At 36.0% G+C, this 72,089-nt stretch overlaps 3 protein-coding genes and 1 pseudogene across 6 annotated transcripts; 2 read left to right on the plus strand and 2 right to left on the minus strand.

Annotated features, from left to right (window-relative positions):
* Positions 1 to 4,918: 4,918 nt before the first annotated feature.
* Positions 4,919 to 7,718, plus strand: LOC108346079 (pentatricopeptide repeat-containing protein At2g18940, chloroplastic-like; annotated as a pseudogene).
* Positions 7,719 to 12,338: 4,620 nt separating this feature from the next.
* Positions 12,339 to 23,423, minus strand: LOC108345629 (uncharacterized). 3 transcript variants are annotated; one of them, XM_017584261.2, is made up of 6 exons: positions 23,018 to 23,420; positions 21,918 to 22,070; positions 14,023 to 14,257; positions 13,431 to 13,653; positions 13,113 to 13,267; positions 12,339 to 12,854 (listed from the first exon to the last, which is right to left on the minus strand). In XM_017584261.2, the coding sequence occupies exons 1-5, from the start codon at positions 23,327 to 23,329 to the stop codon at positions 13,123 to 13,125; spliced, it is 1,068 nt and encodes a 355-aa protein (XP_017439750.1). In that variant the 5' UTR covers positions 23,330 to 23,420; the 3' UTR covers positions 12,339 to 12,854; positions 13,113 to 13,122. The 3 variants fall into 3 exon arrangements, with proteins under 3 accessions (XP_017439750.1, XP_017439749.1, XP_017439751.1); XM_017584260.2 differs by having other exon boundaries at positions 12,339 to 12,887; XM_017584262.2 differs by lacking the exon at positions 12,339 to 12,854 and having other exon boundaries at positions 13,125 to 13,293; positions 23,018 to 23,423.
* Positions 23,424 to 25,650: 2,227 nt separating this feature from the next.
* On the minus strand, positions 25,651 to 29,661 carry LOC108345628 (leucine-rich repeat receptor-like tyrosine-protein kinase PXC3). Of its 2 annotated transcripts, XM_052867340.1 has the most exons (3): positions 29,389 to 29,655; positions 26,861 to 28,401; positions 25,651 to 26,195 (listed from the first exon to the last, which is right to left on the minus strand). In XM_052867340.1, the coding sequence occupies exons 1-3, from the start codon at positions 29,394 to 29,396 to the stop codon at positions 25,897 to 25,899; spliced, it is 1,848 nt and encodes a 615-aa protein (XP_052723300.1). In that variant the 5' UTR covers positions 29,397 to 29,655; the 3' UTR covers positions 25,651 to 25,896. The 2 variants fall into 2 exon arrangements, with proteins under 2 accessions (XP_052723300.1, XP_017439748.1); XM_017584259.2 differs by having other exon boundaries at positions 26,861 to 29,661.
* A 35,883-nt stretch (positions 29,662 to 65,544) lies between these two features.
* Positions 65,545 to 66,327, plus strand: LOC108323216 (uncharacterized). Its single transcript, XM_017555590.2, has 2 exons — positions 65,545 to 65,652; positions 65,719 to 66,327. Exons 1-2 carry the CDS (start codon positions 65,545 to 65,547, stop codon positions 66,325 to 66,327), a joined length of 717 nt encoding a protein of 238 aa, XP_017411079.2.
* Positions 66,328 to 72,089: the final 5,762 nt, after the last annotated feature.

Below are 72,089 nucleotides of genomic sequence, written 5' to 3' on the forward strand. Positions count from 1 at the left end.
TGCTAGCAGATTTCAATTAGTAATATCTTGGCCTAAGTGCAGAGTTGTTTCTTAAACCATCATATTTTGAGTTAAATTAGGAAGTGGCAAGGTCAATTTGAGTAGCAATCTGTTTTTAACTCATTTCAGAGTTTGAACACATTTCAAATCACCAATTAAAGTTGCTGAAGTGATTCATTTCGAGTTTAAGCCACTTCTGTGCAAAGTTGAGTTTCAAACCACCAAAATCAAGCCAAATTTTTCTGGTGCAGTGTTGAAAACTGAATTTGTTTTGATGATTTAATCTTCAAATTTCAATTTGGATTGTAGCAAGAGCTGATTTATTGTTTTAGATTGAAAATAAATTATCGAAATAAGCCATATCAAGTGTTAAAAAGCCTACAGAACCGTGCAATCCAGTTTCAAGCGGTTAAAATCCCAAAACACAAAAATATGATTCTCTTTGGGGCATTTCATCAAACAGTTTTGGGAAATATCAAACAGTTTGGTTTCAGCTTGATTTCAACCTGTATTTTGGGTTTTCTTGCTTTATTAATCAATTCTAGAACCATTCATAAGTTCCTTTTGACGTGTCAACCTGTTTTTAAAGCTTTAAACTCATTGATTTGTCATTCTTGGAATTATGGTTTTGTTCATCAAAGTAAATATGTTTCAGTTTAAAATCCTAGTCATTTGGTCACTTTTAATCTGACTTGTGGTGTTGTTTAGATGCTTATTGGTGCAGAGTTTGTGCTAGGATGATGGCTCATGCTAGTGGTAGCATCTTGAGGGGTGGAAACTTGTATAGCTCTTGATCCAAGTGCCTTCACAGCAAGGAAAAATAGCTTCCTGAAACACCATTCTGCAGTAAGAAAAAGAGTGAAAATTTGGCAACTTCACTAGCCAAATTTTGAGACACAAGCCAAACAGTTGGGTGATGGTGAGATTGAGTGTATATCATCCAAAAGAATTTTTTTAGTGGAGTGAAAATACCCTGAAACAGTTCAGAAAGTGGATTTGAGTGGATGCACATGAAGCCAAAATACTTGGCCGAGAGGAAAATCCTGTTTTAGCTTCCAATGTTGAATAGTCCAATTTCTTAAATCTGATTTGTGCTATTCAATATGTCTACACAGTTTTTGTTTTGAAAAGGCAATGCCAATGATCAAAAAGATTTTTGAAACACCTGTTTGAACTGGTTTTTTCCAATTGAAGGTGCAAATTTCATTCTATCCAAAGTACTCAAAACAGATTTCATCACACTTGACCAATTGGGTTTTCTGGTTTTACTGGTGCTGCTATATATTTTGACCAGCTTGGTTCATTATTGGTGATCAATTAGAACAAACAATTTTCTCATTTTAAGTTGATTGACACTAATGAACTGAGTCTTTTGCTGCTTGAGTAAAATTGATTTTGGAAAGTTGTAGTATATTTCCTGGTTATGGTGTGTAACAATGCAGGTTTCTTTGAACTGAAAGGAGAAACCAGAACAGATTGAACCTTCAGCACTTGGAACAGTTGAACAACGTCTGCTTAAAGTTCAGTTTCATATGACCATTAAACTAGGCAATGTACAGGTCATCAAGCCTCCATCTGGGTGCCTTCCAGTAGCAGAATACAGTTGTCCAGAAGCCTCAATGTGATCACGTTAATCATTTTCTACAGAAGTGGACCAAATTAGCATAGTGGCAGCAACATTTTTATTTCTTTTGTAGTTACTTTGAGTCATTTGATTTGTAATGTTCCTGTTTTAGATCTCTTTTAATTTTCATTGTAAAAGGCCATTAAGACCAAGTGTGTTTGGAAGAGTCCTTGATGTTCTCTCCAATCTTGGAAATTTTCTTTGCTTGCTTTGATAGTAGACGGTGAGTGTGTCTTGTTAGCCAAAGCTACATGCCTCACCTAAAATTTCTTTGCCTCACCTAGAATTTCTTTTGTTTTATTTTCATGCTCTAGGATTTTGTTCCATTAGAAGTCTAGGTGTTTTATCTTTCATTTAGATTGTTTGAGTCCATTTTTAAATTCAATAGTGAATCTTACTTTGAAAATGGTCAAGTAACCTTAGACATTCTGGCTAGGTAAGACTTGGTATTTAAGCGGCCTTTGGCTCACCTCTCTTTCCTGGGAATTGTCTCTAGGTAAAATCTTAAACCTTTTCAAACTAAGAATCCACTTTTGAAATTAAAAATATGAATGAGGAAATCATGATCACCAAGAGAGAAATAGAAATGAGTGAGCTTAGGAACTTGTTTGCCCAATACATGAAAAATAAAAATAAAGGTGAACAAAAAGAAAGAAGGAAGGATGAAAGGTACAGCCAAGCTATGAAAGATATTCCATTCTTTGGTAGGGACATTAGTGCTTTAACATATTTAGCTTGGGAAAGAAAAATTGATAAAATACATCCTTTTCTTGCTAGAGATAGTGAATCCTTTGCTCTTAACATATATCTTTCTAAATTAGAAGAACATGCAAGTGAGTGGTGGAATCATAGGCAATATAGTGTCAAGAAAGGTAGAAAATCCTCCATTTATGATTGGTATGAACTAAGAGCTTGCATGAGAAGAAATTTTGTTCCTCCTTCAGCCAAGAGAGACCTAGAATTAATGGGCCACCTCATTCAATAGGGAAAAACATTTATGAAAGGTCTATATGGTTTCTCTAGTAGGGAAATTGAATTTAAGGAAAAACTTGAGAAACTCTTGGATAAGAGAAGAAAGAGAGAGACTAGAAGGAGAGAAGAGGAATTGAAAGAAAAGATAGAAGAAGAAAAGAGAAAGAGAGAAGAAGAGAAGAGAGCAGAAGACGAAAGAAGAGAAAAAGAAAAGAGAGAAAAGCAACAATTGCTACTGATGGAAAATTCTACTCCTACAATTCAAAGGGAATAAAAAAGGGAAGGTTTCCAATCCTTTAATTCTTCTTCAATTATGTTTAAGTCTTTGCATGATAACTTCTCTTTTAAACCAATTGCCACACCAATTTTCATTATATTACCCTCTTCAAAATATGGCAATTTAACTCATGAGTTATCCTTACCCTTAAGGAAATAAGAAACTCAGGAAAAAAGAAAAGTGACTTGTGAATTAGGACTATCAAATTTCCTTAAAACTATAAAACAAAATATAGAAAGTCCTTATTCTAAAGTTACTTCCATAAAAAAATTCTTTCTTGGATTAATACTAATTGGAGATATATTTGATGCTTATTGTAGATATATTTTTGATCCAGGAGGAAAGTGACATACCAAAGTTGTGCTTCTTTATATCTTTCCGATTTGAGGACAAATCGTTTTTCAAGAGGGAGGGTATGATGGAAACCCATTTAGGGCATTCCATTCAAAGGAGTACGAACTTAATCTAAAGCTAAGAAAGGGAAGTTAGAGAAGGACTTTTAGAAGCTCTTTCTTGATTTTTCTTCTCTAAGTCTTAGTAGGATTCTCTTTAATATGTTTATATGTGTTTTGTAGGGTCTAATAAAGCTAGGAGATCTAGGTTAACCTTTATACTACATTAGTTAATGGAGAACCTTAGTTTTATTTAATGAGGCTTGTGCGACACAAAAAGTTATCTATCAACAAGAGACTCCTCTTACTGATCAGAATTTGAACTTGAGGTGACATGTCAAGGATTGAGTAGTTGACCTTGACCCCACACTCAAAACATAACCCATTTAATTATATTACATTTAAGTTTACTCTAACAATACATAATTTAAAAAAACAAATTGACCTAATTTGGTACATAAACCTTTTTAGTCGCTTTTTCCTAAGTATCTCATTGTTTTTTAGTACATCGAAAATCTAGTGAACGAAAGTCAAAGAAAATTTTTAAAGAAGAAAGTTAATTAATCACTACTTAAACCTTAAGTAAAGTCGTACATGACTACTTCAACTTCAATATATTTGAACTGAAATCATGCATACGAATGACGACTTCACCATACATACACAATTATATGAAGTTGTGCACCACATAGTTAATGAAAGTGTTGAGAGATTCGCAAGACATCTGGAGAGCTCAGCTAAGAGCATGGAAAAATCAAACCGCTCGATAAGATATCTGAAGAGATTGACTAAGTGTATGAAAATCTTAAATAGTTTGGCAAGATATCCGAAGAGCTCCATAAAGTGTATGAAAAAGCCAAATAGTTTGATCAAACATCTAGGGAGCTCGACAAGTCAAACTGAGCTACCTGAACTCCCCACCAAACAACCTAAGTTCTCCATACACCTTACCAAATAGTTTGAACTTCCCACTAAGATATCTGACTTCTTGATATACATTACCAAACTCTCTAAATGTTTTACCGAGCTATTTGACTTCTTCACACATTTTACCAAATTCTCTATGTCTTGTCAAACTTCTTCATGCACTTAGTCGAGTTTTACGTATGTTTTGTTAAACTGATTGAGTTTTTCACACTTAGCTGAACTTTTTGACTACCTACCTACTTCTTCACGCTTTAGTTAATTACGTGGTGCTTGACTTCGTATAATTATATAACTATATTGAAATCACCATTCTCATACTTTAGTTATTACACTATTCTCATACTGTACTTTAGTTCAAATATATTAAAATTGAAATCGTGAATTACGTATACATTTTTATTTAAAGTTAAGAACCGATCGATTAAGTTTATCTAACCAAAATCCTCGTAACAAAACACGACTTTAATATTATTAAAAAGTCATATATCCTTCACGACTTTTGAATGAAGTCATGAACACAAACCCAAATCCGTAATAAATTTATAAAATAATCCAGATGCCTAATTTTAAAAAAAAAAAAATTGACCTCCTTTAGTACACAAACCGACTAAAAAGGTTAGGGTATTGGGAAAATATTAAAAAATGAATTACATTTCATAATTTATTAAATATTACGTTCTATTGTATCAAATATCAAATGAAATACCAATATATTTCTTTTAGACATCAAACATGTTTGTGTAATAGATGAAAACATGTGCTCGTTGGTGAAGAATAGTTCTGAGGACCGTCATGAAACCATCATTTTCAACACCAGTCACACCTTTCCCTAATGGTCATCCTTTTCTATCTTCATTTTCTCCACACATTTCATTCCTTTTTGTACACCCAAACATCCATATGCTAAAACTTCATACTCTAAACCCACTAAAATCTTCTCTTCCCATTGCACTTGCTGGTGCCAATGGAGGGTACCCTCTTCCCCAATCGGCCAGTTTTACCAGCCCCTGCACCAAGACTAACCCAACAACCTTCAAAATTCAAGCCAAATTTTTTACCTCCACAATCTCCACCACCTCCTCCTCCTTCTTTCCAATTGGATTCACTTCTTCAACATCTTCAGCATCTTTCTTCAGTCCCCATCACCACTCCCACGCTAACCCTTGTGCCTGCTTCCAAGGATAACAGCACCCATTTTAATAACTCCCTCCATTCAAAGCAAAAGAAACCCTCTTTAGCTTCTGACCCTGTTGTTGAACAGGACCAGCTTGATGATGCAAAGTTTGGATTTTTATCTGACAAGGGTAAGTTGTTGCTCAATTCAATTGTTGGGTCACCTTTGCATGAATTGAATGGTTTTTTCAACTCTGTTGAGTTTGAGTTGCTTGAGGTTGATTTTCTCAGCCTGTTGAAAGCTTTGGACCTTTCTGGGAACTGGGAGAGGGCTCTTTTGCTGTTTGAATGGGGCTGGTTGCATTTTGGGAGTGAGCAGAATTTGAGGTTGGACAATCAGGTTGTTGAATTGATGGTTCGGATAATGGGGAGAGAGTCACAGCATTCTATTGCATCCAAGTTGTTTGGTTTAATTCCTGTGGAGCAATACTCACTTGATGTCCGGGCTTACACCACTGTTCTTCATGCTTATGCTCGCACTGGCAAGTATAAACGGGCAATTGTGTTGTTTGGAAAAATGAATGAATTCGGTCTTGATCCTACTTTGGTCACTTACAATGTTATGCTTGATGTTTATGGCAAGATGGGTCGTTCTTGGAGTAGAATCTTGGAGTTGTTGGATGAGATGAGGATTAAAGGGCTTGAGTTTGATGAGTTTACTTGCAGCACCGTGATTTCTGCTTGTGGGAGAGAGGGAATGCTAGATGAAGCTAGGAAGTTTTTCGCTGAATTGAAATTGAATGGCTATAAACCAGGAACTGTTACGTATAATACTATGCTGCAGGTTTTTGGAAAGGCTGGAATATACACTTAGGCTTTGAGCATCTTGAAAGAAATGGAGGATAATAATTGCCCTCTTGATTCGGTCACTTACAATGAGCTCGCGGCAACATATGTAAGAGCTGGGTTTCTCGACCAAGGGAAGGCTGTGATTGATACAATGACAAGCAAAGGAATAATGCCAAATGCTATTACTTATACAACTGTAATAGATGCCTATGGTAAGGCGGGAAGGGAGGATGAGGCATTGAGGTTGTTCAGCCAGATGAAGGACATGGGTTGTGCTCCTAATGTATACACTTACAACTCTGTTCTTGCCATGCTAGGCAAGAAGTCAAGAACAGAAGATGTCATTAATGTTCTCTGTGAGATGAAATTGAATGGATGTGCTCCTAATCGGGCTACGTGGAACACAATGCTTGTTGTATGCAGTGAGGAGGGTAAGCACAATCATGTTAATAGGGTCTTAAGGGAAATGAAAAACTCTGGATTTGAGCCTGACAAAGACACATTCAATACATTGATTAGTGCATATACTCGGTGTGGATCTGAAGTTGATTCTGCAAAAATGTATGGGGAAATGATTAAAGCAGGCTTTACACCATGTGTAACAACTTATAATTCTCTTCTAAATGCCCTTGCTCGGCTAGGCAATTGGAAAGCAGCAGAATCTGTCATTCTGGACATGCGGAGTAAGGGCTTCAAGCCTAATGAGACTTCATACTCACTGATGCTCCCTTGTTATTCTAAGGCTGGGAATGTCAAGGGGATACAGGTGATTGAGAAAGAAATTTATGATGGTCATGTCTTTTCTAGTTGGATTCTTTTGAGAACCCTTATACTATCAAACCACAAGTGCAGACACCATAGGGGAATGGAAAGGGCATTTAATAAATTGCACAAGTATGGATACAAACCTGATTTGGTTGTCATTAACTCCATGCTTTCAATGTATTCCCGGAACAAGATGTTTTCGAAGGCCCATGAAATGATGCATTTTATTTATGAAAATGGATTGCAGCCAAATCTTTTCACTTACAACTGCTTGATGGATTTGTATGTTCGAGAGGGTGAGTGTTGGAAAGCAGAAGAAATACTCAAGGGAATTCAAAACTCTGGTCCAGAGCCAGATGTTGTGTCTTATAATACTGTTATCAAGGGGTTTTGTAGAAAAGGGCTAATGCAGGAGGCTATTAGAGTTCTCTCAGAGATGACCACTAAAGGGATTCAACCAACAATAGTTTCATACAATACTTTCTTGTCAGGCTATGTGGGGATGGAATTGTTTGATGAAGCAATTGAAGTCATTAGATTTATGATTGAGCACAATTGTAGGCCCAATGAACTAACTTACAAGATTGTAGTGGATGGTTATTGTAAAGCAGGGAAGCATGAGCAAGCAATGGACTTTGTGTCTAAGATTAAGGAGATTGATATCTCTCTTGATGATCGTTATGTAAAAATACTAGGTTCTTGTATTAGGGAGAGAATGGGGTCTGTTTTGTGAACTATTTTTTTTGGGCTTCCTTTTTCTTTAATTGTTTATATATACATATAGTTAGTTCCTCAGCTATTAATTGTTGCAATTCTTTAGCATGGATCACATCTAGTCTACTGGGAAATCCATTTATACTACAGTTCTATAAGCTTAATAGCTGTGTCAATACATAACGTTATAAGTATATTGAATCCACCTACCAGGAATAAGTCCTCTGCTTGATTAAGTAACTAGAGGTTCTAAATTTTGATGTAAGAAAGTTTTTTGAATCTGTCATATGCTTGCTGTTGTAGATATTTTTCCAATAAAATTTCTAAGATTAAAAGGGTATCTTTGAGTCACTTTTCTCTTTTTTGTCCAAACCTGTTCTTATTATTCAGCAGTTACTTTCTCATTTAAAATCTAGGGAAGTTCTGAGAATTATTTTCAGAATGTTGAATTTGAAGAATATGCAAATTTGGAATCAAATCTTGAATGTAAAAGGTGTTGTTTCTGGTGATTGTTGACAGATAACTAATAACTAAAGATAAGGAAGAAAGGGTCTTTCTTCCTGCACCCCGGTAGCCCTATGAAAATGATTTAACTACCCCTGATTAAAAAACCTAATATTTTCTCCTTCTTTCACAGCATCAGTGTCGCACCTCCATTGCCAGAACCCTGCAGTTCCATTGTCGGAAGCCTGACACAAAAACATGTATCAAGTTAGGTGGCATTATGCAATACAGATCATGAATTATAGAAGATCCACTTGCTAGCTTATATCCATGTGAGGATATATATATATTGTTTGAGTGTTAGTCGGTATTTTAATTGGGTGATTGGACAAGAAAGCATTATATGTTAACCTATCGTACACTAAAAAAACTGTGATCATGCAGACTGAAAGTGAAGGCTTTGTTGGTTAGTTATAAAGGAATGTCTTTCATGTTTGCCGAGTTCTTCAGCAGGTTGTCGGGTTACCAAGGTCTCCAGCCGAGCTGTCAAGCTCTTTGGTTGGGCTGGCGAGCTCCTTCAGTTCAACTGAGCTGTTTGTGAAGCTGCATTGCGAGAATCAGAACATTTTTTTAAATAAGGTCTTGGTAGAGTGAAATAGATAGAGAAACAGACACAGTAGAACGAGTAGCAGAAATTTTCTTCTCTTGGTGCTTAGAGTGTAGGAGCTTTCATCTTCATCAAGAGTAGAGATAGAGAGTCTGAACATTGTTGAGGGTTCAACCAATAACGCTGAATATTTTGATCTTTATTGAGCGTAAAGTAGCCATTGGAGAGGGGAATGCTTCTGCTGTACAAAGGGAGAGATGCGTGAGAGGAGTCCTGTGAGTACAAAGTGACCAAAAGATCCTTCAGTAAACCTCTTCGTACTATTTTTCTTCTTGAATCTAATGCTATTCCAAGTTTTTTTTCCCTTAGTTCAATGTTGATTCTGTTTTACCGATTGCAAACTTATTTTCTTGCTCTTTATCTATCTGAATTTTAATTTCCAGCCTCTGTATCCTGTTACTGGGTTGATTTTAATGTTTTACCCAGTACAATTCAATTTTGTTACATCCGGCTCTTTACTGTTTCAGCACAATTTTACTCTTTCTTGATTCACGCTTAATTGTAGTTGCTGTAACCTTTTTGCCAATTACCCTTAATTCAGAATTAAGTTCTTGAATTGTTTGGGAAATTAAGTGGAAATCTGCAGAATTCTTGGTTTTTATTTGAAAACCATAAGGACCCCAAAGTCCCAAGTCTTTTGTAGTCAGGATTCCATTTAACACACCAACCAGAACAGAACTTTTAACTTTGGATCATGTTCAATTTTGCTGTTTTGTGAAGTTTATTTTCTTGGTTTATAGTGTAGTAGTAGGTACCCTGCCATGTTGATTTTCTTTTAGGCCAAGCATGATTCAGAATTGAGAATTTAATTTGTTTGGGGAATTGAATGAGAATCTGCACATATCAAGTTTCTGAAATAGAATCTGCAGACCCTAAGGTGGGCCTGTTTTTACCTAAAATGTATTCTCAATTGGCCAAATAGATCAAATACTGATTTCTGGGTTTTGCTCTGTTGAATGAGTTCTGTATTTTACTGTCATTGGTTTTTTCTTTTTTAATTCTGAACAAGTTCTTTTGATTGTTGTCTTTACAACTTGTTTAGTATTGTGAGTAGTGGTTGCTTACTAGTTTTGAATTTTTTGAAAGCTTGTCTATATCCAGTAGTCTATAGCATCATATTTACAGTGTATTTATTCTGCATCTGTATCATACTTCTGATTTTAAGTTTCTTACACTAAATGCATTTTAAAATTTCAGATTCATGTATTCTTAAACATACACAATTAGAAAAGAATTCATATTCACTTTTTTTTCCAATTGTATTTTCATCTTAGCAAAGATAAATTATACACACTGTCATAATGTATTCATCCTTATTATTATATGAATACAAATTATATTATAAACCAATATTACAAAATCAAAATTTATGTATCCTTGAATTAATTTTTATTTTGTTCATTCTCTCAAATCAACTAAAATTTAATCTCAACATTTTTAATTAATCATTTTAAATTACTTTTCTCTAATTTTGATTTCAATTCTTAATTTTGTTTTAATTTTTTTCTCACTTGTTTTAAAGAAAAAAAAAACTATAAATATCTTCTTAAAATTCAGTGTTTTGGAATCAGAAGAATTTTCGATTCCGAAAAAAAAAATCACACATAAATTAACTTATTTATAGAAAAAACAATTTTCAACATTTGAAGAGACCATTAAAATAAATTATTTATTTTCCAAAATGATCAGTAATGCATGAACATGGACAATAAGCAATCAGTGTAGTATTTATTAGTAACACGTGAAGCCTTTGTCCTTTGAGTTGGTTTTCAATAAAATCTCTCAATCAGTTCTTTTGTAGGTTTAATTCACTGTCTCAAAAGTATCTTCCATTGGAGTCATGCTTCCAACTCATGCCGACCCACCAATTAGTATGATAACAACTATTGCTTGACCTAATCAAGTTTGCTCAAAAGTCTTGGACCATTAATTAAGCAGAGATCAAAAGTTGTACCAACCCTAAACCCTACTCTTCCTCACATTAAATTCAAAATCTCATTTCAACCCCACCATAATGGGGCTGCCTCTTTCACCTGATTGACTTGTCTAAATAAAAAAGAAAATTATAAAAAATTAATCACGCATAAATTGATATGTTATTTCAAGAAATTAAATATAATCTATCAATAATATTATCATAACAAATTTTATCTTCCTATATTATCATAGGTTGTCTTTGAATAACTTTTCTATAAGCACTTGTAAAGAAAAAATATGCACAAAATATTTTTAGAAAACATTATATTAAAGTTATTTGATATATAAATTAAAAAATAGATTTTGAAAATGTTGATATGAAACTTTTTCAAAGTAATTATGATGAAATTATATTGTATGTGGTCTAGGACTCCTAACCATTTTAGGTATAGTTTTTAATCGGGTTATCCAATACAAATGAGATCTTATCACTTATAGGACTAGATACCAAGTTTCAGGTTACTTGGTCAAATGTCAAGAATTGGACACTGAATACCGAGTATCATGTATTATGCCTTTCACATTAAAGTATACATCTTTTTTACAATCATATTGCTAACTAAGCCAAATATCACTTATCAGTGTGTTCGTATGTCTGTCGGAGATATTTTTCTACTAGATAACTTAGCAAAAAGAAGATAGGTGTAGCTTCTCACAGGTAAGTTGGTCATTGAACCTTTGAGCCAATAAACACATAACTAAGGCTCAATCATATGGGAGTCCATGGTGACCAAAATACCCCTATAAATATTATTTTATTCATGATTTAACTTCACTTTTTTCTGTTAATCCAAAATTTGACCAAAATCTCTAACTTGAACATAAAAGAATCAATTGAGTAAAGGAAAACTTTACTAAATTCCGGAAGAACAAAACTATTTTTTTTGTATGGATGAATTTATTCAACATTTTTCTCCTAAATATTTTTATAAAATAATTCATCCATATTGATTCGTTTTAGATAACAAGTCTTTGTTTTAGAGCAAAAATTGAATTCGCTCACAATGTGAGTATTCTTAAACTCTTCACCGTGAAGGCATGAACCTAGATATTGTGGACCGTCTGAAATAAGAGTCTCAATCTTAGGGTGAATACAATAAATCAAATAGGATGAATAATAATTGTTTCTAAGCATATCATCATTGTAATCAACATATACACTTTGGTTTTTTCCAGCTTAAGTCTCTATTCAACTTTTGCAAGAAGACATACTTATTTGCTTTCTAAAACTATTGTACTGAGTTAAATAAACATAGAAATGCAATAAAATAACACTTAATTATAACTTTTATCCTATTAGTTATTTATTTTGTTTAATTTGATATCTCTATTGATGAAATGTTTAATATATTCACTTAATTCTAAAATGAAACAATGCGACTCTTTGAAGGTTCAATAGAGATTTTGAAATTTTCAAAATACAATATTTTGACTCTGTTAAAATTGATATCACAAGTTTTATAAATTTTCACTATACATTCGTTATAAATTACATTAGTCAAGTGAAACTATGAACATTTGTTTATTAATGATTTTATTAATTGAACAAAAATAGTTAGATTGTTGCACTTTTAGAAATTGAGAGTTGATTAATCTTTTATTAATAATAAGATTATATGGAATAAATAAATACTAAGATCAAATGGAATAAGGTACTTAAGCCATGAAATAATCTAAGTTCATAATAATCCATAAAGCATTACAAATATCTGAAAAAACATAATTTAACTAAACAATTCTTTACAACACAACAAAAAGTCCAACACGAAGGCTCAGTCCAATGAACTCAACCTGTCCTTGATCCACTAGATTGGCAAATTATGTGGATTGAAAGATTGATTCATGTAATCCAACCCAACTCTTTTCAAATTAAATGAGTTGTTCCAATGGATTCAACTCATTTTGACATCATACACCTAGGGTTATTGCACATAAATCTTCAAATATCTCCCAGGTTATCACATAACTACTGATGGTCAGGGAAAATTTTACCATGCTAGTTCATCAGCGTAACATCTAGATATTGTGTTAAGGTGGTGGTAAGCAAGACTTTATCTGCAGTGTGTGAATGCCGATGACACAGCTGAAGCAAGCTTCCATGTTATAGTGACCAAAAATGATACTGACAGCATCCTAGAATGCAAACTCACGTAAAAATTGCATACTCTAAAAATTTCCAGCATCATAATGAAGGAAAAGAGCCAAGTTAGTATCATTTTATTAAGGGATTAATGAGAATAGTAACCATTCGTAAATGAAAAGTAAGCAGGATATTCTATGCTTAAAAATGACTAAAATATTAGGACCATAGTTTCCTGTGATAAGCAGATTTCTCTGACCGAAAATTTGAAACGACAAGAATGTCAAAGATAGATGTTTTGTACAAGTTACCTGTAAGTGTTCAACCATTGTAAGAGATAGGTCTGCCATTGTAACTGAGCTCCTTACTTTCTCCCAAATATTTGAAGAAGGAAGATAGTGCAGTTTTATCATTGTGATTGTCTCTCTTAACCAACCACTCGTCATAGAGTTGGATATTTACATCCCTATCAGAAATTGTGATCCATAGTTACTAAAAGAAGGAGGATATCAGCACCTATATATAATTTATTTCCATGAAGGATGTTGTACAAGTAAATGAGCACAAACTGTGAAAACAAAACCACAGATACAGATGTGAATGAAGTTTTACAAAGAAAATCAACACACCTTTTCAAGGCAAGAACTTCATAGTTTCTCCGAAGGTAATCAGCATGGTTTTTAAGGGCATCCTGTGCATATGGTCTACCTACTGTCCTTATTGCAGCGGCATTTAATAAAGTTTCCAAGGAACCATGTTTTTTAATAAGTTTCATAGCAGTCTTCCGACCAAAACTAGGGACCAGATGCTGGATACCAGGAACGCCGTCTACTTCATCACCTACAATACATCCTACACAATCACAGCATACATAAACCAAAATGTTAATCAAAATGGCTTCACCGTTCAGCCATTAAGTAAAACAACTTTAAAAAGGGCCAGAAAAATTCCACTCGGTTGAATTTTATCTTTACAACCACGTTCTAGTTCTTCATGCTACAAAAGTTCTATTGAAACAACATACTTTAGTTGAAAATCCCATTAAAGGCCACCCAATCAACATAATTTTTAACATAAAGCTTAGTCAAAAGAATTAAAATGATAAATTTGTAAGTTGGCTCAGCCTCGCCTTATTTTATATATAAAAAACGGATACTGCTGCTAAAATGTCGACAATGAACATATTAAACAGAAATAAACTGTAATGTACGCTATACTCACTAAAGCTCAGATCAGATTCTGGGTCACAATTATACTGATCCCTGTAGTGCCTCAGGGTGTAGAATGACCACCTTTGTAACTCTGGCAACGGCATAACTATTTGCACATCTTCAGATATAAGCTGCTTAAAATCCTTATCAGGGGAGCCAATGACCACTCGAAACCCTTTATTGACAACTTGTCCAGCTAGAGTAGCTACAACATCATCAGCCTCGTGACCATCAACTTTTATAACCTACATGGTTTCATCTTGTCACTAATGAATTAAATGATTGAATAAAAAGTATATTGACCTTTTCACTTTTGCATACATTTATGAGAATGATATGTGCATATTATTCTAAAGTGATTGATAAACATAAACGATAACTTTAAGAATACTTGAAATAGAAGGAATGGTATCATTTTCCTAACAAGTTTCCATATCGTTACTTACCTGCAATTATAATTTTGCAATGAAATAAAAATGAAGACGTATGATACCAGAGAAACTGATTCCACCAGCTTGAAAGAATTTATAGAACATTTTTCGTGTCTTCAATATTTTCTTGAAAGTGAGGAAATTCTCAACTTTCCATGTAAGTGAACTTCTTTTGCGAGAATTATCCAAATGAGAGCCATTGTTGCTCATCTCAAAATCATGCTTAGTAAAATCTTCATCCAAGAATATGACATTGTCCAGGACAAGAAAACCGGAATGTTGTTCAAAGAGATTGGTGAGTGTCACAAACTCACGCCAACCCCAATCCTTTGCAGCTTTTGAGTAGCGGTTTTGAGATTCCTTGGTGACAGATTTATTCTCCATATTTTGGTTCACAACGGATAAACGATGACTAACAAAACAATTCCAATCACTAGAAGTATTTCTTGAATCTGTAACGGTGATTTTCCTCTTCTTTCAACTTCTCCCATCTAGTAAAATTCTCAATTCTCCAAGTGAACTTTCCAATATGCCCATCCGAGCCCCACTCTCACTCCACCTAGCAATCACAAAACCACTCTTGGAGAAGCTGCTAAATTCCTGGATCACATGAATTGAAGTGTTAAAAACTGCAGTGTCATCCACTAAAAACCCCGAAAAAATTTGATATTTTCATATCATCATTCCATCCCCATCTATTATTGTCACCACACTTATTATCAGCCGCAACCTGGCCATAAGAATCCTTAGGCATGTGGGTGTCATTCCCTTCAAATGTGGGCAACTCCACTCTTTCATCCCACGGGCAAAGTGGTTCTTCCTCACCCTTCCTAGTTCCATTATTGTCAACGGCATCCTCTTCTCTTTTCTTCTCCCAATTGATTGAATTTTTCCTCCATCTGAGGGTTTTTTTCCTTTCATAATGTCTTGCAGACTATCTTTCTCAACATCCATAACTGTCTTTACCTCACTTAAGATTGAAAGTGTAAAATAATTCTAAAAGGCTTAATTGATCCCTCTCAAAATCTTCTATTTATAAGAATTGTTAGAGGTTAAGTTGTGTGTTTCTGTTAATTGGGCTTAGCCCATTCTGTATTTAGGGTTTAACCCTTATCTTACATTATAAATAAACTACCCTATGTGTATGCTAAACACATAAGGGAGATTTCTCCTAATCTTCTTCACTATATTCATGATAAATAATTCTAAAAGGCTTAATTGATCTCTCTCACAATCTTCTATTTATAAGAATAAATTGATACACAAGCACATGATAAATAGGGTAACCCTAGACACAATATAATCATGATAAATAGGGTAATCCTAGACACAATATAATCATGATAAATAGGGTAACCCTTGACACACTATAATGATGATAAAATAGAATAAATATCCTAACACTCCCCCTCAAGCTGGAGCATACAAATTGTATGTACCAAGCTTGGAACAAATAAACTCAATCCGAGGACCCCTTAATGACTTGGTCAATACATCTGCGAGTTGATCGTTTGACCCAATAAACTCAGTACATATTTCTTTGGTCAACAACTTTTCACGAACAAAATGACAATCAATTTCTATATGTTTAGTCCTCTCGTGAAACACTGGATTTGATGCAATGTGGAGAGCAGCTTGATTGTCGCAATACATCTTCATAGTATGGATGTCACAAAATTTAACCTCTTGAAGGAATTGTTTCACCCATATAAGTTCACATGTTAGTGATGCCATTGCCCTATAGGTGAACCTCCGAGAAAAACACAATATCCTGTAGTAGACCGTCTATCAATAGGTGAACCTGCTCAATCTGCATCACAATACCCAGAGACCTGAATGCTTCCTTTATCTTCATATAACAATCCTTGCCCGGGAGCCTTCTTTACATACCTTAGAATGCGAATGAGAGCATTCCAATGGTCAACACATGGAGCCTGCATGAACTGACTAACCACTCCAACTACAAAGGATAGATCTGGCCTTGTAATAGTGAGATAAATCAGTTTTCCAACCAGCCTCCTATACCTCTCTGTATCGGAGAATAATTCACCTTCTTCTGTCCTTAATCTCTGGTTTGGGTCCATGGGACTGTCTACCGGTCTACAATCAATCATGCCTGTTTCTTGTAATATATCAAGAGCATACTTCCTTTGGGAGATTACAACTCCATCTTTTGATTGCGCTACTTCAATGCCTAAGAAGTATTTGAGACTTCCAAGATCCTTGGTTTGAAAATGTCTACACAAGTACTCTTTTAGTTGAGATATTCCAACAGCATCATTTCCTGTAATGACAATATCATCAACATATACTATTAAGTAAACACATTTCCCGAGAGAAGAATGACAATAAAAAACTGAATGGTCTGCTTCACTGCGTTTTAGCCCAAATTTTTGAACAATGGAGCTAAACTTTCCAAACCAAACACGTGGGGATTGCTTGAGGCCATATAGAGATTAATGCAATTTGCATACCATACTAGACTCCCCCTGAGCAACAAACCCAGGAGGTTGCTCCATATAAACTTCTTCCTCAAGACCACCATGTAGGAAGACATTCTTGATATCCAATTGATGAAGTGGCCAGTGACGAATGGCTGCCATGGCAAAGAAGAGACGAATAGTAGTCATCTTGGCTACAGGAGAGAAAGTGTCGCAATAATCAAGACCATAAACCTGAGTGTAACCTTTTGCAACAAGCCGAGCTTTGAGCCGATCAATTTCACCATTAGGGTCAACTTAACTGCATACACCCATCGACAACCAACCGCCTTTTTTCCTGGGGGAAGGGGCACCAGCTCCCAAGTATTACTGTGGTCAAGAGCCTGCATTTCTGCAATCATAGCTTGTCGTCATCCAGGATGATCAAGTGCTTTTTTCACATTCTTGGGTATAACAACAAAGCACACTGAGGATAAAAGAGAAAAATAGGAGGGCGACAATCGATGATAGCTTAGAAAATTATAAATGGGATGAGGGTTTCAAGTGGAACGAGTACCTTTTCTGAGGGCAATAGGTCATGCTGAATCATTTGCACCAGGAGGCGTGGGAGGAGGTGACGAGGGAGAAGAATCTGAAGTAGGAGATTCACCATTGTCTTGGGGAGGTGGACTATCCATTGGGGCCCTGTGTGGGATGATCTCAGTATGTGGAGAAACAGGTGTAGAAGGATTGTGATCAAGACTTGGAATGACAGAGAAAGTGGAGCTATTTGACTCGGAATAGGAAGGACCTGCTGGAGGATAGAAACATCCTGAACAGATGGAGAGAAGTAAGGAGTCTGTTCAAAGAATGTGACATTGGCAGACATGTAATACTTCTTAGTTTCAGGAGAGTAACACCGATATCCTTTTTGAAGTCAAGAATAGCCTAAGAAGACACATTTGAGAGCGCGAACGGAGTGTTTGTCTAGACCTGGAGACATGTCATGAACAAAACATACACAGCCAAACACTCGGGGAGATGTATGAAAGAGAGGATCATTAGGAAACAAAATGGAGAAAGGGACTTTATTATCAAGAGGGGAGGAGGGCATCCTATTAATAAGATAACATGCAGTTAAGATGGCATCCCCCAGTGATGGACAGGAATATGGGCACCAACCAAAAGGACACCAAGCAATATGAGGACAAGTAGACTGATATAAGATACCATGGGAACTCAAGATGGCAGAAAAGGAAGATGAGAAATACTGTTTTGCATTATCACTTCTTAGTATTTTGATTACTTGACCAAATTGATTCTTGATTTCATTCAAAAAGGATGTATGTTACGTACCTGAGTTTGGGACGTAACTAGTAGGCTCACTCACACACTTGCACAGATAAGGAACACTGGAAATTTACTGAATCTACCGCTGTTATTGAATAGAATATACTGCACCAAAGATAACAACCAATAACTGGGAGCAGGATCTCCTTCAGTTACCTCAGAGCATAACCTCTCTTACAAATCTCACACATAAAAAAAACATCCCTTTAACCCTAGACTCTAACTTTATTTATACTAATCACTCTCTCCCAAAAAGGTAAAGAATCATAGTACTTATGCCTAATTATTAAGATTATCGGGTAAGAATATCTTCACCCTTATTTACTATATTTAATTTATATTTAATGATATCCTGAGATACGACCTTAAATTCTAATAACTTTCCCGCCCATCCTAACTGCTGTGTCAGTTAGGGTGCTCCTCGTTGCTCCCCACCGTTTGGCCCTCTTTCCCTCTTCCTTCTACCGCTCGATTAAGTCTCTCTCCCCCTTCTATCATCTGGACCGCTCGTTCCCTTTCATTAACCGTTCGGCCATCGTGCTCCTCATTCCCTGTCACTAACCGTTCGGCCATCATGCTCCCTCTTCCTTCTACCGCTCGGTTAAGTCTCTCCCTCCCCCTTCTATCATCTGGACCGCTCGTTCACCGATAACCGTTCGGCCATCGTGCTCCCTCTTCCTTCTACCGGTCGGTTAAGTCTCTCTCCCCCTTCTATCATCTGGTCCGCTCGTTCACCGATAATCGTTCGGCCATCATGCTCCTCGTTCCCTGTCACTAACCGTTCGGCCATCGTGCTCCCTCTTCCTTCTACCGTTCGGTCTTCGTGCTCCACCCTCTCCACCGTTCGGCCCATATCCTCTACCGTTCGGTTTCCCTCTTTTTCTCTCCTATATCTCTTTCTTTCGTATACTCGCCAGCCCCTAACAATGTAAATCAAGAAGTTCTTCTCTCCTTTCTTCCCTTTCTTCCTCCATTAACAAAATTCTCACTTCCTTCTAAGCCCCTTTTGATATTCTTGGACTTCCACAGCATTTCTTTAATTTCTTGAATATTGTCTCTCAATTCCACAATCGCCTTATCCTATTTGTTGGCCCACCTTTCAATCGCATTCATTTTGCCTTCCATGATTCTTCCTATTTTTGATCCAGCAGGTCGGACCAAATTGTTTGGTTTCTAGATAGAGGAAACCAAGAAAACAAATGCAAACACCCAAACTCACTTAATAGACTCGTATTATTGATTCTAGGAAGCAAGCACAGCACAAATGCATCGAAAGGACACTGTTCCCTTCACGGAGGATGTCAATGATCCTGTCAATATTTCTCCAAAGCATCCAAAAAAATCCCCAAGCAACAACTACTTTTTAATATGTTTCCTCCTAACATACACATTACATATCCTATTAGTTTCATTGTTTTTTGTATTTACAACTAAGTACCAATCATTTCTATAAACAGACTTTAAGGTGCTAAAGAAGCTGGCAGACTGAACTGTCAAGGAAGATCCAAGATTCAAATTATTAAAATAGCCCCCTCAGTTGAAGGTCCACTAGACCTAATTTCTAAACAACACTTAACTTCACCGAGTGCTAACTAAAACTCACATAACTGATTGAACTTTTTACCAGCATTTGTTCACCTCCCCCTGCATCCTCATGTCCTCTCTGGCAAGACTACAACTGATTGAAATTTTGAGATGAAGTTATGCTAAGTTTTATACATTTTATTTTTGTTAGCATACAACTTAAACTTCACATGTATATATTGGCTTTCACCATTTTCTGCTATCTACTACTGATAACATTGTTCCTTAATCAGTAGTTAGCTTTTGCTACAAAATATTATTCAATCTTTCATACTTTGATTTCATGTTACATAACTCTCTCTGATTCGTTTCATAATGTAAGTATGTATCATCTAATAGTTTGTCATCATTGAAACAGGTCATCGTTATATGTTGTTATATGTTGTAACAACTTTCTGTTATAATGATTTTTCTGTTACATTGTTTCTGATCATTGCTTTAGTGTACGTATCGTTTTGAGTGTATATAAATGTGTATTTATTGAACTTCTTTAAGCATGAATAAAATCTGTTCTATTCTACAAAGATCTCTCTAACTATTAGTTTCTAATACATAGGAAACTTCTAAGAACTATAACTTCGTCCCTTGTTATAAGCCACTCTCCAAATTGTTATTACATTATTTGTTTTACAAAAATGCCCTTAATTATTCAATAATGTTCTGGACAACAAAAAGTAAATTCGTTTGTTAGACTCTTGTGAGGAAAGGGATATCACTAGCCAAAACCTCCCTTATTCAGTCCACTTACTGGCATAGAACGCAGAAAGTCATTGTTTAAGAGGAGATACAATGATTAATTAGGTGGAATGACTTTAAGACAATGGATGTCTGGTAATTTCAATAGTAATTGTTGACAAATTATACATATTGCTGATAAATTTAACATGCTAAATGCTAACTAAGTTTTTTAATTCCTGTGAATTAGTTAAAGGGATAGGTGTGGGATCAGAGGATGCATTTACTGTAGACTTTTGAAAACTAATTTCTCTTGGACCAATCTTTAAAAGTCTGACTCGTAGAATCCAAAAGTGCCCAGCTAGTTTCTGGTCTAATAAGCTCCAAGCAAAAAAAATTAATCATGGACCTAAATGTACAAGAACGGGTATTGGATATAAATAAACCAGTCATGAACCTTCATATTTAGAGTCAGTCATATCCACAATCAAATGTAAACACGTGTTTCTGTTTGAGAAATTTTGTACCTCGATTTGTATGGTTTACCTCAATAAGTGCTCATGGTTTACCACAAAAAACAATTAAGTAGTAGTGCAAGTATCACAGAACATTCGGGATCCAATTAATCTCCGAAAAGTCAGTAAACATATTGTCATTGACTACTATCTATTCGGACTATGGTCATTTCACATATTAAGTCACACCCTTAGTACCTTCATGTCAACTAATGATTCCAGGTAGTAATTTAAGTGTACGATGGTTCAATGCATCAGGGTTTCTTTTAGTTAATTTTGGGATTTATATTCAACCAAAAGATAGTCTTGAATATCCTAATAGAAAAAGTTAAAAATACATTAAAAGATTAAGGACAATAATCAGAAATGCGCAAAACATAAAGATATTCTATATAAGATCCTAATAACTTATAATTGCAAATGGAGACAGTAAATTGATCTAGCATTCCAGATTATATTTGAATAACAAAAATAGCATCGTTCAACAATTTCCCTGCCAAGCACATCCAAATTTGTAGCCTGTGTATGTTTATGTTTCTAAATATGATGGCCTTACAACAGATTTCTGTTCTGCAAACTCATCTACATACCCAGAAACCAGTGATACGTTTAAGATTTAAATAAACTCTTTTTTATGTTAAAATAGGATAGAAATTTGGTAAAGACACAGTTGTTTGTTTGAAAACCCTCCCAAAAGGAATACATCGAAGAATTAAACATAACTTTTCTGTTAAACTTGGAGTTCCGAATTAGATTTGTGGATTGGGAGAATAACTAATTTTTAACTAGTAGGAAGCCAAGCATGCATCACTTTCAATGTAAGTTTTAGCAGCAAAATAATATATCATAGAAATAAAGCCCATTACTCGTCAGAAATTAAAATTATATACAAGTACATCATTTTATAATAGCAATGACACAGCAACTCACTGGCACGTTGCATTTTCCAAGAACATCATTTATAACTTGATGAGACCTCCCAACATGACCACTTGACATGTGTCTCGTGAACTTTTTCCTATGTGCCTTATATGAAGGTAGCAACTTTCTGCGATGCTCGCTGCCTCCTTCTCCATCAATAACCTGCTCAACCGTTTCAATACTTTAAGAGAGAAAAGAAAAGAGAAAAAGAACATAAAAGAATTCACAGCAAATGAAATACAATACCGATTTTTATTTTCATAGTATAAAAATATTCTGAATGAGAATTCAAAAGAAATGCCTATGCACCAGTAAATGGTTCGGAGTCACCGAACTATGGAAATTATATGTATGCATCGTAAGTATTCATTCCATCAACAAATTAAATGATTGAAATTACATACAGGCACTATAAGCATTCACTCCACCATCACATTTGTCGTAACACACGAAAATTTTATAAAAAAATGCATATTGGAAGAACGTGCATCAGGCTTAAGTGAGATTTCCATAAATTAGTCCTTGAAGTCCAGGAACTTCATGCGTAATTAACAGAGAACTAATATGACTTCAAGAACTAATACAAGTTCTCATATTAGAATTGGAATGTGAAAGTTTTGCTGCTAGCCGTAGTCTTACCCAGCTCAAAGAGGATTTAATGTAGAAAATACTCAAGCTCTCTACAAAATACTGCAATTTGAATTTTACCTTTATTCTTAAATTAAAATTAAGTTATACATAAAATAAAATTAATTACTCACAACTATAACAGAAAACTAATAAAAGACAGTAATTACAGAAAGCTAAACCACGGTAAAAGAAAGCTCAGTAACAGCAACTAACTATCTAACAACTACTACTAGCTTGTATCAGCATCTCCAATATTCTCTAAAAAGATTGTTTTTAAGACTTTAACTAAGAAGGGTGATTTACTTTATTCTTTTCTTCTTTCAAATGTTCATAGGGAAATTCAACCCATTTGACCTTAATAAGGACGGGTGTAGTAAGGTTAGTTTGAAATTCCAATAAGAGAACCCACTACCAAAAGGTAAGTAAGCCCTTGCCTCCAAATTCATTCGTTCACAAACAAATAGAGTTAGAGAGATTACAGCAATGACGGGGTCAGTGAGGCTGACTTGATGGAGAAACAGAGAGAGCCACCGCCCGAAGGAGTGCAAGCTGGGCTTGCTTCCTTCGTAACAGAGCGGGTTAACGTCCAAAAAGAACACCCTCTTCTTCTTTTCAGAGAGAGGCTGCGCGCAACGTGTTTGATCAAATGACTCACTGAAAAGGACCTTCTCTGTTTTCGTGGTCGCTGTCTTTTGAGTTCTGCAGGATGCGGAGAAGGTCGGGTAGCGCTTGCAAGGGAAACGAGGCTGAACGTAAGGTTGTGTCAACAGACTCATTTGTAACGTTTGCATCTTTCTCTCTTATGGTATGAACATTGTGGCTACCGTCTCTACACTCAGCTTCGTGCAATGGTGCAATGTGAGAAGTTAGGAAAATGGATTATGTTTTATTATCTAGAATACGATACATACATTTCTGATGTGCAAACTGAAACAAGTCATTAAAGAAAATACTACATTAACGTTAATTTTTAGTAAACACACATAATAGTTATTAAAATTTAAATATCTATATAATAATTTTAATTATTAACTAAATTTAAATAAAATTAATGAAATTAAAATATTAAACTATTTATTTATTTTAATAAATCAACTATTTATTTAAAAATCAATAATAAAAATGTTTGAATAACTTCAAATTTTATTTTTATGTTCAAAATTTAATTGAAGATATATTTTTGTTATGAGTGAAATTTTGCTTAAAATCTTATATAGAACTTTATATATTTTAATCTTTGTGAAACTAGCAAATTTTGATTTAAAAAAAATTAAAACAATTATTTTTAGGTTTTATAAAATATTTGAATTTTTATTTTGTTTAATTAAAATGGGTTTCTTTGATTTTCTTTTTTCTATTTCTTAAAATTTTCAAATTATTATTTTTAGTCTCCAATATTATTTTAAGATAGACGAATAACATTTGAAGTTTTGTTCAACATATAAAAAAAATTACAAGTACTGATTTTTAATATAAGGAGGATTAAAAACAAAAAAAAAAGTAAAATGCAATAATTTTACAAGAACTAATATCTATAAGCATATTCAACAATATTATTGAAAATAACTCACAAATCTTTTATTTATTTGTTAGCGTTTTAACATAGGTTGACAATATTTTAGTTAACATTATTATTGTAATACCGAGATTGTTATGCATAAAGTTCTTTCAGTGCCAAATTTCCTCTTCTTGAACTTAAAAGACTGATTTAACATATAATCTCATAATGGTTTTATTTGATACATCAAAATCTACATACGAATTCATTAGTCAAATGTTTATTGCTCTTTAGATTATTATAAAAATTGAATTTTCATCTTGAGCATTGTGCCTTTATATGAGGATTATACGTTCTAAAGTTTGATGGTGATAATTGCATAAAGATTAAGTATTTTGTGGTTTGATGGTATAATGAGTACAAATTTTCCAAAAAGATATGATTTTCATATTTATATAAAAAACCTAGATTTATTTATTATAACATATCGTCTTATTAAAACTATGTTAGATTGTCATGATTAGATTAATAAGATTAGAGTTTCTTACTCAAATCATTTATGTTTAACAATTTGTCACTATTTTATTATGAATATTAACGAGTCGTTGATATGTTTCAATAAATTTCTTCATGAAAATTTCTAAGAGAAAAAAAAATAAAAACACAGAATGAAATGAGCTGTTGCATAAGTTAAAATTAGTTTATGTATAAATTAAAACTTAAAAAAATGTAAAGATCATATAAAAAAATAAATGAATTAGTTTATGCAAAAATTGATTTTATTTGTCAAAAAAAACTTCTTTCAATGTCTCTTTTTCTCTCCCAAAACTCATTATAAAAAGCTTATTGAAAGTCAAACGGAAATTCCTATAGAATTAGTCAATCATAATATTAAGAATCATTGTACAAAAAAAAAAGAAAAAACAAAAATTAATCATTTTAAAATTATAGCGATAAATACAAAATTTGACCAAAATTTGAGAAATAAAAATCATATTTTTTTCAATATAGTGTCTTAATTGATAAGTAAGCATTATTTAAAATATTTTATCAGAGATTATCATACTATTATGTGATTTTATTTTTCTAAAAATGGTGAATTCCTTAAATAGATTTCAATATCTCGAAGAATTAGATAATACCTTGGACTCAAAAAAAAAATTAAATGCAAAAAGTCTAAAACCATCATTTATTAAAAATGGAGACCTACAACAAATTTTACTTTAAAAATATTAGTACTTAAAGAAATGGGTGTAGAGTTATGAAAAGTTTAAAATTTGTTATCATTTAAAATTTATTAGAAACAATGAAATGGTAACAAAAATGGTGGGAATCTAGTTAAATGCCCGTTTGACCTAATCAGAGACGAAATTAAAATATGTCCTAAAAGTGATTACATATGAGTTGATGAATAAAAAATGGAAATAAGATAGAAATTATTCATAAACATATTTTTGGAGTCAAAGGATTTGAATTTTCTAATTTTTAAACTTAAACATAACTTTCATTATTGATTTTTTTATTTTGTCCTTTGCTAAGTCTTCAAAATATACTTGAATAAGTGATTATTGATTGGTTCATAAATCGAGACTTATTGGATGAACATCTCTCAGGTTAGATACCAACACTTCTCTGCTATGTCCGTTCGAAGAACCAAACAATAAGACATCCATTATTGTTGTATACACTATGTTTCTACCACTAGTAAAAAGATTAACTGTACACTGTTCACACACCATAGAAGTATTAAGAAAATCATGTCCAATCATATATTCTACCTTTCATATTTTCTAGACTTAAAAGCATCATCACAAAAGAAATATACCTCACATATTCATTCCAACCCTGAAGAATCTGACTTCATCTAGCATTTAAGAGCATCCTTAGTACACTCTTCATCTTTGGTCTTGATTCTGGGGATGTACCAACACAAACACGAGCAATCTCAAGAATTGCAAGCATCTGGTTTCTGACTGCTTGTGATGTTCTACTGATATTAAAGTCAAGAATGTAATCTTGGTTTGTGGAGTTACGCCAAACCCACTTCACCAATTCCGTTCCCTCAGTCACTGCAGGCTTTCCTGTCAGCAGTTCAAGCAGAATCACACCAAAGCTGTAGACATTCCCAGCCATTGTTACTGTCATTGTGTATGCATACTCTGCCAACCAATAAACAAAGTTAAGTGCTGCGAAATTGATTTTAAAGTAAATTGATTTATGTTTAGATGTTCTGATGCTGAAAGAAAGTTTGATGTAAAGCTTAATGACAATTTTTCAACGCAATGCAGAAGGAACATTGTATCAGTTATTGTCAAACTGAGGTTTGGAGGCAAAGTTAACTTTACCTAACAATAACAAAACATACATATCTTTACTAAAATCACATTTGACAGGAGATAAAACTCAATTCTGATGCTTTTCAACATGAAACCATGCACACTATAATAGCTTGGCAATCTCAATTGATTTCTGAATCACTAGGAGTGTATGCTTGTAGGAAAAATGTTTAAATACAATTTTCAGGTTATATGCTCAAGTGTTCATGAATTTAGTCAGGTTTTTCTTTATTACTTAGCGCTAAAACTCAACTGAAAGAGTGATTAAGTAATTGCACAGGACTGTACTGCATAAATGAAATAGAGACAACTTTGCTTAAAATATTTATAGAAGATTTTTTTCACCAAGTGGAATTTTGATCCATATTACACCTACAATATATATATCACACACACACACACACACACACTGTTTGGTGGTGGTATATGAAATTAATCTGTGAACCATGAAAAGGTAATAGGAGAATAAAAGTTGAAGAGATATATACCTGGAGGAATATAACCAACTGAACCAGCAACTGCAGAAAAGTTCCCCGTACTTTTTGAGGGATCAATCACCTTGTAGTGTTCAATATCCCCAACTAGAGGCTCCTTGAGGGACTTCAGCATAATACTTTTACTTGACAGGTCAAGGAGTAGTATTGGACTAGAGGCGAATCCATGAAGAAAAGAAAGTCCTTGAGCCACTCCAACAGCTATACTGTATCTGCTAGCCCAATCTAAAGTCAAATCCATGCTTCCATGAAGAACATCAAAGAGGGAGCCATTTGAGATAAACTCGTATAGTATATAAGCAGTGTCAGTGGACAGAACATAGGCCAAAGGAGTCATGACATTCGAGTTGTTCAATTTGGCCAAAACTTCTAGCTCTTTAACAAACTTATCATGACTTCCCCCTTGGAATACCTTGTCAAACCAGTTCAGTTTCTTGACATAATAGATTGAACCAGACGGCATGACAGCCTTGTAATAAGTTGAAAACCTTGTTTTAAGAGTAACATTTGATGTTTCGGCAACAGCTTCCATGGCTTTGGAGAAGTCAATGTTTGATCTATGTATGCCATTAGGAGTTAACAGATTACTTTGCATGACCTGAGGATGCTGACGAACTTCTGTTGACTGTGAATGCTCATCATTAACCCTGTAATAGTGGCGTGATACTGACAAAATCAATAGAGTGACAAAGCCAACAAGAAAAATAGCTGCTACAATTGCAATGAGAATGGCCACTCCAACGCTTATTACACTCTTGGACCCTGCTGTCTTGATAGTTGGGTTGTCCTGTGCAGTATTATCTTTTAGGTTAGTTCCATTATGTTCAACATAAACATCGTGATTGAATTTTGGGATTTCTCCAGACAGAGGATTGTTAGAAAGTATCAACCGTGTCAAAGCCGGCATGTTAGTAAGATCATAAGGAATTTTACCAGAAAAGTTGTTATTTGAGAGATCCAAGATTTCTAGGCTACTCAAAGTACCAAAACTGCTAGGAATAGAACCATTAAAGTGGTTGCTACTAAGATTCAATGTAACCTGCAGACTCAATGGCATGCTTGGAATCACACCGCTCAAGTGGTTTTCCCCAAGTTGGAGTTCTAAAAGATGATCAAACTTGCCAATAGATGTTGGTATGGTACCACTAAGATAGTTCCCTTGCAAGTACAGGAAATTAAGACCACTTAAACTGCTAATCTCAGATGGAATTGGTCCAGTCAGAGAATTCCGGCTCAAATTCAGGGTTAACAACTTATGAAGTTGGCCAATTTGAGTTGGGATTGAACCACTAAGATTGTTCAATTGGAGCTGCAAGACATGGAGATTGGTGAGATTGGCAATCTCTCGTGGCAATACACCACTCAACCGATTCCGAGCTAAATTCAACAATGTCAAATCCCTGCAAGAACCCAACTTAGGTGGTATTGATCCCGTGAAGATATTGTTATCCAGCTCCAAGTATGTCAAATTCTGAACTTCTACAAAAGCATCTGAAGGAATGTTTCCACTCAGCTGATTGCTGCCAAACCTCAACCTGAACAAATTTGGAGAAACTTTCGTAGGTAAAGACCCATTTAACGTATTATTGGTCAAATCTACAACCTGCAACTGTTGTGGAGATAAAAAGTCTTCTGGAATGGCGCCAGACAGAGTATTATAACTAAGATCCAAACTCGTGAGATATTTTGTAATCCCAGAAGGTATGGAACCTGTGAAGTTGTTCTGATTTGCTGCAAATCTTGAAAGTTTGGTGATGTTCGCCAGTGAAGTTGGAATTTCACCAGTGAGGTCATTATTGGAAAGGATCAAAGTTTCTAATTTAGAAAGCTTCCCGATATTGGTAGGAATAGAGTGTGAAAGTCTATTGTTCTTAAGATCAATCCAAGTCAAGTTTTCATAACTCAATAATTCATCAGGGATTTTGCCTTCAAAACTATTGTTAGAAAGCAGAAGGTGCTCCAAAACCATGGACCTTCCCAATTTGGTAGGAAGAGACCCAGAGAATACATTTAAACTAAGATTCAAAATTTTGAGGCTAACCAACCCATCTATCTCTAAAACAATATTCCCTCTCATCGCATTGAAAGACATATCCAGGGATTCCAATGCATCAAAGCCATGAAAAGTAGGTAAAACACCTAAATTGTTATTACTGAAACTCAACAGTTTCAAACCCTTTATCTTTCCACACTCAGTGATGAAACCATCATGGATTGAGGTCAGACGGTTATTGGAGACATCAAGAATCTCTAAAGTTTCAATTTTGCAAACAAGGGGCAGAAAGTCAGAAGAATTGAGTGAAAAGCCAGATAAAGAAATCCCTACTACAGAGGAGTTGGCACAACTCACTCCCTTCCATGCACATGGGTCTGAGCCAGTCCATGGAGTCCTACCAGTAAGATTCTTTGAGAGACTGTTCATGGTTTGTGTTTGGGTTTGTGATAGCAGGGAGAAGACCATGGGAGAGAAAGAAAAGAGGAAGTAAACAACACTAAGGAAAGATGAAGAAGGGTAGTAATACCTGCCCATGTTCTTAGCAGTGAGTTTTGAAGTGTGATTATCCTTTATATGTATGTATATCTATCTGGGGTGTGTGAATGAGTATTTTATTTGATTTAGATTGAGGGTGAAGAGAACATGATGAAGAATGGAAGAAGAAGAAGAAGAGAATGTTGGGAAATGTGTGCAAGAGAATATAAAGGATATATGTTTGGAGTAGAAGGAAGATTGGTGGAAAGAGAGTGTAAACAAAAGTGTCTGCGAGTGGAGTTGACTGACATTGCAGGTCTCTCACTGCACAAAGACTTGTATGACTTAACATTTGCACTCAGTCAAGGATCAATGGATAATCATTCATCCCACTGCCTTCTGTAACACGTTCTAAAATTTTCTTTTATAAATCATCTTATATTATTATAATTTTCTTCAGTCCAAATAAACTTTATAATACTTAAAAATTCTGTGTTGTTCATAAAAGCATTCATTTTTTCTAGGAAAAATCATCTTCATCTCTTAATCCTCGTACTCCAAAGAAAACATATTTTCTTTTAACTATTTTATATTTAAAGTAAAAATATTGTTTTGTTGGTTATATGTTGAATAAAAATTGAGGGGTTTTCTTCTTATAGCATTTTTCTAAGAAGATCACACTTGCTTTTACTTGATCTCTGATTCTTTATTTTTGTTTTTAATATCGATATATCTTTTTCACATTTTGCTATGAAAGATAGAATAAAGATGTGTTTGTAAAATTATTCTGAATTAAAATTAGTAGAAAAAACAACATATATACAATCTTTAATAATGTTAATATATTTTTAATATTTTAATAAAAAAATTCTTTATTTAACTAAGTAATACTGTAAGGTGTTAAAACCCAGCAATTCGATTTACCGGATTGATTCATCGTAAATTAAGTTAAAAATAAATTTATTCGATTTGGTTTATTTTTTAGTGAGTAAAAAAAAATAACAAAACATTATTATTGTTGAATTATGATTTACCTCATCTTTAACTCAAGTAACTCATAGTTAGGTGAGTTAGATTTGTTTAGCATAGAGAATTAATTATTTTTCAACTTAAACTATGATAAATTGAATTAATATGAAAATTTGAATCTATTTTAACATCACTAATATATATATATATATATATATATATATATATATATATATATATATTTATTGTACCAGCAGGATCGGGCGATGTACGGACAACCACAAGCCGCCCGTCCCCAAGTCACAAACAAGACCGAGCGTTCGTCCAAGGTCGCACCCCTTCCCTAGTCACAATGAAGACCGAACGTCCACTGACGAGCGCCAAGAACGAGCGTCAAAGTTATCGCTGCCCGGTCGCTCAATAGACCGGGCGACCCTCCAAGGTTTGCCAGACATGATTCGACCGTCCGCCTAGGTACGCAAAAGGACCGAGCGTCCAGTGTGACCGGTCAGCAAAGTCAGATGGCCGCCCGCACAAGTTGACATCCCTGGCCGATCATCCTTCCAACCGTTCGTACTTGGGCCGTTATCAGACCCACTAAAGGTAAAAGGGGCCTTCATCAGGCCCATTAATGGAAAAAGCCCATTATGATCATTATAAATAAAGGTCTCAGGTATGAGTTCTGGGAACTTTTCCTTACGATGCATCCATGCATCACAAACTGCTCTGTCATATTACTGACTTGAGCGTCGGAGTGCCTTTAGCAGGTACCCGGCCCCTCGGCTTGGAGCATGGAGCAGCGCCTGGAGTAGGAGGACGTCCGCCCGGCTTGGAGCATGGAGCAGCGTCTGGAGTAGGAGGGTGTCCGCCCGGTTTGGAGTGTGGAGCAGCGTCCGTCCATCTTTGTACCGTCCGCCAGTTCAGTTTGCTTCGGTTCGTGGGATTCAGCAGTATCCGCCCGGTCCATGCATCTTCGCCGTCCGCCCGCCCGTCTTCGACAAGTAAGTTTGTATGTTTTAACAGGGTCCTCACCGATTCAGTCGAAACATTTGGCGCCCACCGTGGGGCCGAGTGGGTATTACCCATTGTAAACACAAGGAACCAGTGAGGGGCACCTCAGAAGAACGTCAACTCTCGGCCCTTCAGCCCTTTGCACTCGGCTTCATAAACATTACGCAAATCTCGGTCGCCCGGCCTAATTTCCTGGCCGTTCGACCTCACAACGGTCGTCCAGTCCCGAGCGGTTGGCCACCCGGCCTCGTACTATCGGCCATTCGGCCTTAGTAAGTTTTCTGTCGTCCGGTTACAGTTTTCTGCCATCCGGTTACAGTTCTCTGTCGTCCGGCCTCAACTCTCGGCCGTCTGGCATCACCTTAACCAAATTTGGGATCACCCGACCATTTGGCCTCCAAGGTACGTTATACTTCTACCACTCAGCCATTCGGCCTTAGGTACTTAGCCAAATTTGGCATCCAGAATGTGGTCATCCGGCCTCAACTCCCGGCCGTTCCAACTCCACTCCCGGAGGTCAAGACTGAAAGTCTCGTCCATCATGGATCAAAGAGCGCTCGTCCATCCGCCCTCAGCGAGCGCTCGTCCGTCCGGCTTCAAAGAGCGCTCGTCAATTAGGCTTCAAAGAGCGCTCGTCCATTCGGCCTCATCGACCGACCGTTTGGGCCAGCTTCCAATAGCGCTCGTCCTTACGGCTCAAAGAGCGCTCGTCCAGCCGACCTCAACATGCGCTCGTCCATCCGGCCTCACATAGCGTTCGGCCATCAAGCCTTAACTCTCGGCCGTCCGGCTACAGCATGCACTCGACCATTCGGCCTCCCATTAATTTGGACATTTGACCTCACAAGTGCTCTCTGGGAACAACCATTCTCATCCGAGCATGTTGAACCCACCGGTCCACCTTACAAGGTATGAACACATACTTTCTTTAAATTGGAAATACGATCATGTTTGCCTCGTAATACAGGTGACCTGCCATAATTACACAACTGCACAAAGCAAAAAAGAGCCAAGCATTGCCGTCCGCCCCATAAAGACCAAGTTGGTGAAAAAGAGTGTTCCACCGAGAGCAACTCTCAACTTGGTTGGGCTACGAACGAAGAGGCGTCCGTCCCATAAAGACCAAGTTGATGAAAAGAGTGTTCCACCGAGAGCAACTCTCAACTTGGTTGGGCTATGAACGAAGAGGCGTCCGCCCCATAAAGACCAAGTTGATGAAAAAAGTGTTCCACCGAGAGCAACTCTCAACTTGGTTGGGCTATGAACGAAGAGGCGTCCGCCCCATAAAGACCAAGTTGGCGAAAAAGAGTGTTCCACCGAGAGTAACTCTCAACTTGGTCGGGCTACGAACGAAGAGGCGTCCGCCCCATAAAGATCAAGTTGATGAAAAGAGTGTTCCACCGAGAGCAACTCTCAACTTTGTTGGGCTATGAACGAAGAGGCGTCCGCCCCATAAAGACCAAGTTGGCGAAAAAGAGTGTTCCACCGAGAGCAACTCTCAACTTGGTCGGGCTACGAACGAAGAGGCGTCCGCCCCATAAAGATCAAGTTGGCGAAAAGGAGTGTTCCACCAAGAGCCAATGCCTTCCGCACAAAGAAACCCAAACTGCCCGGACGTCCGAATAACCATTTGGCCGTTCGGCCTCCAAGGTACGCATTCAACCTTTACCGTTCAGCCATTAAGCCTTAGATACTTAGCCAAATTGGCATGCAGCATCGGCCAAATCTCGGCCGTTCGACCTCAACTCACGGTCGTTCAGCATCCTGCACTTGGCCATCAGGCCTGAAGCTCTCGGTCGTCCGGCCTTAACGAGCCCTCGGCCGTCCGGCCTCAACGAGCCCTCGGCCATTTGGCCTCGGCTGTCGGCTATCAAGCCTCCAGTCTCGGCCATTCGGCCTCAACCTTAGCCAGATTTGGCATTCAACCCTCGGTCGTCCGGCATCAACCGTCCGGCCATCCGGCCTCCAGGTACTTGTTCGACCCTTACCGCCCGGCCATTTGGTCTTAGGTACTTCGCCCAATCTGGCATTCAACATTCAACCGTCCGGCAAGTTGGCCTCCAAGGCCGCCCGACATCAACCTTGATCGTTTAGGTACTTAGGCAAATCTGGCATTCAACATTCAACCGTCCGGCAAATTGGCCTACTCTATTGGCCGTCCGGCCTCAACAAGCACTCGGCCATCCGGCCTCAGCCAATGCGGGCGCCCGCCATCCGACCGTTTGGCCTCCAAAGTCGTCCCGATATAGAACGAGCGGGCGGATAGCACAAGAACGTCCGCCCTGGTCGAGCGCCAAGGCCGAACGTCCATCCTTTTAACCAAACAGGACTGACCGACCAATGTGAGCATCCAAGCAAACGTCCAATAATAACCCCCACGCATAATAAAATTACGCTCGGGCTCGGGGGACTTATGTACCAATAGGACCGGACGCCGTACGAAAAGACAACCAGAGCGTCCATCCAAGACCATTCGCCCAGGTCAGAATCAAGGATCACGCGTTCGTCCATGCCGAGCGCCAAGACCGAGCGTTCAGCATGAGGGGCCATCTACAATACCCCTACACATAATAAAATTACGCTCGGGCTCGGGGGACTTATGTACCAATAGGACCGGACGCCGTATGAAAAGACAACCAGAGCGTCCATCCAAGACCATTCGTCCAGGTCAGAATCAAGGATCACGCGTTCGTCCATGTCGAGCGCCAAGACCGAGCGTTCAGCATGAGGGGCCATCTACAATACCCCTACGCATAATAAAATTATGCTCGGGCTCGGGGGACTTATGTACCAGCAGGATCGGGCGATGTACGGACAACCACAAGCCGCCCGCCCCCAAGTCACAAACAAGACCGAGCGTTCGTCCAAGGTCGCACCCCTTCCCTAGTCACAATGAAGACCGAACGTCCACTGACGAGCGCCAAGAACGAGCGTCAAAGTTATCGCTGCCCGGTCGCTCAATAGACCGGGCGACCCTCCAAGGTTTGCCAGACATGATTCGACCGTCCGCCCAGGTACGCAAAAGGACCGAGCGTCCAGTGTGACCGGTCAGCAAAGTCAGATGGCCGCCCGCACAAGTTGACATCCCTGGCCGATCATCCTTCCAACCGTTCGTACTTGGGCCGTTATCAGACCCACTAAAGGTAAAAGGGGCCTTCATCAGGCCCATTAATGGAAAAAGCCCATTACGATCATTATAAATAAAGGTCTCAGGTATGAGTTCTGGGAACTTTTCCTTACGATGCATCCATGCATCACAAACTGCTTTGTCATATTACTGACTTGAGCGTCGGAGTGCCTTTAGCAGGTACCCGGCCCCTCGGCTTGGAGCATGGAGCAACGCCTGGAGTAGGAGGACGTTCGCCCGGCTTGGAGCATGGAGCAGCGTCTGGAGTAGGAGGACGTCCGCTCAGCTTGGAGCATGGAGCAGCGCTTGGAGTAGGAGGACGTCCGCCCGGCTTGGAGCATGGAGCAGCGTCTGGAGTAGGAGGGCGTCCGCCCGGTTTGGAGTGTGGAGCAGCGTCCGTCCATCTTTGTACCGTCCGCCAGTTCAGTTTGCTTCGGTTCGTTGGATTCAGCAGTATCCGCCCGGTCCATGCATCTTCGCCGTCCGCCCGCCCGTCTTCGACAAGTAAGTTTGTATGTTTTAACAGGGTCCTCACCGATTCAGTCGAAACATATATATATATATATATATATATATATATATATATATATATATATATATATATATATATATATATATGTATTAAGGAATCACACTATTTCAATTTGGCAACAAGTTTATCGGTATATTGTATTAACTTTTCTATTTTTACTGGGACTTTTTCTTAACATTTCTCAGTCAAGTGAGTATTTTTATATTGACACTTTCTCTTTGAAAGAAAATATTCTAAACCATGAATATCTTTTTCTTGATCTGATCATCAAAATAAACATTCGGTCATATTATAATGAATCTTTGATGAAGGACTCAATGGAAATATACTCTACTCTTGATCATCTCACATAAAAAATTGATATTATTTTAATGCCAAGTTTGAAGAGAATAAGCTTATGATCTTCTTCCTTAACTCAACTTTCTCATCTTTATTGAATTTAATATTTAAACTTACACTAAAATTTTCTAACAATAATAAAAAAAGTGAAAATACAGACTAAAAAATGTAAACTTATTCATTATAAAGTTGTCACAAGGTTAGATTTAAAGACTAATTAAACTATTCCCATTGAGCTTAAGTGACGATAATCAGATAAAACAATATAATTAAAAATAATTCTAAATATAATATTTCATTAAAAGGTTTAATAAAAAAGTTTTGTGGACTTTGACTATGAAAAGTGACATTTTTGGACCCACACGATAGTGGAAAATGTTTTTATTCAAAGTTCAAACACGCGTTCCATACAGAAATTCAGATTCTCCTTAGTCCATAACGTGTTCCATGGACAACACTATTTCCAATGAGATTAACTCTGAATTTAAATATTTTAAATTTATAGAAACACTTTTTTTAAAACCTAAAATTAATTTATATATTTCGTAGAAACACTTTTTTAAATTTGTTTAGAAGACAACAAATATTGTCAGATACATTATTTAGTCATGAAAAACTGCATCCTAATAATCAAATATATTATTTAACTTTGAAATTTTAAAAAGAACTATATTTTTATAGAAGTTAAAAACATAAAGTTGTTTATAAATATATTCCTATCCCATGATTTCTACTATTAAATATTGTTGAACAAGAAAGAAAGAAAGAAAGAAAGAAAGGCATGAATTTGTTTTGTTTGTAACGATTTGCAATAACATAAAAGCGGAGGAAGGGTTGAGAAGGAACTTTCAAACGTGAGAAAAAGAAAAGTGAAGAAAGTGGGTTGTTAAGAAGTGATTTTATACTTTTGTCTTCTTTTAAATTTACTACAAATTTGTTTGTCTGATTGGTAGATTTGTTGTTGGTATGGATTCTTTGTGTTCGAAGATTTGGTTGGAAGGGATCACAAAAATGAAAAACACGATCAAACAACTTGGCCATAAATATGGAGGCGTGAGATTCAGCTTCTGGAGGCTTAGATCTCCCGTCACGTCCTATTTCGAGGGAAAGATATTTGGCTTGGTGCTGATCTGGTGGTAGGATTTACTGTTTTTTTCAAATAGGGAAATTCTTGTTCATAGTTAGAAATCAAAAATCATGAAACAGGAAATATGAGTATAAGGGATCTCTGGAGGGTTCTATGTTCATTATAGGTCATAAATAAATAAAAAATAAATATTATATTTTTATTATAATTAAAATAATTTTTTAAATAATAATTTTAATTTAATTTATTAATTATATTTTATTTTTAAACTACTTTATGATCAAGGTAAAATGATAATTATGTAATCATATTCATTAAAACCTATCAAATCTAACACATCATTAATTAGAATGGTCAATTTGACTTATGCTTTATGGACCAGGTTTAGTCTCAATTCTTTAAAAAAAAAATCTCTTTTTAGGATATCCAAGTAAGAACATGTATAATATGATATCTAGACCAAACGATTAACATCCAAGACCGATCGCTAGCAGTATTCATCAACAACGATCGTTTTATCTACTGTAGCAGTGTTCATCAACAACAACGTTCGTCATCCAGGTCAAACCGCGACAGTACTCGTCAGTTGTACTTATCGAACTATCATCACCGTTTGATCACCACTACAGCCAACAAGGGCAATTGATCTGGATCCGTGTTGGAGTGCCTTTACAAGTACCTCCCCCCTTTTACCTCGGATTTGACGAACTTGGAGCAGGAGATTCAGAGGTCAGAAGAAGGAAAGTCAAGTCAGAAAGGTTAGTGTCTCGATCCCACAAACTTTCCACTGAAACAAAACAAAAAAGAAGAAGTCTCAATTCCCAAAACCCTTTCTCAAGTAGATTAGAATTAAGATTAAGATGGATTTGGTTGCACCATAAAACTTTAATTAATAATTAGAAACAATATCATTTATGTACACACAAAATTACATATTTTATAAATAGTTTAATTTCTCAAGTAGATTAGAATTAAGATTAAGATGGATTTGGTTGCACCATAAAACTTTAATTAATAATTAGAAACAATATCATTTATGTACACACAAAATTACATATTTTATAAATAGTTTAATATTTTATAATTTTATTATATTTAAATCAATATTTTTTATATCATACTTATTATTATTTATTAAATAAAATATATAATATATAGTTTAATACAATTATTGTCTATAATTTATTTATTAATTTTATCAATTTCTTAGAAAAGAAAAACATAAAATTTAATATAGAAGTACATTGTACATTGTGATAAAGTGTAAAACACGATAGAAGAAACATGAAGTCTAGTCAAAATGTGAGAATATTAGATTAATTCTAATAAAATTTACACTAAATCTTTTCATAATTAATAAATATTATATATATATATATTATTAAAAAGAAATAAATAATTAGTAAAATTTATTTAAGTCATTAAAAAAAATAAACAATGTATAATAAAAAATTCATAAATTTATTATTCATAAATTCATTATTTTAGACTTTTAAATTGAGATGCCGTTTTAATTCAGATATAGATGAATATTTTGCACAATAAAATTAAATGATGATCTTATATATTTTAAAAATATGTTTAGCCAATCAAAGAAAATTTCATAGGTTTAATCAGTCAAGGATTTTAACGTCCTATGTTGTTGTATAATTTTCTTGTAACTAACCAAATTTATTGAAACCTCTTTCAAAATATATATCATAATCTGATTAAAATGTTTGTATATAGTTTTTTAACAAATTAAAAGTAATTAGATTTTAGTAGTTAATTGCATTTTTTTCTTGTATTTAAAATGAATATTTCTCCTAAAATGAAAACTCATAAGCTAGCCTTGGCCAACAGGATTTTTTTGTTGATATTTTGACCTTGTAAACTTTTTCAATAGAGAACTTTTTGGTCATGTGAGTTTTTCTGACCCTAGTCCATGTAAATCAAGGACAAACCATCCCGATTGATAGTTCTACCTATCGTTAACTTTTATAAATTATCGTCTCAAATTCCTTTATTTCTTACCATTTTTCTTTTAATCCGATCAACTCTATTTTCACATATTTTTCTTCTCAAATCTATCTTAAAAAAACATTAGAAAAAGAAGGATAAAATTTTCATATTGAAATATAATAAGATTGATAAGTTCAATGAATGAACGATTAGTTTAAATAAAAACATTATTATTATTATTATTATTATTAAATGTGTTTTTGTATAAATTAATTTGAAATAAAATATTGATGATTAAATAATAATTTGAATTGATAAAATCATCTTAAATTAAATTGAGATGTGGTTAATTAAAAAGAAACCCAGTGTTAAAAAGGAGAGTTTTTCCGGTAATTTAATATAAAGTGACATGACTTTTTCTTCTATCCAAACAATTTTGTGTCGCCCATTTTCTTTCCTAAAAAGCCTATCACTCCAAACAAATACGACATAAGTAATTACAAATTAAAAATAGAGTTTAATGAATAAACAATTGAAAAAAAATTAAAAAAATAATGAAGAGATAGATTATATAAATACGTTATATTAAACTATAAAAATGCAATATAATGATAAAAGAATAATAAAATATTATTTCGATCTTTTTAATAATTTTTTACATAATATATTTACTTTATTCATACTGTTTACAACATAAAAATAATTAAAACTGTATTTTGTTAATAGTTTTATTAACATCAGCAATCGAGACTGATATTAGAATAACTGAGGAAAATAAATATATTAAGAAAGAACGTTTTTATCATAATTATATTTTAGTGATTTGTAGTTAATCTTAAAATTGGGATCAAGAAAATTATTATAATAGTTTATTATCATATTGTTTTCAGTGTAGGGTATACGTGGAAAGGGGTTTTCGTTGACCTAGACTCAAATGCATATTCCATGGTTATGTATGACCGTAAAAAACAGTGGATTACATAAAAAAACAACTATGAATATAATAAGTGAAATGATATTACAAACGGAGAAAAAAACAGAATAATATATATATATATATATATATATATATATATATATATATATATATATATATATATATATATAAAGAGGATTTTTTCTTTTATATATTATTTTTCAATTTTATCCTTTAAATTATTTTAAATTGAAATAATTAATTTCTGTTTTTATTCTTATACAAAGAGATATTTTTTTTTTATAAATTAAAATAATTACATTTTCATTTTTATTTTTTAATGTCTTTTATCTAAATTTAAGTATTTTATGAGCTAAGATAATTGTCTTACTATTTTATAAAAACTATTGTAAAGACCTGAAAAATAGAGTGTTATAGAGCATATAGGTGTATTAAAATAATGAGATAGATTATTTTACTTTAAAATAATCTTATAATATAAATTAAATTTTTATAAACACTTCTCATTAATTTAAGAACACTTGATCTCTCTAGAACTCTATTCCTCATAGTTCTCTGACTTCTCTCTACAATTTCTCTCTACTGAGTTATCTGTTCGACGATCAGGAGGTGCCTAGGAGATCCTGGCATTGAGAGCTTTGTTTTGGACCGATCATTTTCATGTTCTTCAGCTGGTAAGTGGTTTCCATTTCTGTCTGTTCTTCACTGGACTATGAGCATGCAACGTTTCTGTATTGCATGTGGTTAACAGTTCTTCCTTCCATTTTCTAGCTCAAATTAGGTTCTAAGTGTTGTTCTCTATCACCAATTGGTGAGTTGTAGGTTTCTGTTGAGTTTCCTTGTAGTGCAAGGTACGGTTGGAGCGATTCTGTGTTTGGGGCTGTTTATCTTTGAGGTAAGGGAAGCTAGGTTGTGTTTCAATTATCAGTTGTGTTGTATGTGATAAATTCTGTGTTACTGTGCTGTTTGGTTGAAAATTCAACTGATGAGTGTATGTTCTTGAGATGTTAAATTGTGGAAACTGTGTAATGATGATTATGAATTGAATTGGATGTTGTGTACTGCTGTAATTGAATATATTCAAGTGTGGAATCTGTTATTGTGGTGATTAAGTAAAATGTGAAATAATTTGAGTGTGTTTAGTGTATTTTAGAGGAAGTGAGGTAGTGAATTTGAGTATTAGAGGTCAAGTACTGTTAGACGCTGATGGGGTAGTTTAGACAGGTCATATGTGACTGGTTTGAGTCATTAAAATGGTTAAAAACAGGTTCAAAGTGGTAAAATTGAATTTGAGTCTCTAAGTTGATGAAATTGAGGTTTTAGAGTAGGTTTTGGTGCATAAACACTTTAGATTGATGTTAGGAATGTTTAAAATCATTTAGTCAGGTCTAATTAAGTATATACAACGAATTAGTAGTGTTAAAAGTTGGAAAAGTTAAGTGGAATTGGTAAATAGGGGTTGAGTTGCATAATTCTGCAGAATTTCGTTTTGCAGATTATGCAGACTCGCTGTGCGAATGGATTCGCATAGTGAGTCACCTTGGCGAGGTGCTCTCTGCCAAGGCACTCGCATAACAATGGGTGCGCTGTGCGAGTGAAGTGAGAGGGTTGCTCTCTGTTTGTCAATCCGCATAAATTTGATATGATGTCGTTGAAGCTATCAAATTAATACTACTTTTCAAGGCAACTTCAGTATTGCCAAGTAGTATTCAAGAAAGTAGATAGGGTTAAAGTAACCCTGAGTCGTCTCCCAACGAATACGAAATTGTCTTTTAAATTTGAATCTTATGAATGCAATGCAATGTTCAAGAATAAAAATGATGTTTGGAGAAGGTTTAAAGAACAAATAAGAAACTTAAAAACGATTATAATGAAATAGGCTAATTCCACTGCTTTTCCAAAATCGATTCATCATCGGTTATTCATAGATAATTGTTCAATTGATTATTATTTAAGTTTCAAATTAATTAAAGTACATTCTTAATTAATTTGAGGGCGATCATGCATTTAACCAAAGTAAATTCTCAATCAAATGCAAAACCTTTCTAGATTATTCACAATGAATTCAACCAAAGTACATTCTCAATCAAATCCTATTGTGTTTAATCATGTCTATTCTTAAACCGCCTAACCAAATTAAAAACTAATCAATCAAAGTAAATTCTCAATTGATTATAGTTGAAATTATTACTACCAATCAAAGTACATTCTAAATTGATAGTAAAAACCAATTAATCATATGAAAGTTCCTAAATTAAATCAAAGTAGATTCTCAATTAAACCTAGAAACCCTAGAACTCATATAATCAATATGCATGTAGATTCAAACACATTATGATGTAAGAATCTTTGCTTTTAATTTGATAGAGAGATGAAAGACATAGAGAGAGAACAACTTAAAGCAATAATCAAAATAAACAATTGCATTAACTCAATCTAACCTCAGAATCTATAATGGAATTACAGCAGAATAGCCCTAGATGCTTAGCTCTCCATGAATGAAGTTGAATACAAGATGAAATAAGAGAGAGAGAAGTGGTGAATGAATGAATGAAGTGAAGTTCCTTTTTCTACCTCCCTTAGGTCTCTTTATATAGGCTTGATTGGGCTTGGACTCTGAATAGTTTGTTGATAAGATATTTTCTGTTGATATATTATATCTTTCAAATATTCATTACATTAAATCACTTTAAAGAATATTTGATAGATATTAACTCAATTATCTTATATATATATATATATATATATATATATATATATATATATATATATATATATATATATATATTCCAAATAACTAAAAGATTTAGATAATGATAAAATTATTTGGAAGATATTTTCTGTTGATATTCCCAAATTAAATTCAACAACTAAATTTTATCTTTTAGATTTTCTAACTTTCCAAAATTGCACAAATACCTTGAAATTTCCTCTATTTGCACTTTAGCCCCTTCAGAATTCTCCAAAATAGCACTAAAACCCCTATTTGACCAACTTTTACCAGCTTTGACTAAGGAAGGGCGCGACCAATGAGAGCTTGCCATGTGGCAACCCTCTTTCTCACCCAATTAGGATTTCAATTAAAATCTTATTTTGGCCTTAATTTGCAATTTAGACCAATAAAGTTTCAATTTCAGCTGCACAAATAAATATTAGAACATCCAAGAATAATTTATGCAACTAAAATCACTTTTTAAGTCTCTTTTTATTCCCAAACCCAAAAATTCCAATCATCACAAATCCTCTTTAAATCAATCATTCAAGCACATGAATTTCATCAAAAATTTAATTTTAAAGCATAAATGTGGGCATAAATATGCACTCATCACAACCCCACACTTATCCTTTTGCACTTCTAGGCAAAATTAATTAATTCCAAGACTTTGTTCTGGGTCATTTTATTCCATATTTGCATTTGGGTGAAAAGTATGAATAACACCAGATATAGATAAATCATCTAAAGATCACTTTGTCATGGACATGCAAATGAAATTACTCTATTCTTCACACATGAGTTGACCTTTTTGAATTCCCAAGAAAATTAAATATGAAAGATAAGACTCAAGTCAACATGTATCTATTTCTCTCCAATTCTCTCAAGTATTTTTGGCTTGTGTTTATGTAAGACCCATGAAAATATATATATATATATATATATATATATATATATATATATATATATATATATATATATATATTTCTAATAGTAAATTTTAGCATTTTAGTAGTAATAATAATTTTAATGGATAGAAAAATGTAAATTTTTGGATATAAAATTATAGTAATTCTAGAGGGAGAGCTTCAAATTTTTGATAACTTATTTAGGATTTTTTTTAAGAAAAGTGAATAGTGAATAGTAAATAGTAAATAGTAAATAGTAAATAGTAAATAGTGAATAGTGAATAGTGAATGGTTAAAAAAAATATATTAAAATAAATTGTGAAAGAGAAAACTCCACGTAGAATTAATCATTCAGAGATAAGAATGGTGAATAAAAAATAACTTTTGAATAGTAAAAATGAATAGTAAAAGTGAATAGTAAAAATGAATAGTAAAAATGAATAGTAAAATTTTTGGCTATAAATAGCCAAGGGGGGAGGCTGAAGATTTACACCAAAATTCTAGAGAAATTGTGAGAGAAGTGAGTTGGAGGAAATTCTAGTTGAAGAGGGGAAATTCTGGAAGTTTCCGGAGAACGGTTTGAGAAGAGGAAACTAAGTCTGGAATAGAGGTAAGGGGAACTAACTTTGAGTATTTCCTTTTGTATTATCTTGAGTCTGGAATATGCTATATTCTGCTTTTATCTGATCTTAAATCTTGAATATGGAGTATTTTGTTTCTGTATGATCTTGAAATTTAAATAAGAGTATGCTTCTGTGATGATATCCAAGTGTGATAGTTGTAAAATGTGATATTGATTATGTTATGCCATTTGTATGTTATTAGTTGTTTATTTTTTTTTTTTTATTTTGGAAGGATTAGAAATTGTCTAACCGGCTCTGCCAGATTCAATTTCTTGTTTCCCCAAACATTTTATTGCTTTCCTTATTTATTTTTATTGTATTTTGGAAGGATTAGAAGTTGTCTAACCGGCTCTGCCAGATTCAACTTCTTGTTTCCCCAAACTATTTATGGCTTTACTTATTTATTTTATTGCATTTTTGAAAGGATTAGAAGTTGTCTAACCGGCTCTTCCAGATTCAACTTCTTGTTTCCCCAAACTATTTATTGCTTTACTTATTTATTTTATTGCATTTTGGAAGGATTAGAAGTTGTCTAACCGGCTCTGCCAGATTCAACTTCTTGTTTCCCCAAACATGTTATTGTTCGCGTTATTTAATTATATTGTATTTTTGGATGGATTAGAAGTTGTCTAACCGGCTCTGCCAGATTCAACTTCTTGTTTCCCCAGAAATTTTATTGTTTTATATTTCTTTTTATTGCATCTTCTGGAAGGATGAGAAATTGTCTAACCGGCTCTGCCAGATTCAACTTCTTGATTCCCCTAAATTTTTATATTAATATTATTTTGATGGTAATGGGAGCTAATTATTTTTGTATGAATTTATTTTATAAAATATTTGCATATGAATGTTGAACTGGTGTGCTCTTGTGAAACTATTTTATGACTTTTATTATATTGGGTATGATAACTGAAACTGTGAAATTGTACATGTTGTGATGTGATGAATTTAATCTGTTCTGAATGAGTTTGTTGGCTGAAATTGATCTTGTTAGAAGGTCTGAAGTAAGGGTTCTGAAATAGCTTATATACGGGTATTAAATAGTTGTACAAATATTGTTTGAGGTTGCTGTGAGAGGAAGTGAACACATTAAAATTTGGCATTTCAAATTTAGAGCATAAGAGAACATGGTAGATAATTTAAATAAATCAATTGTTAATTATTGAGGGCCTTTCTTTGTTGGTAGGATAGAGGAACCTTAAAAACCTGAGTTGGCACATCCCTGATCATAGAGCAGCCCTGGCCTGGTCCAGTCAGTTGTGACTAGGCATATGTGCTGGCGTCGAAGGTGAGTCTGATGCGTTCAAACATCTGGGTCCTCTCCGGTGACCAATTTGAGTAAAGAAAAATCTACACTAGGATGAAAATAAAATAAAACAAGTTGATTGTAGATGCATAATATTATCATGGTAAAAATTTCATATATATTTTATTACATTGAGCCCAGACTTTAATATGTAGTTCCTAAGATATGTTGATATATTTTGGTTGATCCATGATCTTTGTTTGGTGAAAATACGTTGAGTTATACTCGTTATGGGCAAAATGAGTTTATAATATGAAGCATGATATTTGGCAATATGTTTAATTTATTGATACCAAAACGGGTTATTATAAATTCATGATTAAAGAATGAACATGATTGAGTTAGGTGGATAAGAGGGTATGAATTGTTGGTTTTATGAAATGTTGGGGTGGATATGAGAAATCATTACTTATGAAATGATGTTACTACCGGGAGTAGTATGTTCGAGTTATACCATGAGAGTTTGGTATGAACAAAGTAATACCTGAGGTTTATAAAAGCAGGCAGAGAGGGGTCTGACCATAAGGCTTCAGAAAGTAAGACATAATATATAAGTGAGGCTTAAGGAAGCAGGCAGAGAGCGGTCTGACCATAAGGCTTCATGAGTAAGCATGGTACACTTGTAAGATTTATGGAAATGAGAAAGATGATTTTGATAATGATGAATTAATGACATCGGAATAATGATATTTTATCAATTAAAAAAAATACATGATTATAATATTTTTATTTCAAGTTTAATGATTTTATGATATGGTTGGCTTACCCTTATTTGTTTGTACTATGATCATATAACTCATGTTATATGTGATTAGATAATGTTGCAGATGCGGTTGAAAAAGTTTAGAGATGAGAGAGATGCGGGGAAAAACTTTCAGGGATTTTTGTAAAAAGAATAAATTTGTATGTGGAAGATTATGTTGTGTAAAACTTATAGGTTGAAATTTCAATGGTGAAGACTATATTGTTTAAAGTTTGTATGTTTGGTATTGTACTTTGGAGTAATTGAAATAAAGTTTGATTGTTTATACGAGATATCAAATTAATTTAGTCTCTACTATCAGTAATACCCTTTAAAATATTTGGGTGTTACAGTTTACACTCAAAATACCCATGAAAGTAGACACCCTTGATATTTAGCAAGATTCTAACATTCACATACTTCATAAAATATGCAATTATTGATCATGAGGGCTTTTTAAGGTTTTATTGAGGCCAAGGCAAAGGTAGGGAATTTTCTTGGAATTTCTGAGTTTTTGAAATTGATATAGAAAGAGTAATGATACTTGATTTCAAAAACGACTTTATTTCTTGCTTCTTTCAAGCAAGATTTTTTTTTCTTCTTCTTCTTTTTGTTGTTGTTAAAACTCCAACTTTTCATCTTCCTTTTTACTTTTTTTTTAAAACTCCAACTTTTCATCTTCCTTTTTGCTTTTTTTTTTTTATTTTGTGGGTGAGGTACTCACCCACACACTTATTCCTCACTTTACTTCTAACATAATCCATTACTCCTTCTTCTTTCCTAAGGTAAGGAACATATGATTTTTCTTCTTTTCTCATTTGAAAATGACTAGAAACAAGAAAAATAGGCTTAAGGCTCAAAGAGGGTTCCAATGGATTAATGTTAGGACAAGTTTATTTGGCCAAGTAGTTAAAACAAGAAATGCCTCAATCATAACAAATCATGCATATTCACCTCAGTTGCACAACATAGAATCAAGCTAACTATTACAGTATCAACGAAACATGGGCAAATCACACAAGAAAAATAGGTATGGCACATGGTGGTCCATCCTTAACATTAAGCCCAAAACTCACATGGTTTCAAATTTCTTTCTCAAAAGATTTAATCAGGAAATTCTCAAGTCAACTCAATCAGCAAATCATAAAAGCAAATCACTCATATCAACATGACTCAAGAAAAATAGGCTTAAGGCTCAAAGAGGGTTCCAATGGATTAATGTTAGGACAAGTTTATTTGGCCAAGTAGCTAAAACAAGAAATGCCTCAATCATAACAAATCATGCATATTCACCTCAGTTGCACAACATAGAATCAAGCTAACTATTACAGTATCAACGAAACATGGGCAAATCACACAAGAAAAATAGGTATGGCACATGGTGGTCCATCCTTAACATTAAGCCCAAAACTCACATGGTTTCAAATTTCTTTCTCAAAAGATTTAATCAGGAAATTCTCAAGTCAACTCAATCAGCAAATCATAAAAGCAAATCACTCATATCAACATGACTCATTTTTCTCTCTCTTGAATTCATGATCATTCCAGTTACTGATTCAAACTCTCAAATCCAATGCAAATATTTATTCAAAACAAACAAAATAGGGAACACAATTAATTGTTTCCCCATACCCCCACACTTAAACTATGCATTGTCCTCAATGTATGCCTTATATATAAAATGCAAAGAAAAAGTATGAGGGAAATTACCTCCTTCATGGTGGAAGGAATGCTAGTAGGACTTCTTTGGAAAAGTCATCCTGGATAGGAATGTTATCTTTTCCTTTTTCAATTCTAATAAGATGGTCAACTACTACATTATGTGACCCACTTCTGTCTTGAATAGGAGTCAACTTGTCCTTCTCGTTCTTGACCATTGTGATTCCATATTTCTTGGGAACCACATGTATAAGGTCCACCTAAGTGCTGTCAGAATTTGAATATTTAAGACCTGTTTGTAGCAACTTGGTGTCATTTTTCTTTACAACCCCCATCAGTTGAGGATTCAGTCTTTCTTGAGGTTGTCTCACTGGTTTAGCATCCTCCTCCAAATGTATTCTATGCATGCAAAAATAAGGGCTAATACTAGGAATATCTGCTAAAGTCCAGCCTATTGCTTTCTTGTGGTCTCTGATAACCTGTAATAACTATTTTTCCTGCTCATTAGTAAGTAATGCAGATATAATAATAGGGAGTTTCCCATCCCTCTCAAGATAAGCATATTTCAAATGGGATGGTAAATGTTTCAACTCCAAAATGGGTGGCTACACCATAGATGGAAAAATTTTACTGCCTAAGGTAATCTCAGCCACCTCAACATCACACTCGGACGCCACAGAGGTATCATCTATTAATACTGCGTCCTCAATATCACCTCCTTTATAGTTTTCTTTTTCGTCCAAAATTAGGGATGACATATCTGAAAAAGAAAAATTGTTTACAACCTCACTTGATAAGTCAATACAAAGCAAATAATGATCTTTAATCGGGTGCTTCCCAACTTCCAACATGTTGAATTGCACCTTCTCGTCTCCTATCTCCATTGTCAATGATCCTGCATGCACATCTATCTTGGTTCGTGCTGTCATCATGAAAGGTCTTCCCAAGATAATAGTTGTTGGACTCATTCCTTCATGATCCTTCATGTCCAAGATATAGAAATCTGCAGGAAAAATTAACTTGTCTACTCGGACAAGGACGTCCTCAAGCACACCTGCAGGGTTAATTGTGCTACGGTTGGTGATAAGCCGTCGTTGAAGCTATCAAATTAATACTAGTTTTCAAGGCAACTTCAGTATTGCCAAGTAGTATTCAAGAAAGTAGACAGGGTTGAAGTAACCCCGAGTCGTCTCCCAACGAACACGGAATTGCTTTTGAATATCTGTGATTCTTACGAATGCTATGCAATGCTTATGAATAAAAGTAATGGTTGAAGAGTGTTTAAAGAATAAATAAGAACAGTTACGATGAATTAGGCTTATTCCACTGCTTTTCCAAGATAGATTCATCATTGGTTATTCACGAATAATTGTTCAATTGATTATTGTTTAAGTTTCAAATTAATTAAAGTACATTCTTAATTAATTTGAGGGCGATCATGCATTTAACTAAAGTAAATTCTCAATCAAATGCAAAACCTTTCTAGATTATTCACAATAAATTCAACCAAAGTACATTCTCAATCAAATTCTATTGTGTTTAATCATGTCTATTCTTAAATCTCCTAACCAAATTAAAAGTTAATCAATCAAAGTAAATTCTCAATTGATTATAGTTGAAATTATTACTAATCAATCAAAGTACATTCTCAATTGATAGTAAAAATCATTTAATCATATGAAAGTTCCTAAATTAAATCAAAGTAGATTCTCAATTTAAACCTAGAAACCCTAAAACTCATATAATCAATATGCATGTAGATTGAAACATATTATGATGCAAAAATCTTTGCTTTTAACAAGATAGAGAGATGAAAGACATACAGAGAGAACAACTTAAATAAATAATCAAAATAAACAATTGCATTAACTTAACGTAACCTCAGAATCCATCAAGGAATTACAGCAGAATAGCCCTAGATGCTTAGCTCTCCATGAATGGAGTTGAATACACGATGAAAGAAAAGTGAGAGGAGTATGAGAGAATTAATTTCTTAAGTGAAGTCTCTGGGTCTCTTTATATAGGGCTTGATTGGGCTTGGACTCTGAGTATTCAGTTGATAGAATCTTTTATCTTATATCTTCCAAATAACTAAAAGATTTAGATAATTATAACATTATTTGGAAGATATTTTTGGTTGATATTCCCAAATTAAATTAATTCAACAACTGAATTTTATCTTTTAACTTTTCTGAATTTCCAAAATTGCACAAATGCCCTGAAATTTCCTCTATCTGCACTTTAGCCCCTTTTGAGTTTCTGAAATTGCAAGAAAGCCCCTCAGTTGACCAGACTTTGACCAGAGAAGGCTTGTTGACCAGCTTTGACCAGAGGAAGACGAACCAATGAGGTGCTGACACGTGTCAGCCCCTTTCTCCCAAATTAGGGTTCAGATTTGGGCAAAGGCTTACCGCTGCCGCTTGTTGTTGGAGAAGAATGGTGTTCCGTTTCGAATTTGTTCGAGCTTTCCCTGTGCGTCTGGTTTCTTGAGTTTGTCTCTTTGCAGGTGCGAGATGTGGTGATGGAGGAAAGGTTCACAGCGTGGTGGTGGCACGGCAGTGACGACAACTGTTGATGGTTGCGTCAATGGTGCGCGAGAAGCGTGGCGTTGCGGCGGCCATAGATGTCGCGCTTTGGTGCTGGCGGCGCGACGAGGAAGATGGTGGCCTGAAGATTGTCCGGTCATGGTAGCGGCGTGATGGTGATAATTTCAGAGGAGGAGAGGCGCTGTGATGGCGGGAGTGGTGGTCGCGGCAACGGCGTGGCGGCTTCGAATCCTTGCGCGAAGGAGAAGGAAGGTGGCGGCGGTCTTGCGGCGTGGTGGCGGCGCGGATGGAGAGGCACCGTGGTGGTCTGTTGATGCGCCGGCAAGAAAGGAAGGAGATGATGTTCTGGCCGTGGCGGCGACTTGCGGCATTGGCGGGAGCGGCGGAAGCGGAACGGCGGCTGACGGCACTGGCGGCTAGGGTTTCTGTGGAGAAGGTGGAAGATTATGCTCATGGGTTAGGGCTGACGTGGCATGATCTGGTGGACTCTAGCTTAGGAGGGGTATGGGTAAGGAAATTTAGGGGGTGTATTTAGAATAGGGTTACTGTTTGGCTTAGTTTTGGGCCTGTTTAAGAGAAGAGGGGTGTATGTAGGGAAGTTGGGAGGTGCAAGGGTAAAAGTTGTCTGTTTGGCCCATCTGTACATTATTTTCCAAATAAAACCTGATTTTGGGCCTTGAATTGCCATTTGAACCAATAAAACTTATATTCTCAGCTGCACAAATAAACATTAGAACATCCAAGAATAATTTATGCGCTAAAACTTACTTTTTACGTCTCTTTATTTCCCAAACCCAATAATTCCAATCATCACAAATTCACTTAAAATCAACCATTTAAACACAATGATCCCATCAAAATTTTAATTTTCAAACATAAATGTGGGCATAAATATGCACTCATCACACCCCCACACTTATCCTTTTACACTCCTGGGCAAAATTGATTAATTCCAAGACTTTGTTCTGAGTCATTTTATTCTATATTTGCATTTGGATCAAAAGAATGAGCATCACCAGACATAGATCAATAATTTGGGCATTACTTTGTCATGGACATGCAAATGGAATCACTTTATTCTTCACACATGAGTTAACCTTTTTGAATTCCCAAGAAAATCAAATATGAAAGACAACGCTCAAGTCAACATGTATCTATTTCTCTCCAATTCTCTCACGTGTTTTTGGCTTGTGTTTACACTCAAAATACCCATGTAAGTAGACATCCTTGATATTTAGCAAGACTCTAACATTCACACACTTCAGAAAACATGAAATTACTGATCATGCGGACTTTTGAAAGGTTGTATTGAGGCCAAGGCAAAGGTAGGAAATTTTCTTGGGATTTCTGAGCTTTTGAAATTGACATAGAAAGAGTAATGATATTTGATTTCAAAAACAAATCTATTTCTTGCTCTTTTAAGGAAGATTTACTTTTCTTTCTTCTTCTTTTCCTCTTTTTTTTTTAAACTTCAATTTTTCATCTTCCTTTTTACCCTTGTTATTGTTTTGTGAGTGAGGTACTCACCCTCACACTTATTCATCACTTTACTTCTAACAGAATCCATTACTCCTTCTTTCCTAAGGTAAGGAACATATGATTTTTCTTCTTTCCTCATTTGACAACGACTGGGAACAAGAAAAATAGGCTTAAGGCTCAAAGAGGGTTTCAATGGATTAATGTTAGGACAAGTTTATTTGGCCAAGTAGCTAAAACAAGAAATGCCTCAATCATATCAAATCATGCATATTCACCTCAGTTGCACAACATAGAATCAAGCTAACTACTAGAGTATCAACAAAACATGGGCAATTCACACAAGAAAAATAGGTATAGCACATGGTGGTCCATCCTTAACATTAAGTTCAAAACTCACATGGTTCAAATTTCTTTCACAAAATATTTAATAAGGAAATTCTCAAGTTAACTCAATCAGCAAATCATAGAAGCACTTTACTCATATCAACATGACTCATTTTTTTTTCAATTCATGATCATTCCAGTTACTGATTCAAACTCTCAAATCCAATGCAAATATTTATTCAAAACAAACAAAATAGGAAACAAAATTATATGTTTCCCCACATCCCCACACTTAAACTATGCATTGTCCTCAATGTATACCTTATATATAAAATGCAAAGAAAAAGTATGAGGAAACTTACCTCCTTCATGGTGGAAGGAATGTTGGAGTGGTCAAATTCACTCCATCCATCGTCTTGTTCAACATGTCTTGATTTTCATTAAATATCCGCAGACGATGGCCATTTACCTTGAAGATTCTATCAGAAGATTCTTCCTTGATCTCCACTGCTCCATAGGGAAACACTTGTGTTACAATGAATGGACCTTCCCATTTGGAGCGTAATTTACCACTCATAGGCCCTACCCTGGACTTGTACAATAACACCTTTTGACCTATGTTGAAATCCTTTTTGGTCACAAGCTTTTGATCATGGAATTTCTTGGTTTTCTCTTTGTAAAACTTGGAGTTTTCATAGGCTGTGAGCCTAATCTCCTCTAGTTCTTGCAGTTGGAGCTTTCTCTCTTTCCCTGCTCCTTCCATGTCCAAATTACAAGCCTTCATAGCCCAATAGGCTCGGTGTTGAATCTCCACATGTAGATGGCAAGCTTTTCCAAATACAACCCTGAAAGGTGACATACCTATTGGTGCTTTGTAGGCCGTCCGATGTGCCCAAAGTGCATCATCCAATCTTGCGGCCCAATCCTTCCTATTTGGCTTTACTAGCTTTTGCAATATCTTTTTGATTTCCCTGTTAGAGACCTCAGCTTGTCCATTAGTTTGGGGGTGATATGGTGTAGCAATGCGATGCGTCACCCCATACTTTTTCAACATATTCTCTAACAGCTTATTGCAAAAGTGGGTCCCCTGATCACTAACGATGGCTCATGGTATTCCAAACCTACAAAAAATGTTAGATCTGACAAAACTCATAACAACTCGAGCATCGTTAGTCCTTGTATCTATGGGTTCCACCTATTTGGAAACATAGTCTACAGCAAGCAAAATATAAGAAAACCCAGAAGAAGAAGGAAAAGGACCCATGAAGTCAATACCCCAAATATCAAATACCTCACAATATAGCATGGGTTGTTGAGGCATCTCTTCCCTCCTAGTGATGGATCTAGCTGCCCTTTGACATTGCTCACAATTTTCATATATCCTCCGTGCATCTTTAAAGATGGTAGGCCAATATAATCCACAATCCAACACCTTCCTACCTGTCCTTTGCGTGCCATAGTGTCCTCCAAAAGGTGATGAATGACAAAATTCAAGCACATAAGGTATCTCTATATCAGGAACACACCTCCTTACAACTTGGTCACTACCAATGCGCCATAAGAATGGTTCATCCCAAACATAGTACTTCGCCTCACTTTTCAGTTTGGCTTTCTCAGATTTGGAGAAAGATGAAGGAATAACTGAAACAGCCAAATAGTTAACAATGTCAGCAAACCAAGGTTCAGGATACATACCTTTTACAGAAGTCAATGCTAGCAGGATTTCATCAGGAAAGTCATCTTGAATAGGAATTTCATCTTCTTCTTTTTCAATCCTACTAAGATGGTCTGCTATTATGGGCTCCACTTCTGTCTCGAATTTCAATGTCAAACTCTTGGAGCAGTAGCATCCATCTGATTAACCTTGGTTTGGAATCTGCTTTCTTTAGAAGGAATTTCAATGCAGCATGATCTGTATAAACAATTACCTTGGATCCAAGTATGTATGATCTGAATTTATCCATGGCAAATACAACAGCTAGTAATTCCTTCTCAGTTGTGGTATAATTTGCCTGTGCAGTGTCCAATGTCCTGGAAGCATAATATATCACATGTGGTAGCTTCCCATTTCTTTGTGCAAGTACCGCTCCTACTGCAAAGTTTGATGCATCACACATCAACTCGAATGGCAATGTCCAATCAGGTGGTTGGATGATGGGAGTGGTAGTGAGTGCCTTTTTCAAGGAATCAAAAGCGGTTTTGCACTTCCCCCCAAAGTCAAATGGTACATCCTTCTGAAGTAAGTTGGAGAGAGGATTAGCTATCTTGCTAAAGTCCTGTATAAACCTCCTGTAAAACCCTGCATGACCAAGAAAAGATCGAACCTCTCGTACAGAAGAGGGGTAAGGCAATTGTGAAATAACATCAATTTTAGCAGGATCTACAGATATACCATTCCTGGAAACAACATGACCCAAAACTATACCTTGTTCCACCATAAAATGACATTTTTCAAAATTCAAAACAAGGTTAGTTTCCTCACATCTCTGCAAAACTCTTTCAAGATTAGCCAAACAATTATCAAAAGATGAACCATACACACTAAAATCATCCATGAAAACCTCAATACAATGCTCCAATAAGTCTGTAAAAATACTCAGCATACATCGTTGAAATGTACCAGGAGCATTGCATAAACCAAATGGCATTTTTCGATAAGCATATGTACCAAAAGGGCAAGTGAATGTGGTCTTATGTTGGTCCTCCGGGGCTATACAAATTTGAAAATACCCGGAGAATCCATCTAGAAAACAATAATGTGACTTACCTGCCAAACGGTCTAGCATCTTATCCATGAATGACAAAGGAAAGTGGTCCTTTCGAGTGACTTGGTTCAATCTCCTATAGTCAATACAAACCCTCCAGCTATTCTGAATACGAGTAGGAATCAATTCCTCCTTCTCGTTTTTAACCACTGTGATTCCAGATTTCTTGGGAACCACATGTATAGGGCTTACCCAAGTGCTATCAGAAATGGGATATATAATACCTGCTTGTAGCAACTTGGTTACCTCTTTCTTGACAACCTCCATCAGTTGAGGATTCAGTCTTCTTTGAGGTTGTCTCACTGGTTTAGCATCCTCCTCCAAAAGTATTCTGTGCATACAAAATGAAGGACTAATACCAGGAATATCTGCTAAAGTCCAGCCTATTGCCTTCTTGTGGTCTTTGATAACCTGTAATAGCTGTTTTTCCAGCTCATCAGTAAGCAATGCAGATATAATAACAGGGAGTTTCCCATCCCTCTCAAGATAAGCATATTTCAAATGGGATGGTAAAGGTTTCAACTCCAAAACGGGTGGTTGTACCACAGATGGCAGGATTTTACTGCCTAAGGTAATCTCAGCCACCTCAACATCACACTCGGACGCCACAGAGGTATCATCTATTGACACTGCGTCCTCAATATCACCTGTTTTACAATTTTCTTCGTCGTCCAAAATCAGGCACGACATGTTTGAAAAAGAAAAGTCCAAAGATGGAGAAAAAGTTGAAAAAATGTCCAAGAAACTAACAGAAAAATTATTTACAATTTCACTTAATAAATCAATACAAAACAAAGAATGCTCTTCAATTGGGTGCTTCATGGCTTCCAATACATTAAAATGCACCTCCTCATCACCTATCTCCATGGTTAGTGTTCCTGCATGCACATCGATCTTGGTTCGTGCTGTCATCATGAAAGGTCTTCCCAAGATAATAGTTGATGACTTGATTCCATCTTCATCCTTCATATCCAAGATGTAGAAATCGGCAGGAAAAATTAGTTTGTCTACTCGGACAAGGACATCTTCAAGCACACCTGCAGGGTTAACTGCGCTACGGTTGGCCAGTTGAATGACCACACCAGTAGTTTTAAGAGGTCCCAAAGATAGAGAAGTAAACACTAATAAAGACATTACATTAATGGAAGCCCCTAAATCTAGCATGGCATTGTCAAACTTTAAATTTCCAATAGTACAAGGAACAAAAAACATACCTGGATCTTTGCATTTTTGTGGTAGTTCAATGTGTTTCTTAACCAAACTTGACACATTTCTTCCCAAATTCACAATCTCATTATCCCTAATACGCCTTTTATTTGTGCAAAGTTCTTTCAAAAATTTGGCGTACTTGGGGATTTGTTTAACAGCATCAAGCAAAGGAATGTTGATCTCTACCTTCTTGAAAGTATTTAAAATCTCTTGGTCTAATTCCTCCATTTTTTTGTTTCTCGGTTTTAACCGATTTGGATATGGAGGAGGTGGAGAATAAGATGAAGAAGAATTTGTAGAAGAATTAGAAGATACTAACCTGGATTTTTCAATGGTAGATTCAGGTGATGGCTCACTTGATCCTCCATTGTCATCAGTTTGTGCTTCTTCTTTCTCTTTATCTTCATCCTCTAGGGCTCCTTCAGGACCTTTTACCTGCTTACCCGTTCTTAAAGTGATAGCATTTACATTTCTCGGGTTGATCACTGTTTGTGCAGGCAGTTTATTTGATTCCTTAGCCTCTAACTTATCTACCCTCTGAGTCAACTCTTCAATTGATTTCTTGATTTCTGAATTTTGCTCAACTATTGTTTTCATGAAATCTTGCATTGACATTTCAGGCTGAGATTGCTGCCTTTGTTGAGGTTGAACATAAGGTTGTCTGTTCTGCTGATATCTATTGGAGGACGAATCATGATAATTCTGGTATGGTCTATTTCCTCCAATCATGTTTGCAGCAAAAGCTTGAGATGGGTTTTCCACAGTGGTCTCCACCAAGCTAGGACATTCATCAGTATAATGGTTAGTTGAAATGCAAATTCCACACTTCTTAACAATTTGTGGAGTTGAGGTTTTAAACAAACTTGCAATCTCGTCGAGTTTGCTTTCTAGCTTATTCAATCTTTCATCTATCCTCTTTCCATCAACTGCACCATTATCAATTTCATGCACTCCCTTCAACAAAGTTACTGAATTTTCTCTTGTGCCATACTGTTGATTGTCTACTGCCTTCCGTTCTATTAGATCTATACCATCTTCTGGTGACCTGTCTAAGAAAGATCCTCTGCTTGCAGCATCTGCCCATGACCTATCAGTAGGACTTAAGCCTTCATAAAAGCTTAGAATAAAATCTTCCATTTGGAGTTGAGGGCATGAAGAGCATAGTTTCTTGAATCTTTCCCAATATTCACTAAGATTCTCTCTATCTCTCTATCTTATATCTTGAATTTCTCTGCGGATAGCTGATAATCTAGATGCAGGAAAATACTTCTCAAGAAAGAGTCTTTCAATAGTTTCCCAATTTGTAATTCGTGCAGAGAGATAATACCACCAATCTTGAGCTGCTCCTTGAAGAGTAAATGGAAAAGCTCTCATTTTAAGGCTCTCTATTGTGATCATGGGAGATTTAAAGTTTTCACACAACATGTGAAATTGTCTCAAGTGCTTGTGTGGATTCTCCTTTGATAACCCATTGAACTTTGGTAAGGCATTTTAGAGGTCAGGTCTCAACTCCCACTCCTCATTAGGGTATTCAATGTTACTTCGGATAACTGTATTCTGGGAGGTGGCTAACTGTCTGATGGTTCTTTGTGCCATATTGTTTGGGTTAGGATCAGGTAAAGGATTTGATGGTATGTTTGTGATTGGAGATAATGAAGGTGGAATGACTTCAGTTGTAGGAAGTGTTCCTTCAGTAGAACACCCAAATTTCAATCTTCTCCGCAGCTTACGCAAATTCCTTTCAACTTCCGGGTTAATTTGATAAAATTCTCCCGGGTTAGCTCTGGTCATGCACTACGCAATCTGCTGAAAGTTGTTCCTCTGTTACTTCTCTTTTTCTTTTGTTCTTGCTTTAGATAAAGATTTCAAATAAGAGATAAGAGAGACTTGTTGGGTCCACTCCCAGGAAAGAGAGGTGCGTCACAATGGACAACTTAAGTACCAAGTCTTTCCTAGCCAGAGTGTGTTCAAACTAGCCTCAAGTATTTCTCAAGAGAAATTCTTAATAAAAACAAGAACAAAGATTTTTTTTTTGCTAAACCAAGAATGACTAAAGACTATAAAATAACTCAAATTATATTAAATGTATGTGCGTTAAATAAAACAAATAAAAAAAACTAAAAATAAATAAAATAAAATAAGAATCAAAATATTTAAAATACTAACCGTATTCCCCGGCAGCGGCGCCAAATTTGATAAGCCGTCGTTGAAGCTATCAAATTAATACTACTTTTCAAGGCAACTTCAGTATTGCCAAGTAGTATTCAAGAAAGTAGACAGGGTTGAAGTAACCCTGAGTCGTCTCCCAACGAACACGGAATTGCTTTTGAATATCTGTGATTCTTACGAATGCTATGCAATGCTTATGAATAAAAGTAATGGTTGAAGAGTGTTTAAAGAATAAATAAGAACAGTTACGATGAATTAGGCTTATTCCACTGCTTTTCCAAGATAGATTCATCATTGGTTATTCACGAATAATTGTTCAATTGATTATTATTTAAGTTTCAAATTAATTAAAGTACATTCTTAATTAATTTGAGGGCGATCATGCATTTAACTAAAGTAAATTCTCAATCAAATGCAAAACCTTTCTAGATTATTCACAATAAATTCAACCAAAGTACATTCTCAATCAAATTCTATTGTGTTTAATCATGTCTATTCTTAAATCTCCTAACCAAATTAAAAGTTAATCAATCAAAGTAAATTCTCAATTGATTATAGTTGAAATTATTACTAATCAATCAAAGTACATTCTCAATTGATAGTAAAAATCATTTAATCATATGAAAGTTCCTAAATTAAATCAAAGTAGATTCTCAATTTAAACCTAGAAACCCTAAAACTCATATAATCAATATGCATGTAGATTGAAACATATTATGATGCAAAAATCTTTGCTTTTAACAAGATAGAGAGATGAAAGACATACAGAGAGAACAACTTAAATAAATAATCAAAATAAACAATTGCATTAACTTAACGTAACCTCAGAATCCATCAAGGAATTACAGCAGAATAGCCCTAGATGCTTAGCTCTCCATGAATGGAGTTGAATACACGATGAAAGAAAAGTGAGAGGAGTATGAGAGAATTAATTTCTTAAGTGAAGTCTCTGGGTCTCTTTATATAGGGCTTGATTGGGCTTGGACTCTGAGTATTCAGTTGATAGAATCTTTTATCTTATATCTTCCAAATAACTAAAAGATTTAGATAATTATAACATTATTTGGAAGATATTTTTGGTTGATATTCCCAAATTAAATTAATTCAACAACTGAATTTTATCTTTTAACTTTTCTGAATTTCCAAAATTGCACAAATGCCCTGAAATTTCCTCTATCTGCACTTTAGCCCCTTTTGAGTTTCTGAAATTGCAAGAAAGCCCCTCAGTTGACCAGACTTTGACCAGAGAAGGCTTGTTGACCAGCTTTGACCAGAGGAAGACGAACCAATGAGGTGCTGACACGTGTCAGCCCCTTTCTCCCAAATTAGGGTTCAGATTTGGGCAAAGGCTTACCGCTGCCGCTTGTTGTTGGAGAAGAATGGTGTTCCGTTTCGAATTTGTTCGAGCTTTCCCTGTGCGTCTGGTTTCTTGAGTTTGTCTCTTTGCAGGTGCGAGATGTGGTGATGGAGGAAAGGTTCACAGCGTGGTGGTGGCACGACAGTGACGACAACTGTTGATGGTTGCGTCAATGGTGCGCGAGAAGCGTGGCGTTGCGGCGGCCATAGATGTCGCGCTTTGGTGCTGGCGGCGCGACGAGGAAGATGGTGGCCTGAAGATTGTCCGGTCATGGCAGCGGCGTGATGGTGATAATTTCAGAGGAGGAGAGGCGCTGTGATGGCGGGAGTGGTGGTCGCGGCAACGGCGCGGCGGCTTCGAATCCTTGCGCGAAGGAGAAGGAAGGTGGCGGCGGTCTTGCGGCGTGGTGGCGGCGCGGATGGAGAGGCACCGTGGTGGTCTGTTGATGCGCCGGCGAGAAAGGAAGGAGATGATGTTCTGGCCGTGGCGGCGACTTGCGGCATTGGCGGGAGCGGCGGAAGTGGAACGGCGGCTGATGGCACTGGCGGCTAGGGTTTCTGTGGAGAAGGTGGAAGATTATGCTCATGGGTTAGGGCTGACGTGGCATGATCTGGTGGACTCTAGCTTAGGAGGGGTATGGGTAAGGAAATTTAGGGGGTGTATTTAGAATAGGGTTACTGTTTGGCTTAGTTTTGGGCCTGTTTAAGAGAAGAGGGGTGTATGTAGGGAAGTTGGGAGGTGCAAGGGTAAAAGTTGTCTGTTTGGCCCATCTGTACATTATTTTCCAAATAAAACCTGATTTTGGGCCTTGAATTTCCATTTGAACCAATAAAACTTATATTCTCAGCTGCACAAATAAACATTAGAACATCCAAGAATAATTTATGCGTTCAAACTTAGTTTTTACGTCTCTTTATTTCCCAAACCCAATAATTCCAATCATCACAAATTCACTTAAAATCAACCATTTAAACACAATTATCCCATCAAAATTTTAATTTTCAAACATAAATGTGGGCATAAATATGCACTCATCAGTTGGCCAGTTGAATGACCACATCAGTAGTCTTAAGAGGTCCCAAAGATAGAGAAGTAAACATTGATAAAGGCATTACATTTATGGAAGCCCCTAAATCTAGCATGGCATTGTCAAACTTTGAATTTCCAATAAGACATGGAACATAAAACATACCTGGATCCTTGCATTTTCGCGGTATTTCAATATGCTTCTTAATCAAGCTTGACACATTTCTTCCCAAATTCACAACCTCATTATCCATAAAACGCCTTTTATTTGTGCAAATTTCTTTCAAAAGCTTGGCGTATTTAGGAATTTGCTTAACAACATCTAACAAAGGAGTATTAATCTCCACCTTCTTGAAAATATTTAAAATCTCTTGGTCTAATTCCTCCATTTTTTTGTTTCTCAGCTTCAACCGATTTGGATATGGAGGAGGTGGAGAATAAGAAGAAGAAGAAGTTTTAGAAGAAGAGTTAGAGGATACTAACCTGTATTTATCAGTAGTAGTCTCAGCTGATGGTTCACTTGATCCTCTATTGTCATCAATTTGCGCTCCTTCTTTCTCCTTATCTTCATCCTCTTGGGCTCCTTCGTGGCCTTCTACTTGTTTACCTGTTCTCAAAGTAATAACACTTACATTTTGCGGGTTGATCACTGTTTGTGGAGGTAGTTTATTTGACTCCTTAGCCTCTAATGTTTCCACCCTCTGAGTCAACTCTACAATTGATTTCTTGATTTCTGAATTTTGCTCAAGTATTGTTTTCATGAAATCTTGTAGTGACATTTCAAGTTGAGGTTGCTGCCTTTGTTGAGGTGGAACATAGGGTTGTTTATTCTGTTGATACCTATTGGAGGATGAGTCATGATAATTCTGGTATGGTGGATTTCCTCCAATCATGTGCTGCAGCAAAAGCTTGAGATGGGTTTTCCACAGTGATTTCCATCATGCTAGGACATTCATCAGTATAATGGTTAGTTGAAATGCAAATTCCACACTTCTTAGCAATTTGTGGAGTTGAGGTTTTAAACAAACTTGCAATCTTGTCGAGTTTGCTTTCTAGCTTATTCAATCTTTCATCTATCCTCTTTCCATCAACTGCACCATTATCAATTTCATGCACTCCCTTCAACAAAGTCACTGAATTTTCTCTTGTGCCATACTGTTGATTGTCTACTGCCTTCCGTTCTATTAGATCTATACCATCTTCTGGTGACCTGTCTAAGAAAGATCCTCCACTTGCAGCATCTGCCCATGACCTATCAGTAGGACTTAAGCCTTCATAAAATCTTAGAATAAAATCTTCCATTTGGAGTTGAGGGCATGAAGAACATAGTTTCTTGAATCTTTCCCAATATTCACTAAGATTCTCGCTATCTCTCTATCTTATATCTTGAATTTCTCTACGGATAGCTGATAATCTAGATGTAGGAAAATACTTCTCAAGAAAGAGTCTTTCAATAGTTTCCCAATTTGTAATTCGTGCAGAGAGATAATACCACCAATCTTGAGCTGCTCCTTGAAGAGTAAAAGGAAAAGCTCTCATTTTAAGGCTCTCTACTGTGATCCTAGGAGATCTAAAGTTTTCACACAACATGTGAAATTGTCTCAAGTGCTTGTGTGGATTCTCCCTTGATAACCCATTGAACTTTGGTAAGGAATTTAATAGGTCAGGTCTCAACTCCCACTCCTCATTAGGGTATTCAATGTTATTTCGGATAACTGTATTCTGGGAGGTGGCTAACTGTCTGATGGTTCTTTGTGCCATATTGTTTGGGTTGGAATCAGGTAAAGGATTGTATGGTATGTTTGTGACTGGAGATAATGAAGGTGGTATGGCTTCAAATGTAGGAAGTGTTCCCTTAGTAGAACACCCAAATTTCAATCTTCTCCTCAGCTTACGCAAATTCATTTCAACTTCTGGGTTAATTTGATAAAATTCTCCCGGGTTAGCTCTGGTCATGCACTACGCAATCTGCTGGAAGTTTTTTCTCTATTACTTCTCTTTTTTCTCTTTTGTTCTTACTTTATATAAAGATTTCAAATAAGAGATAAGAGAGACTTGTTGGGTCCACTCTCAGGAAAGAGAGGTGTGTCACAATGGACAACTTAAGTACCAAGTCTTTCCTAGCCAGAGTGTATTCAAACTAGCCTCAAGTATTTCTCAAGAGAAATTCTTAATAAAAACAAGAACAAAGATTTTTGCTAAAACAAGAATGACTAAAGGCTACAAAATAACTCAAATTAAATTAAATGTATGTGCGTAAAATAAAAAAAAATAAAGATAAAAAAAATAAAATAAAAAATAAAAATAAAAAGAAAAATAAAAATAAAAATAAAAATAAGAATCAAAATATTAAAAATACTAACCGTATTCCCCGGCAACGGCACCAAATTTGATATGCTGTCGTTGAAGCTATCAAATTAATACTACTTTTCAAGACAACTTCAGTATTACCAAGTAGTATTCAAGAAAGTAGATATGGTTAAAGTAACCCTGAGTCGTCTCCCAACGAATACGGAATTGTCTTTTAAAATTTGAATCTTATGAATGCAATGCAATGTTCAAGAATAAAAATGATGTTTGGAGAAGGTTTAAAGAACAAATAAGAAACTTAAAAACGATTATAATGAAATAGGCTAATTCCACTGCTTTTCCAAGATCGATTCATCATCGGTTATTCATAGATAATTGTTCAATTGATTATTATTTAAGTTTCAAATTAATTAAAGTACATTCTTAATTAATTTGAGGGCGATCATGCATTTAACCAAAGTAAATTCTCAATCAAATGCAAAACCTTTCTAGATTATTCACAATGAATTCAACCAAAGTACATTCTCAATCAAATCCTATTGTGTTTAATCATGTCTATTCTTAAACCGCCTAACCAAATTAAAAACTAATCAATCAAAGTAAATTCTCAATTGATTATAGTTGAAATTATTACTACCAATCAAAGTACATTCTAAATTGATAGTAAAAACCAATTAATCATATGAAAGTTCCTAAATTAAATCAAAGTAGATTCTCAATTAAACCTAGAAACCCTAGAACTCATATTATCAATATGCATGTGGATTCAAACACATTATGATGCAAGAATCTTTGCTTTTAATTTGATAGAGAGATGAAAGACATAGAGAGAGAACAACTTAAAGCAATAATCAAAATAAACAATTGCATTAACTCAATCTAATCTCAGAATCTATAATGGAATTACAGCAGAATAGCCCTAGATGCTTAGCTCTCCATGAATGGAGTTGAATACAAGATGAAATAAGAGAGAGAGAAGTGGTGAATGAATGAATGAAGTGAAGTTCTTTTTTCTGCCTCCCTTGGGTCTCTTTATATAGGCCTTATTAGGCTTGGACTCTGAATAGTTTGTTGATAAGATATTTTTTGTTGATATATTATATCTTTCAAATATTCATTAGATTAAATCACTTTAAAGAATATTTGATAGATATTAACTCTATTATCTTATATCCTACATCTTCCAAATAACTAAAAGATTTAGATAATGATAAAATTATTTGGAAGATATTTTCTGTTGATATTCCTAAATTAAATTCAACAACTAAATTTTATCTTTTAGATTTTCTAACTTTCTAAAATTGCACAAATACCCTGAAATTTCTTCTATTTGCACTTTAGCCCCTTCAAAATTCTCCAAAATAGCACCAAAACCCCTGTTTGACCAACTTTTACCAACTTTGACTGAGGAAGGGTGCGACCAATGAGATCTTGCCACGTGGCAACCCTCTTTCCACCCAATTAGGATTTCAATTAAAATCTTATTTTGGCCTTAATTTGTAATTTAGACCAATAAAGTTTCAATTTCAGCTGCATAAATAAATATTAGAACATCCAAGAATAATTTATGCAACTAAAAATCACTTTTTAAGTCTCTTTTTATTCCCAAACCCAAAAATTCCAATCATCACAAATCCTCTTTAAATCAATCATTCAAGCACATGAATTTCATCAAAAATTTAATTTTAAAGCATAAATGTGGGCATAAATATGCACTCTCATCAATAGCGAATCAAATCGCTATGCGACTGGTTGGGGTTTGGAACCATTATTCTTTTTATTTGAATAGTGAGTGGGTCTCGCTCTGTGAGTGTTTAGGAAGTCTGAGTCTCTGTCTGAGGTTCTCGCATAGTGAGTTAGGACGTTATGCGAGGGGTTGGGGTTTGGTACATTTCACAGTTTATTCGCATAACGAGTTTAGTTGTTATGCGAGTGGTTAAGAGTAGTTGGTCTCTGTCTAAGGTTTTCACAAGGCGAGTTAGGTCACTATGCGAGAAGCTTATGGCTTCGCTATGCGAAGGTGTGCGCTGGGTGAGGGAATCAATACTAGTTCAATTTCTCTTGTGATATGATGTTGTTTTAAATGAACTATTGAGTGTTGTATGAAGTAAGTCGAAGTTGTATCATGTAATATCAGTGGTTATTGATGTATGTTGTATTTCAAATATAAAGTTCAAGTATGGTTAATGGACGTAATTCCATGATCCTCAAGGAAAGGAGACATGGTGGTGCCCTATGTTGTGATTCAAAGTGAAATCTCTAGTTGAGATTCAAGTAAGTTTAGAATGGATGCAGGAGCTTAGTCTTGGGGGTTATCCTGAAACTCCAATGGTCTTGCATTCTCATGTAGAGAGGATTGATCCATGTCGTGAGGAGTAGCAGGAGGTCCTAGTCTTGGGTGCTTCTAGTATGGCCCAAGGTGAGTGATAACAAACTAACCTCGTGAGTGTGGTAGGGTGAAACCCATTGGCAACGACTTTGCAAAGCAGTAGAAGCCACCACGAGTGCACAACCCGCCATAGCTCGGCAATCATTCTAAGTCTGGACAATCAAAGTCAGTGTGGTGTTATGTGTGAAGGGTTTAAGTGATGCGAATGAATAATATGCTTGGATGAAGTTAAATAATTGATGTATGATTAATTTTTGTTTAAACTACCTTACCCTGTTGTGTGATTGTATTTTGTATGTTTTGCTGTTCTTCTTCTGCGATGACCATCCTTTGGATGTGAGTAGCGGAAGAAGAGGTCTCTCTAGAGCAAGCATTGGATGGAGGTGATGCTGCTGAGTAGTTGATTCAGTTCAATAGAGTTTTGTGTATATTTTTGAATAATTTTCAGTATGTATATAAAGTTTTAAATTTATAGTTGTTTTTGGATGACTGTAAAGATATCACTTTATACTTTAGATGGATAACTGTACTATTTTATCATGCATGTAGCTTCTCTTTAATATAGTCTATACTATATATTTTGGGATGTTACATAAATGGTATCAGAGCAATTCTTTCCTTAGGAATCCTGTAGGTTTTGAGTGTGCCTTGCTTGTGCTTGTGTGCTCTTAGTCATGTCTAGTAGTAATCCTTGTCTCTTTGAGTTGGACCGATGTCTTTTCTCTCTGTGTAAGCAGAAGATGGCACCTAGGCCTCCTCCTCCTCCACCCACAAATCCTGATGCACCTGATATGATGAGGATGATGGAATCAGTGATCAGTGCGATGCAGCAGCAAAATACTACTTTGGTACAACAAAATTCTGCGGCGATGCAGTAGTTGGAATCTGCTCGAGTTTCATCTAAGGCCTCTCAGAGGCAGTATTTGAACTTGTTGACCGGTGGAAGGGCTGTGGCTGGACCCTCATCTTCTTCTTCCACACAACCTCAAGAGTGGAGCCTTGAGAATTTCTTGCAGCATCGTCTAGCTAAGTTTAATGGACAGGTTAGCCCGGATGAGGCGGATAGGTGGTTTAGAGATATGGAGCGCATCTTTAATGCCAAGAGGTGTTCAGAAGAGAATAGATTGGCTTTCACGGAGTATTTATTATCCAAGGAAGCTAGTCACTGGTGGAGTAGTGTGAGGACGATACTGGAGGGCAACAACACTCCTATCACTTGGGAGCTGTTCAAGGAGAAATTTTATGCTAAATATTTTTCTGACAGCGTCAGATTTGACAAGGAGATTGAATTCCTACAACTGGTTCAGGGAAATATGCCAGTCTCTGAGTATGCAGACCAGTTCAAGCATCTGATCATGTTTCATACAGTGCCGATGAGTGAAGTTTGGCAGTGTCGGAAATTTGAGAATGGCTTGAGAGGACAAATCAAGTTATTGGTGAAAGGACTTTCTATTAAGGAATTCCCTACTTTGGTGGAAATGGCAAGAGTCATGGAGAAGACCAAGTTGGGAGTTGATAGCTAGAAGAGTCAGCCATTGAGAGTGGGAGGACCAGTGATGTCCAAAGGTGGTTCGAGTTCTAGGAGGACTCCCTATTCTAGGCCTCCTTCTCATGGGCCTAGAGGGTCTTCTTCTCAGGCTTCTGTGTCATCTGGACCTTCCAACACTTATGGGGGAGTGAGATGTTATTCTTGTGGAGGACCCCATCTTCAGTCAGAGTTTCCCTAGATGGCGGGTTCTAGGAGATGTAATATATGCCGAGTTCAGGGGCTTTACGCCGAGGACTGTCCTACTGTCAGGAGGACATGTCAGCAGACTCATCAGGCTAGGAGAGCTCATCCGAGGGGCGGCGCCAGACTACAGGCTTCAGGTAGAATGTATGCTTTATCGGGATCAGAGGTAGCCAACTCAGGTACTCTTATTGTTGGGCGTTGTGTGTTGAATGGTAGAAAGTGTTGTGTGTTATTTGATTATGGAGCGACACACTCCTTTGTGTCTGAAGATTGTGTTGCTGATTTAGGATTAATAGTGAGGGAGTTACAGCATGATTTGGCTGTAGCTACTCCCACTTTGGGGTTTAAAATAGAATGACTCAATTTCTCACATCAAGAGGGGGGAAGGGGTGAATTGGTGACACGTAAAAACAAAATCTTTTAAAATCTTTTTCACAAAAATGATGCCTTGATACTTTTCTTGAATCGCAAGGTAAAAGATTTTTAATGCAGCGAAAACTTAATTGAATGAATGTAGAACGTAATCGATTAAATAAAGAGAGTAGGGATAAGAAAATTCAAACACTGTGTTTTTATACTAGTTCGGTCAAGCCGACATCTAGTGTCCTTCTAACCACAGGAAGTCAATGCATTGTAATAATCAAGGTTTTTAAAACAAGACTTTTATACCGACCACACGTCAAAAATATAAAACACCTCTCTAACCCTTTAATCAAAATACAGGCAGTACACAATAAGACCAACAACAAGAATCTCCTCTCTTGCTGTCTAAACCCTTTGAGACACTCTCAAAGTCAAGAATGCCACACGCTCTTATTCCTGTAATCACAATAGGGAACCTCAAACCAATCTTCAAAAGATTGCAGAATCTGATCTTTCAATGACACCCAAATGTGCAAGTTGATCAGCCTTAGAAAAACACAATAGTCTTGCTCTTCAAGAAATCCCAAGTAGTTGATTACCACGGTCACTCTTGTTTCTTGGAGCTTTTCTTTTCTTTCTGTAAGATCACAACTTTCTGCAAAAGATATGAAAAATGTTAGAATCACAAGAGTTCTTACAGAATTCAAATCTGAGTCAATTTATAGAATAATTCATCTCAGACGCAATTTAATCGACTTAGCTACTAATGCATTCAAATACAACAATTCTGTTAAAACATTTAGCAACAATCACGATAATTAATTGAATGCGTATTGTCAACACCCAATTTCGTCCAGATTTACTAATAGATTCGTTTTATTCACGAGTGTAAAATAATAAAAAAAATAAAAAAATTAAAAAAAAATAAAAATTAAAAGAAAAGTAAAAATAAATAAAAAAATATATAAATAAATAAAAAATTAATAAATAAATAAAAAACAAAAAAAAAACAAAAAAAAAACAAAAAAAAAACAAAAAAAAAACGTTCGTCCTCTACCTTGTAACAGTTTCTTTGTTTATCAATTAAGCAGACCGTTCGTCCTGACTCTTCTACTCATCTACCGCTCGTCCATCATTCCCACTTTCTAACGCTCGTCCATGATTTTCCCTTTCTACAGCTCGTCCTGACTCTCTTACTCGTCTACCGCTTGTCCATCACCTCCCCTTTCTACCGCTCGTCCAACTCACTTGCCCTTTCTACCGCTCGTCCTAATATCTCCCGTCTTCTACCGTTCGTCCAAATCATCACTCGTCCAGCTCACCCCTCAGATACCGCTCGTCCTAATCACCGATCGTCCAATCACCGCTCGTCCAGCTCTTCCACTTTTTGTCGCTCGTCCTAATCAAGAAACAACGTTCGGCCTTTCATTGTAGCTTTCAACCGTTCGTCCTCCGCCTTGCGCTACCGTTCGTCCGCTAACCTGCGCGTCCGTTCATCCTTTACCTTGCATGACAACGTTCGTCCACTAACCTGCGCGTCCGTTCGTCCAATATCGAGACCGTTCGTCCTCTACCGTTCGGCCATTACCAAGCGTTCCTGCATTCGGCCACTCAGCTTCACGGACGTTCGACCATTCAGCATTGAAGTTTTACCGCTCGTCCTAAACTGTTCGACCGTTCGGTCTCGTTGACGTTCGTCAACTGTCAAGCTCAAACGTTCGGTCATGGACAAGCCTTGCACCACTTGACCTTTCCGTACGACTCCTACCGCTGCAAACGGTCGTCCTATGCCTTGTGCGACCGCTCGTCCAATTCGTTCTCCCTCTTCTACCGCTTGTTCTCCATCTTCTAGCGCTCGTCCAGCGTTCGATCTTGATCATGTCAGCATTCAGTCTGAAGCGTTCGGTCATGTTATGTGTTAGTGATCGTTCGGTTTTGATGATGCTTGTGAACGTTCGGTCCTTTTGAAGTTTATTCTCAGTTGAACGTTCGACCTTGATGATGTATTGAACGTTCCGCCTTGATGATATATTTCTGTTCGTGGGGAGCGTTCGTCTTTGGTGCTGTTCGGTCTGAGGCGTTCGTCCAAACAGGGTAGAATGTTTTAAAACGGTCGTTCGTCTCGGTTGAACGTTCGTCCATAATTCCCACCAGCTGTTTCCCACAATGCTCCAATAAGAGCTGCCGACAGACAATCCACCAATCAAAGCTGCCGACAGTGGCATCCTTTCTGCCAATTTAAGGAGGCCATCATCTCCACTGAAAAGGGGGGGGATCTTCTTCATTTTACTCTTCAATCATCATTCACCTAGTGCCACAACCCAGGGCCTTTGCTTCTCACGACCATCCCCAATACACACACGGCTACTAGAATCCATCATCTTCATCTTACCACTTTTCACAGACCAGAGAACCAAGCTTTCAAGCCTCCCTTCATCTCCAACACCCACGGCTACTACAAACACTCTTCCATCAATCTTCATTCCTGGAAGGCACCGATTCCCTCTCTGCTCATCACATCATCCTTATTACCTCATCACCTTCATCTTCATCCCTTCCCTTTTGGTTTTCACAGCCAAACACTCATCCTACATATTTACATACAGCCACATACCTCATTCATCTCCAACACCCACCGTGACCCAACCACCTCACCTTCTTCCTCCATTCTCATCATCCAACTTCAAATTCAAATTCAATCATCTTCAACTCTCACAAGAAAAACCCAGTCACTCAACAAAACCATACCCTCCAAAACCAATTCACCCTAACAAACAAAAAACCAAATATGCTTCAGCTGATTCCTCCATTCTGTCAACGCCCACGGCCTATATCCATCCATTAACCACTAAGAATCCCTAAGACTAGGGTTGAAGTTTGTACCAGGGGGGTCCGAGACCGTGGCGGCCTGGGTGGCGTTGTCGGCGGAGTCGTGGACCGGATAAAGGACCCCCACGTGGAGGTCGTTTCGTCGCGGCGGCTGGATTGGGGCTCGGCAATGGCCGGATCTGACGGTGCGGCCCGTAACAGTCTCGGAGGCGGCGACATCCAGTATTAATCCGGCGCCAACCCCCCGCGCGAGAAGAAGAGAAAGGGAACTTGGAGCGGCGGCTGGCGACGGTCTCGTCCATGGGCATCGGAGGTGGTGACGACGCTGGCTGGAGTGCGGTGGCCGTTTCTAGTTGGGACGCCGGCGAGCTGCTGGGAGAAGAAAGAGACCCTGGGTCTCTCTTTGGTCCGACGCGGAGAAGAACGGGAAAATTGTGAGGTTTGCTGAACCAAGGGATTATTTTATTTTTCTGACCCAAGTCACTCTAATAAAGAAAAAAACAAATAAAAATAACAATAATACTTTCCTCCTTCACGCACCCCCTGTTTTCTCACCCGCGCACCCCGCATCCATTCCCTGGACTCAGACCAATCCAAACCCTTAAACAAAAAATAAAAAAAAAAGAGAAATAACTTTATCTACACCCATGGTTTCATCTTTCACACCCCGTTTTTGTTTGGGCTTAAGCCCATTATGTGCAAACAAAATATAAAAAAAGAAAAAGGAAAGGGGAATTGGATCTGACACACGTTTCAGGATGTACTTCTGTTTTCATCTTCGCCACCTCTGACAGCATTGGCCCAATCAAAGGGGCCTCATTTCTTCTCTGCACTCCTGGTTTTTATCTCTGTACCCCTACTCCTGTTGGGCTTTTCTATTATTTTTTTATTGTTGTTAGTTGGTTTTTACTGTATATAATCCTTTTGTATGATGGCCCCACCCCTCCTTTGTTTTATTTGTATATATTGGATTTTTTTTTGTTTTGTTTTACTTAAAAAGTTATAAAATATAAAATAAACAAGAAAAAGCCGTATGAGTACTCGTGCGATCGTACGCATCAGCCTAGTGCTCATTACGCAAACAATAAGAGGAAAAAGTCGTGTGAGTGCTTGTGCGATCATACGCAGCAGCCTAGTGCTCATTACGCAAAATTAAAAGATAAATTAAGAATAAAAAAAATATGTTTTAAAGGTTAAGCACATGTGTGATCGCTCGCATCGTCCCTGTGCTAAAAAAACCTTTTCTCTTTCATAAAAAATAATAATAACAAAAATCAAAAATATTTTAAGCACATGTGTGATCGCTCGCATCGTCCTTGTGCTAAAAATCTCTTCTTTTTATTTCATGAAAATACCAAAAAAATATAAAATCTTCCAAAATCCAAAAACATCCATATTTTCAAACAACAAACAATCTTTCTGGCCAGAACTACGTGATCCTTGATTCTCCATCAAAAGTGGAGATACGTAGGAGCAAGGCCAGACCTTGTCAGGTTCATTTCCCCAAAAATCCAAAATCATTTCCAAGCAAAATTCTCAAACCATTTTCTAAACAAAATTTCCAACAAAGTTTCAAACGAACTACGGAACCCTGATTTCTCATTCTGAATGAGAATACGTAGGAGCAAGGTCAATCCTTGTCGGGCCCAAAAAGCTAAAAAATATTCTTTGTTTCATTAGAGTTTTATTTTAAGGGAAAGTAAAACATTTTAAAAACCACATCATATTCGCGTATTTAGTTAAAGGTACTGCCTTAGGGCAGGCGTTGTAGGGTGCTAATACCTTCCCTACACGTAACCGACTCCCGAACCACGAATCTGGTTCTAATAGACCATGCCTTATCATTTTATGGTTTTTCCGTAGTTTTCCAGAATAAACTATGGTGGCGACTCCAAATCTCTTTTTCAAAACCGTTATTTTCGGATCGTCGTCCCGTAGCGATTCTGGTTGCGACACGTATTAATGCAGTCGACTAACATTTAATGCCCAACACAATTAAAAATATGACCGTTAGACAGTTATGTTAAGCACTAACAGAATTTCAAAACAATAACATACTTAATTGAATACAACACTCATGCAATCGACTAAGTAACAATATTAAGCATAGTTTTGAAAAACTTTCTCTTTGAAAAAATCTCACAGCACACTTGAAAATAGTTTGTGCAAAGATACGAGTTTTAATAGATTCATCCCATAATGTAATCGAGTTAAAACTGTTATTTTTCCACACATTTAAAGTTCAACATAAGTGCTTGTGGTTTTCCCTTTCAACATCATATGTCATGCATTCACATATAAAAACACATATGTAACACAGTGATATTGATAACGGTTGAAAAACCGTTATTTTTATACTTA

Source organism: Vigna angularis, chromosome 8 (assembly GCF_016808095.1).
Source record: "Vigna angularis cultivar LongXiaoDou No.4 chromosome 8, ASM1680809v1, whole genome shotgun sequence".
Classification (NCBI taxonomy): domain Eukaryota; kingdom Viridiplantae; phylum Streptophyta; class Magnoliopsida; order Fabales; family Fabaceae; genus Vigna; species Vigna angularis.

What these genes read in the sequence shown, in the direction of transcription:
- LOC108345629 (XM_017584261.2), bottom strand. Translation starts at nt 23,329, where the DNA reads ATGCAAACGTTACAAATGAGTCTGTTGACACAACCTTACGTTCAGCCT. An exon ending in TTGGAAAATGCAACGTGCCA is followed by an intron (nt 14,258 to 21,917) that starts GTGAGTTGCTGT and finishes GAAACCATGTAG; the next exon opens with GTTATAAAAGTTGATGGTCA. An exon ending in GAAGTTCTTGCCTTGAAAAG is followed by an intron (nt 13,268 to 13,430) that starts GTGTGTTGATTT and finishes AATTTCTGATAG; the next exon opens with GGATGTAAATATCCAACTCT.
- LOC108345628 (XM_017584259.2), bottom strand. Translation starts at nt 29,396, where the DNA reads ATGGGCAGGTATTACTACCCTTCTTCATCTTTCCTTAGTGTTGTTTAC. An exon ending in AGTTGGTTATATTCCTCCAG is followed by an intron (nt 26,196 to 26,860) that starts GTATATATCTCT and finishes ATTGGTTGGCAG; the next exon opens with AGTATGCATACACAATGACA.
- LOC108323216 (XM_017555590.2), top strand. Translation starts at nt 65,545, where the DNA reads ATGGCACCTAGGCCTCCTCCTCCTCCACCCACAAATCCTGATGCACCT. An exon ending in AGCAGCAAAATACTACTTTG is followed by an intron (nt 65,653 to 65,718) that starts GTACAACAAAAT and finishes AAGGCCTCTCAG; the next exon opens with AGGCAGTATTTGAACTTGTT.